The following is a 72089-nucleotide window of genomic DNA, read 5'->3' as shown; positions in this document are numbered from 1 at the left end:
GGAAGGTGCTGGGTGCAAGGCTACACCCTGGCCAGATGTGAAGCTTTCAGGAGATGCTCCCAACAGGCCTGAAATGGGGGCATTTAGCATCTGTGCCTCCTGCCCCTGTGGGGCACTTCTGGTGGGTGCTGCTGCCTCCAGAGATATAGCTGGAGCCAGGAGAGGTGGAAGGCAGCAGGAAGGAGAAAATTTCCTACCAAGACAGCACAATGAAATTGAACAGCCTTCTTCTACTGTTAGGTTTTGGTTTTTTTTTTTCTTTAATAGAGTGTTTTTGGTTTACCATGAAATGTTAGAAATCATCGAATCTTAGACTGGCTTAGGTTGGAAGGGACCTTAAAGATCACCTCATTCCAACCCACACCCCACACCAGCTCAGGCTGCCCAAGGCCCACCCAGCTCAGCCTGGAGCACCTCTTGGGATGGAGCATCCACAGCTCACTGGGCAGCTGTACCAGAGCCTTGCCAGAATCTGAATAAAAAATGTCTTTCTAATAACTAAACTAATTCTCCCCTTTCTTAGTTTAAAGCCATCCCTCCTTGTCCTGTCACTGTCAGATGATGTAAAAAGTCAGTGCCCCTCCTGCTTGGAAGCTCCCTTTAAGAAGAAACAGGTGGGTTTTTAGACCTTGGTCTTGTAGAAGGGAAAGTTGAAATGTGAAAACATCCCTGTCTCACTCTGTCTGAATATTATGACTGACAAAGCTAAAATGTGTTGTAGAACTGAGTTTTGAGACTGGCATTTACTGTGATGAGTGCCAGAGTGTTGCCATTACAACTGTAGTTTCCCATCTAAAATCTGTTAAATTCCCATTTTTATGTAGAAAAGAGGTGCTTTTCTTCAACATTTAGCCTGAAATTCAATCTTGTTGGAAATCGCATTGGGCTAATTGCTTCCAGTGTGTGTCTGGTGGATGCAGGGGTGGAGCAGCTGCTTTGTGCACAACAGTCCACACACTTGTGGGATCTCCATTTGGTAACCAGGAACCTGTACAAAAAACTGGGTGCAGCTTCTCACAGTGTGTGCAGAGTGACATTGTGGTAGATGATACATGTTTGTGGAAGCAAAGTCAATGAAAGCAGCAGCCATCAGATGACTCCTGGCATAGTTTTGCACATGTGAAGGCAAAGTGTTTCACAGGAGGCTGAGAAGCTGCAGTCAGCATCACAACTCTCTACCTGCTCTGCAAACAGCATTTAAAAAGGTGTCTGATGGATCTGAGTGTGCTCCTGCTGATAAAGGCTGCACATGAGAAAATGCAAAGGCACAAAATATCTCCAAGTTTTCTCCTGACAAGCTCTCATTGGAACTTCCACAGTTCCTTTTCTCTTTGCTACCCACTCCTTCTTCCCCCTCTGTGCTGCTTATCTGGGGGAAGATTCTCAGGTGAAATTTGTAAATGCTTTTCTGTTGTGCAAAGGAGCTTTGATAGCATGAAATGAATAGCAGGTAACATAATAAGAAAAAGTATCCGACTTGAGCTTTGGAAATGTAAATTCTTTTATCAGTCCCTCTGCTAATTGGAATTGCTGTTTGTCGTTTCACATTTAGTTGATTTCATTATATTTTCTTTGGTAATTAGATATTTCAGCTATAAATTAAAAATGCCAGACTAACAAAAAAAAAACAAAACAAAAAAAGCCCTTCATTAAGATGCAGTCAAAATTGTATATAGATACGACTCTAATTAAAATAATCTTGTTAGAACGTGATGTTATGGAAAACAAAGCAAACAAGTGGACTACAAAGGCCTGAAAAGTTGGGATGAAGGACAAGGTGCAGTCCTTCCAAGTCACAGCATGGATACCCTTGGTCTACACTGTGCATTGCTCTCCAGAGTCAGACCTTCAAACTCAGGGATGCTTTAAGGAGGATGCTTATGCCCCTCTCCCTTGGTACCCTCTCTTGTGCTCTCCTATTCCCACCCCATACTCAACACCATCAGCTTGTGGCCTGGCCAGGGCTGCCAGATACTCCCTGTGGAGGCCACAGCCCTCCTGTTTATACTTTTATTGATACAGCAGAGATAAGAGCTATCCCAAAAAAGCATTCTGGAAGACAAACAAGCCTCTCTGCATTTGCAACTGTGCTTTTAGAGGGCAGACATTGCAGAAGAAAAACTATTGCACAAAATTTTCCTTCTTTCTAAGACTGATTTGTATCTTATTAGCCCAAGGAAAGGACTACCCAAGAAGTGTCTTAGATTTGGGTCCAAACATGTTAGCAAAATTAACTTCTGCTCTACAAAGGAGGCACATGAAGACAGTGGTATCTGGGAGATGAAGAGAGCCGGAGGCCAGTGGATGAGGACAGCTTCTCTTTGAAGGAGGAAAAAATCTTGTTCCTTTACTCACTTATTTACTTCTTTGTCCTGTGTGAACTCCCACACTTATTAAACTTTCAATCCAAGCTTGTTTTTGAGATGAGCTGCCTTGTACCTAAAACACTAGATTAACGTGAAAAGTACCCAAATCCAAACAAATGGAAAGGAATGACATTTTTCTCCATCTGAAGGTCAGCGTGAATGCTGAACATGCCCCTACAATTGGCTTCTTAATTTCAAGCGTATCCCTGCAACTCAACCTCCTCCCTCTTGTATCCCCCCTTCTATTAGTTTAGTAATATGCTGTCATCCTGATTTTTCTTAATTTTGCTTGTGATATTACTTCTCCTTTTTCTCCTCCTATGGGAACAGATTTCTTCTGCCATATGCCCATTTAAACCTAATTGTAGTATCTGAACATCTTGTGTGCTTAGCCACAGCATCCCTTGGGATTTGACTGAGGCAGAGTACGTATGTGACCTTTAAAGCCATGTCAATGTGAGACTCACAGCACATGGCTCTTTAAAGCCTGCATGTCTATGCTTCATACTAACAAATTTGACCAGCCTGCTTTTTTATGAGGATATCATCATTTTGGGCAAATTCCAGGTTCCATATTTTAAATCATCATGCTGAGTGCTTTCAAACTCTTGATTTCCCAAGGATTAAGTTGCAGAAGATTAAAAAAAAAAGAGAAAATCAAAGCTGTTGTTATTTTATTCATTTATTCCAGAAAATTTGTAGTAGTAACTACATGAACATGACTAATTGGCAGTTTGTAAAATGGACTGCTCACAGAAGCAAAGCTTTAAGCACATCGATGCTGCAACTGTTTCCTTATTATGACAGATCTTAAAAAGTGTGATCAGGTTGTTATAGGAAACAGTGAAAGCTCCCTGGATTGCTGAGCATTCTAGGTTTTGTGTTTGTAACCCAAGTATTCTTTATTGTCATGCTTTTTACGCGTACACTGGGAATATGATTGTGCTGTGGAAATTGAGCTGCCCTAATAGTTCTGCCATAATCATGTTATACTGGGCTGGAGTCACACAAAATCTCTTTGACTCAGCAAAAATCTTTTCACAAACATCCTCAGTTTGAATCTTTCTGTCGTGCTACAGCATCATTGTTGAGGTTTTGTGCTTCCTAGGACCTCTCTGGCAGGTCGGCATATAAACTGTTGAGATTTCAGAGCTGCAGTCATGCAGAAGTCCTTAAATATAAAAAAATAAGGTGTTTCTAAATACATGTAAAACAAAGCACTGCTTTGTTGAATCATAGTTCTTATAAATACCAGCATTGATATTTGGGCTCTTAAGAGTAATCTGTGGTGGAGCAGAGTGGAGAGGAAATGGTGATTGGTTTGTAGTTCAAAGGAGAAGAAGAAAAGTTAAAATTTAGTTAAAATTGATGGCATGTTCTGATAACACAAGCATACTATACATTACACGTATATCAAAATTAACTCTAAAAAAGTATGTAAAGGGAATTTAGTATTAAAATGATATGTCAATGAAATGAAAGCATTTTAGGTTCTGAAAAAACGCAATTACGACACCCATCCAATGTTAGCTTCGCTCAGTAGTGCTGTACATCACACAATGGGCTTTTGACTGTTAGGCATCTTAGTTCACCCATACAAATTAGTGATTTTAATATTTATCGTTCCAGCTCAGCTTGGTTAGTTAGTTGCTGTATAAAAAAGCAGGTACGTGAACATATGTTTACATTCTAAATCTTCTGATATCATTACATGAAAATTCCTTATCCAAAAGCCATGAGCTCTGAAAGATTTCTAAACGTAGAATGGGCCCCAAATCTAGGTTTAGTACCCTCCGTTGTTTTCTGCTGAGAATGTAGTAACAGAGAGATTCAGAGCATGTAAACAGTAGGAAAAAAACAGCCACTGAGTTTGGCAGATATGGTAAGCTGATTTCATCCCTCTTGTTTAAACTCAGTACTGAGAGACTGGAAAAAACAGTAGCCTTTGCAGTGCAGACTATGATGAAAATAAAGTGCTAGTGACTTGTCACAGGTTAATTCCTAAATCAACCATCTTTTCCATGATAATCACATTCTAAACCTTATCATTGAGTCTTTTTGCCCAGTGAAGAACTCCACTCATTTTCCTCTTTGGAAGCAATTATTGTGTGGGATTCCCAGGGGGAAGATTTGAGTAATGAAGCATATTTTTGGAGAGGTAGCTTTTGTAGACTCACAGAGTGTGAAAACCAAACTTACATGGTGACCATTTGTGCTTCTGAGCTAAAGCTTGGGTTCCTGGATGCTCCATCAGGCCTAAACAAAAGTGGCAGCAAATCCATGATTTCTGCCACCCTCCCCAGCCATTATTATTTATTTTATCTTTCTCCCACAAAACCCCACCTATTGCTTAGGTGTCTTGGAAAAAATAAACACTGAAGGTTATTTTCACAGAGAACCACAAATGGGGAAAACGAATGCATCTTCCTTTATGAAAACACCCAGATGCAAACTTGCTGGAGTACAATACAGGAGATGTATGCATGTGTGAGCATTGTGGTGAGCATTTTGTATTATTAATTACACCACCAAGTCCAGGGCCCCCAGAGCAAGACCCCCCAGGCTCTTCACCTTCTGAGCAGGTTGGCAGGACCTAACAGGGACGTGAGAGTAAGTGAGGATGCTTTTGTTGGGCAAGTATTCAACCTCTGTGTTCAGGCAGTGACACAGCTGGATGATGACATCTGCATCAGAGGAGAGAGTGAGTGTTGTTAGTACTGGCTCACAGCTACACTCTGATTTTACCCGCTGTCTGTATGATGAACCATATTCAGGGTTTATTTCTTCATTTATACCATCCTATTTTTATTTGATACTTAAATCAAATGTATGCTGCCTTTTAATTAACATTATGTTCTGCTACATATTTATTTGCTGGAAAATAGGAGGGCTATCTATATGGTCAGGGACCAGAGAGAAAGATGGTTACTTTGTAGCTAGAATTAATATAAAAATAGGGATGTGAGCTTTTAGAGAACAAAACAGTATGAGCCTGGCCTGAATTGGATCAGGCCCAATATCTTTCTAAGGATGAAATAAAGGGCTTGAACCTTCTCCCACTGAGAGCAATTACAAACCTGCAGTTGACTCTAATATCTGTGTGTGATAGGGGCATAATAAATTTAAGGTCTGGGATAATCAGGGAGGACTGTGTAACCTTCTGCTAATGCTTCTGAAAGACACTCTGGTAAAATGTTAGACAGGAGGAGCATTGAGCTACTAGGTTAAAGAATATATATATATATGTCTAAGGTACTCACTTGTTGTAGTCCAATATGGCTGGTCCTGGGAGGGCTATTATAATTTGACAGGGGTTTAAAATGAAAAAATTTAGTAAGAAGATCTATGCAACTGGGAGTGCAGTAATTTCTTGGGAGCGTGGAGGAGTAGAGGGAAAATATTTGCAGAGGGACATGATTGAGTTCCTGTATCTTGCAAAAAAGCAGTAGAAGGGCCATTCTAGCCAAAGCTCCCCCCAGCTTGTTGTTCTGTTTCTGACAGAGGCCAGCAAGAGATGCCCATAGATGGTACAGGGGCAGTGCTCCCATGTAGTGTGTAGTCCTAGGTTTTAGCAGTTCGCAGCTCAGGGATTTCACATGAATGAAGTACTCTGCAAGGAAAATTTACTGCTATCCATTCCGACGTCTTCCTGAAACTCACGTGTAGCGTAACCTATTCAAAGATATCCATCAGGGATTTGCAAAATGTAAAGTTTTTAACAGAATTTACATGTGAACTAGCATGCTTTGTGATCTCAGCTTAAATTAGGTGAAAATACTAGTTCTCATCCAGAAAGCCACTCTAGTCATTAAGAATCTTTGCACTGACTTAAATATATAGGATTTGGTTCAGAAGCTCTATGCCCTCTATTATTTGTTGATCTCAAGTAAGTATGACAGTGGCCTTTTTTCCCCCTAAACTGTCTGACTTAAAAAGGTGTTGCTGAAAACTTGCATTTTTTCTTGCCTTTTCTGTTCCATTTATCACCTGGTTATACCTCAGCCAGAATGTGGATTTTAGATTTCAGAAAGGAAATACCATTTTTTTCCCTGTCATCTATTTTGAATCATACGAGAAAATAGTAGTAATGGATCCTGGAGTCAGTATTTTGTATGAAGGTGTAGATACACATAGCTTTCTTTTTTTTGATATAGAAGGCATACAGAGTGCTGCATGTATGGCAGAGTGACCTACTGGTGGTGGGAGAATCCTTTCGAAAGTAAACCCAGAAGTTATTTTAGCAGAGAAACGGGCAATGTTTTCTGTTAACTGAGATTTGCTCAGAGTCACGAATATATCAAGTTTCACCACTGACTTTAATTCAAGGTGGGAGTGTTAGTTTTGCTATCTTTATTTTCATCTCTTCTATTTTGCGCAGCTTGTATGTTTCAATTGACATAATTTGTGAACAGAAAAATACATGTTGAACCCCCAGTGAACAGCTGATGGATAAGAGAAAATTGAACAAAAATGCCTTAGCTTTTTTTGGATAAAGACACGGATGTCCTAAATTAACTTTGAGCTAATGTGCATTCAGTCAAAGCTGAAATATATGTGAGGTTGTACGTGCAAGTGCTGCTGTGGATGCAACTAGTATAAATGAGATTTAACTTATCATGTTTCATACAGGCAAGTTCTGTAACCACCTGGCTAACGTGTAGATGCTAATCCTTCTCTCCTAATAAGAAGTAGATTTTACACAGAAATTGAAATGAAACCTATAAAATCATGAATTCGATAAATACGTGTGTGTATATCGGTTTGCATGTATAAAAATGAGCTTTGGAGTTTTGGAAATCAGTTTTTGAAAGGTCATTTTCTCATTAAGTTTTCTGAAAATACTTGGCAGATGCATATACCTCTTCAGTGCATGCATTTTTATGAATCGGGATTTTATTTGCAGACTGAGAGGCTCCAGTGCTTAAGGGAACTACTGACAGCAGAATGTCAAAACCGGTTTCTGGTTAAATGTTATCCTTGGTTGTCTTTAGGAACACAGACTTTCCAGCTAATATTTTTTCCTGGTTTGTGCATCATGTTTTCATATCCTTCCCTAGACACAGCACAAATGGGCTCAATTTCAGAAGCACAGTAGTTAGTAATTCCTAGAAACGTGAATATTTATTTTAAAAAGGAAAATATTGCAAGAGAATGATTAAAAATTCCTCTCTCAGAAGATAATAAAATTTCTATTAGTAACTGAAACCTTGAGTTTTCTTATTACCCATGGTGTTATAACTAAGCTGAAACTCAGAAACACGGCTAGAGTGTTATTTCTTTGGTGTATTACTTTGGACCTTTGGGGTATGATATAAGGCATAGTGCATTCAGTGCACTCCAGCAGATTGCTGCTTGCTAAATAACAGGGAGAAATAGCTGTACAACGGAGTCAAGGGGTATGATGGTCAGAAAAATATTCTGACTAAACAGTTTTTCATTGGCAAAAGTCAGACTGACATAAACCAGACTTTTCTGTGGGATGCACTGACTGTAACAGCACTAACAGCGAGTTTCTGGTCAAGGTGTTCCTCCTATCCTGGAGTGCACTCAACTTCACCAGCATTCCCGTGGTTAGGGGCAAGGTGAGAAATGTAGTTCACCAAAGAGACTCTTTAGCTCATGGGCCTTTCTCTTCTCCACATAGAAGCTGTTCTTGTTTATAAAAATGAATATACTTTAAATCATGGAGAAGAAGGCTGACTTTATACAGCGAAGAACTTTGTGGGAGGTGGAAGATTAAGGATGAGATTCCCTCTCCAATTAATATCTGATTGTTTACACAAAATGAAGCCATTCCAACAAAGGAAATGGATAAAGCTTAGCCCAGAATACCCCCAAACTGGTGACTTGGGCATTCAAATGGGAGGTAGAAAATTGAGATCTCAGTCTCCTAAATATCCTCTGACTAGTAGGCTGTTGTTGTTCCCATGGTGCTCTGCCTTTTTCTTTTGCTTTGTAAGAAAAATTCTCAAAGGATATGACTGATGTACAGAAATTGTGCATGGCCTGTATTGCCCAGTGCCTGGTTTCTGCTGTGACCGTGTTGTATAGTACATGCATATATGAAATGCAGCTGCTCTCATAGATGCTTGTTGAGTCACCATCCACAAATGTGTTTAAAAACCATTTGGCCGTGGTGCTCAGGGACATGATTTAGCAGTGGGTTGTTAGAGTTAGGGTACTATGGTTAGTTTGCAGTTGGACTTAATGATCTTTAAGGCTTTCTGCAACCTGAGCAATTCTGTGATCTCCATGACTTGTTTTTGTCCCAGAATTAACAGTAGTAAGAAAACTTCTATACATAGAATGCAGCCTTATATGAAGTAATCAGTCCCCTCCCCCTCGTTAATTATCTCCTGTTACAGAGCAATGTCCAGTTTGCCCGTGCCACCTGGTGTATGGACTGGTGAGTGCTGCCTTGGCCTGCCCTGCTCCACAGGCTGTTCACCCCCAGTACAGGCCCCAAGTGTCCCACCTGTGTCCTGGTGGGCAAGCAGTGGGACACCCCTCACCTCTCTGCAATGTTGGGTTGTTGTTTTGAGGCCCACACTGCTTCACAGAGGGCTTGTAAAACCTTTTTTGTGTCTTGGTCTATTACTGAGGGTTCACATGCTTCATGGTGGAAAACTGCACTCTGCTTGCCTTCTGCCATGGCAGGGAAGCTTATTTTAAAAGTACCCCTTGCATTCTGTCAGAGATTTGGGATTATTTTCCTTCAGTGTAATTGCCATCCTCAGTAGTATATGAGCACCACTGAGGGATGTGTGCTTCTAAATGACAGGGAAGCTGAGCCAGACTGGTCCACATTAGGGCTGCCATTGGTTTGTACCTGGATGCAGGAGGGGAACAGCTGTGAATTCCTCATAGTGATCTCACAGGAACACTGGCTCCTGACAGCGGGGGCAAAGTAATGCCACAAGAAAAGAATCACAACCTCATCCTTTTTTATTTTTTTTTATTATGTTCAGGGATTTAGGGGATGGCGTTTGCATTTCATTAGCGTTAAGTTTGCCATTTCCAAGGATTGGGAAGAAAAATCTCTTTCCCTCTTCACTAGAATATAGAGTGGTGTTTACTTTCTCATTTTGAAATTTTCCCATCTTGTGTAACAGCTGTGCTAGGGCAGGACTCGCTCGCTACTCAACTGCTGCTTTTTTCCTTGGCCTTTGTTAAAATTTCTGATAAATAACAGACTGTCTACAGCTGTTCAAATGATGTTGCTTTTTTCTAAGTGTCACCTCGGTGTTCATTCCCACCAATGTGGGCTTTGCTTTAGAAGGTAAATAAGGGACAAATGGGGCTTGCTGTTGAGTAAAATTGAACATGTGGGCAGTGGGAAAAGAATCCAAGCCTACAGAAGCCATTCACCTCTGACTGTGACGGAGACACTGTGGCATCTTGGCAGCATCGCTGTGTGCAATTTTCTTTAAATAAATGGTGGGGTTTTTGTTTGCTGCAGTTGGTGCTATTTCTTCACGTTTTCTCATTTGAAGGTAAATCTGCTTCTGAGAAGTGGTTAGCATCATTTGTATGTGGAAGTCTTCACCAGGCTTTGAATTTTTGCAGTGGCATTTCCTATGCGCGTACACCACTGTAATATGTGACTTTCAGGTACATTGATCTATTGTTATAAAGTCAACTTTGTGCCATTTATATTAACTCATGATTTAATTTATCAAGAGGCTTTCTCTCAAGACTTATTTTTAAACAGTTGTGAACAAGAGGATCTCATGGCCAAAGACGGAAGGGCAGAATTTGAATTCGCACTTGAAAAATGGATCAATGATTTTTTGAAAAAGAAGTGTTAGAGCAAAGTTTTGTCCGTGCATGAGATTAGAAATTGAATTTCTACAGCAATGTATACTTTACACTGCTTATAGAGACAAAAAAATATGTAATTTATAAATCCAGAGAGAGAAAGAAATGGGAATGAAGTAAAAACGCTGTCCTTTCCACAGCTGAGGACACAAAGTAATAATTGTTGCTTAGCGAAATTATCACACAAAAGAACAGCAAGTAATTCATTTCCACATGAAAAAGCATGAAAATAGGGTTTCTGTAAGGCTGATTGGAAGGTTTAAGATATGAATACCAATGTTAAGGTTTCTCTTTAAAGGTGTTAGATCTGCTTAGGCTGAAACCAGTCAGACTTTTGCATAAATGTAGCTAGAATAAACCCGTCGCAATTGTGTAAATGAGCCAGATCCTCAACTGTTCTAATTTTTATAGAACTTTCTCAAGGCTGGAGTTGAAACAGTTTATATCACACTTAAGCCAAAAGCTTTGGTGCCAGTACACACTGGAAGATTACAGGTCCAGTGGCCCCATAATTCCCTGGCTGACTCTGATTCCCTGGACAGCGTCTTAAGGGTTTGCTGCAAGGCAGCTAGATGTTACTCTGTTGGAAGATATCAAATTCTGATGCTTTTGGAAAGAAGCTGGATTTCTCAGTTGCAAGGAAATCTCAAAAAGGAACTTGAGAATTTTGCGAGCGCTTGCTTCAGGTTTGCTCAACATTTTGAGGCAAGTGTAAATCACTTCTAAGTAAGCTGTGACGAAGAAAATGTTCATAATTATAAGTTGCTAGCCAATCTTAATGCTATTTTTGCCTCAGTGCTGCTTAAATTACTGCAGCACATTTTATAGACAAAAAACTGTGACTAATTAATACCTGCAATACCAGTAGACTCTTGTAGGAGTACTACTGAGAGGAAGCTGAACTAACTCCCTTGGTTGAATATGATCATTATTTCTTGGATTATAGGTTATAAATTGAGGACCTCAGCCACTCCAGACACTTTTCACCAGTTTGGCAGAGAGGGCAGGGAATGTATGGAGGCAGAGTCTGATTTATTCTCTGATTTCCTGAGATCACAGAATCATTTGAGTTGGAAGGGATCTTTAAAGGCTATCTGGTCCAACTCCCCTGCAATGAACAGGGACACCTACAGCTACATCAGGTTGCTCAGAGCCCTGTTCAGCCTGATCTCAAATGTCTCCAGGGATGGAGCATCCACCAGTTTCATCACCTTAATGCTCTTATTTAAAAATACCTTTTCCTTATACACAGTAAAAATCTACCCTCTTTTAGTTTGAAGCCATTTCCTCTTGCCCTGTTACAATGAGTCCTGTTAAAGAATCTACCCCTTCTTTCATAAGGCTCCCCTTAAGATGCTGGAAGACCACACTGAGGTCTCCCTGAAGCCTTCTCTTCTCCGGGCTGAACAGCCCCAGTTCTCTCAGCCTGTCCTTGTAGGGGAAGTGTTCCATCCCTTGGAGATAGTCACAATTAGGGCTCATGAGAAAGACATGTCCTGCTGGAGCACAGCCGCCTGTGCTCAGTGGATGTGTGAACACTTGAGGGTCTCCGTCAGGCCACTTTTCAGTTGCAAGTGTTTTAATGGTGATAAACACTGGATTTTATCAGATTGTCAAGCAGCATCAAAAATACACATGCAAATTGTTGATCTCGGTTGATCTTGGGACCTATTTTTCCTGTGACAGCTGGGACCATCTTAGAAGAAAGCAACGATGACAGCGATAAGAGCATTTCTGTAGGGCTTTGTAGTTGGTGAGAGAGGATGTTCAGTTTACCCTAGATAGTGGTCATAACCTGTAAACAGTGAAGCTGTGCATACTGCTTTCTGAAGCGTGGTTCGGGGAAGCTGACCACTAGCTGCTGTTGCTAAGAGCAGAACAGCCGCGCTCCAAGCGTTGGCCAGATATACATCTAGGTCACCACCAGTGGCGGCCAAAATTGCGCATCTGCAACAGCTTCTTGAATGTGACTTTATCACTGCTGTTGCACTGCTGTTGTGCATTTCTAACTGTTCTGCTGAGGCTCTGTGTCTGCTGGGAGCAAGACTTATGATTCAATGTTTAAATGCCTTTGAAAGAGAGAGGAGCGAAGATTCCTAACCTTGTTTGAGCAGAAGGGTACTTGGGGGACTGGAGGAGTTTCCAGGTGTATAATGTCACCGGCACAGAAACCCTGGGCAGCACTGTTAGTCTGTATGCTGACTGGAAAGCAGAAGTGAATCCGGGAGTCCCAGCACTGGTGGGAGCCAGGCAGGGCTTCACTGTGTCTCAGCTTGTATTGTGTGAGATCTCCCCTTGGGCCAGCTGGGGAGAGTTTTAAATGTAGAGATATCAGTCAGCATTGTGATTATGCTATGTTTTACTTCCATTGCCTTGTTTTTTTAATAAGATATGACTTTTATATATCTACAATTGGAAGGCATTTTAACATTCCTTCCTGATGCGTACCATCTGGATTGAAATGTCGGATATGGAGTCTATGTTTTTAACAAGTAACTACTTCTTTATAATAGATATAATTGATAGAGGAGATCTACTTGGGCAGGTAGTCCTGTGCCTTACCACAAAGGAATTCTACTTTTTGCAGTTGAATTATAATGTTTGCTAGTGCGTTCAACTTAAATGCCCAAAGCAGGATTCCTATAGCTTGAATTAGAACTCAAGGGTTTCTAATTAACATTCTTTTTCCTTATAGTTTTTTTCTTTTTAAAACCATCTTATAAGAAAACTGCTTAAAAAACAAAAAGGAAACAAAACCAACCCTCCCTCCTCCAATGTTTTACTGCACTTACATTTGTGGAAGAAATGCTGCAGAAACACTTTATGCAGAACATATGAAATGTGAATCATTTTAATTTTTAATCAGAATAGATTACTTTCCTGAAATTTATCTTTTATCTTGGAGGTTATGCACATGAGAAGCGAATCTGTAATCTTACTGCCAGCCTTATTAAAAAGCTCTTCTAAATGTCTTTAACTACAAAAGTCTCGGATACACCATGTGAACGGTCTGCTGGAATGACAAAGTCAATTATAATAGAGGAATATATTGTTTTGTGCTGTATCCCCATACTTCCTTACCTATTTTTCCCATGCAGACAGCATTGCTGTTAAAATCCTGAGTCACTACATCTCTGCTTTATTTCAGTAGCAAGTAGGACGTGCTAAACACGTACGTGTGTTTGTGCGTGTGCACGTGTGCCTGTGTGGCATCCGGTGTTTACACTTCCAGTGGACATTTCACTCTCAGCCTTTTCCATCTCTGATGCTTTATGTGGTCAGCTGTGGCTCTGCAAACCTGGCCAGCGCCCTGTGGGAAGGCATGAATAGCCCTTGTTGTGCGAGCACACCTGTGTTCCGCGCACAGCTGTTTGGTTCACAACAGGGTTGCTGTTAGCAGTTATGAAACGTTTTCACACCACCCACCCGCTATCCACTGGTTTATAACGTTTGCTGGCACCTCAGTCCAGCTCAAACTTTTTATTTTTTTTAATTTTTTTTGGTAATTTTTAATTTAAAGGACACTGGGATAATTTATTGATAAGAATAACAAGCCAAATTGGCACAACACCTTGTTAAAAAATATTCCATCTCTCCCGTGTCAAAGATTACTTTATTCCTTCCTGTCTGTGGCAAATCTGCAACCATAAGAAAAAATGTTTCTGTTTGACTTTTTTTTTTTTTTTTTTTCTCTCCATCATTTTGTGCTGAGTAAAAATTAAACAGGCTGCAACATGACTTCGTTTTTAATTGCCTGTTGTTGGAGATGCAGAATCACCCCTTTGTTCTGCGTTTCATCTTTATGGTGCAACAATAAGCAAAGACTAAGAGCAACAAAAAATGAAACTTAGACCTGCCCAACTGCTTGGATGGAGAGCTCCACTCTCCTGAAAGGAAGATGCCTTAACAGCTCATGTTTCTGCTAGGCTAGATGGCATCAAATCTCCAAGATGGAAAACAGAATTAAAAGAAAAACCTACATACAAAATGATGTGGCAAAGTGAAGCTGGTGCTCTGTATGGAGGGGAAAAAAAAGACAAATTAACTTAATGTAAAAACTGCTTTTTCACTCTCTTCTATAGGAAAATGCTGTTTAAATTCATAGAGTAGGAAGACAGCTGAACTCTGCTGTGTAGTTTTATCAGCTGTGTTTTGTATCTCTCCATGACACAGTATGTGGCTCTTTTTTGAAAGCAGGACAATGTGTTTTGACAGCCCTTGGCAGCAAGAGCAACAGTGAGAAAAGCAAACCAAAGTGATTCAAATTAACACGAGCTGGCTGTTGCGAAGCTGGACCATCCAAAGCATTTCCCATGAATAGAGAACCTCAGATATTGTAAGATGCAAAGTAGCCAACTGGGTTAGAAACAATGGGTAAGGGAGGCTGCTAACACTGCTTGCCCTGTCACCACCTACAAAGCCCATTGTTTTTATTCAGTAAGTAACAGGGACAAACGTTAGCTCCATTCCTATTTGAGAAGGTGAACAAGTCCTACACTGAGCTCCATTTGGGAGCTGTGGGGAGAGCTGCATGAAGCAGAAGGGCAAAGCTCAATTAAAATTGCTTTAGGTAACCTTGACCATTTCTTTAGGGTATGCTTTGAGTGGGAATTTGTTGCTCTTATAGATCACACATGTGTGTTGGTTTGTTTAGTTTCCTGTAGTGGGACTGCTGATGATTTTTATGTTTTGAACATGCTGATCATAAGTAAAAAAGACTGAGGATGTAATATATGTAGGTTGCTCTGAAAGTAATTCCTCCTATTTATTTCCATGGAAAAATAAAACAGAGAGCGAAATAGCACTTTTGATAGAGGAAATTCCCAGCTACAAAATGCTATTTTTGAAAGTTGACACCACCATTAGCTCTGCATTTTCACCAGCGATGAACAAGAGCCTGGATGCTGTGCTTGTAACAATCTGCACTAGCAGAAGTGACCCACTGTCACTACTGCCACTGCTGAAGAGCACCACCTACCACCTCACTGTGTTCGCATCCACTATTTGGTCTCCATAAACATTCAGCAAGCATCAGTAAATGTCAGTGGGTGCCGCTTTTTCCACATGGAGGAATTTAGTGATGCACCTTTGCTACATATGCACTTCTTAACATTGTGTCAGAGTGCCCCTTTGCTGCCATCTGTCACAGCAACAACATGTATTGGGATATTGGTGGGAAGGTTCAACCTCTACTACCACCCCTCCAACATCCACTTCTGATATCATGGGCCAACATCACAAAATAGGAGGCATTACTTTTGGGGCAGCCCTTTGAAGACACTTGCTTTTAAAGTCAACTTAATTAAAAAAAGACAAAAGCTCTTTGGTGACCTTGGAATTAATGATTCTCCATGAATGCTAGAGCAGTCTCCATGAGGTCCAGCCTTGCTCACTTGGTTCAAAGATAAGTAGTTTATGGAAGGATTCAAAGTGGTCCAGAGAGGAAAACCTTCAGAAGTACCTCAAAACTAAAGTTTGATTTCTGTCATTCAATGACAATCCTCTCTCTTCTCATCTCGCAGAACATCGTTTTCCTCTCATATTCCTCTGCTGCTGGTAAGAAAGTACTATTTTCTGATGTGTACAGTGCTATGACCCATCTCTCATTTTGTGTGTCATAAAAATTACTTTTTCCCACATCCTCACTTCCTCGAATCTTTCTTTTACTTAAGATCCTTTCAATTTTCTTCTCTTTTGAGTATCTTCCCCCATCCCATCACCGAATAAATCTTCCTTCAGATAATTCAAAGTATCTGTTGTTTTCTTCTCCTTCCCACACCTGCCCACATTCAACTTTTCTTCTCACGCCCAGTGCCTTCCCACACAGTCCCAGCTGGAAGACCTCCTCTTCACATGTAATAAAAGCTATTTTTTTCTATGAGTTATGAAGAGGACAGTAACCCTTCTATGGGTATTTCAGTCCTTCATGATCCATAATAGATTTTATCTGGGTCGTGCCCTGTGAAGCAGGGAATTGTTGTTAGATGTAAGAAATAATATATTTGCCCAAGGTCATAAAGAAAGTTAATGGGTAAATTAAGCCCAACCTCATGGATCCTAATCCTAGCTATGGATGCTGTAACAGCAATGGTGAGGAGGATGGGAAGTCCAGGCAGATGATTTGTATTCCTTACTTACGGCCAAATATGACACAAATAGAGGCACCCTGTTCCTGATGAGGAGAGGCGGGAGAGGGGGACATAATTCATGCTATTCAGATTCTGCTATTTAGCATTTGCCGATCCCTAATGGGATATTTGCAAAGTATAATATTTTCTAACAGCTGTAAGGACAAGAGAGCCTAAAATTTCTCCCTATACATAATATCCGTGAAATTGCATTGAATATTGTAATGATGTGTTATGCTGCCATTAGCTTCCTGTGAATACCTAATTTGGAAGGTTAATGAAATTGACAAATGTGTGTACTGTACGCACATTGTCAGTGCTAGTTAATGGCAACCCTCACATTTTTATTTGTAAAATTATATAAAACTGACAATTATTGTAACTTCATCTTTTTTTGGAATATAGCACAGCACGCAGTTTATTTAAATAGCGTTGTATGTTTTAAATTTGTATACCGTCATATGAAGTCCTTTGCTCATTGTGCGATTATATACTTAATTTTTATATGAATGAGTGCATGTACTGTGGCATTTTGTAGGATATTCGGCCAATTCTTTGGGTTTTGTGTGTACTCCATGCTAAAATACCGTAAGCTCTTGTCTTCCTGTTGGCTCAACAGTGCTTGATTACAGAAATGGTGCCAGTTAATTCAAAGAAACATCCAAAATGAATTTCCCCAGGCCAGGAAAGTGTGCTAGAGTACACTAGAAGAGCATGCTCTTGTATATTCTGTTAATGATTGAGTGCCATAAGAAGTCACTTGCAGCTGCTACAGCTTTCATATATTAATTTTATGAAAACCTCAAAGTCTGGCCTCTAGATATATATTTGGCTATAGAAAATGTTTCTTTAGGTCAAGGTCACAATTTCAGATGCAGAGATTTTGACTTGAGATTGTCTTTGTTCTAAAGCTGTTTGGTTAAACAGATCTTCACATAGTGAGTGTCCCAAGATAGTCCCAGGGATCTCAGATCCGTCTTCTCTGAAAAGAGACATCATGATAATCCTCTGTGATACACTGCAGCATGGATGACAATGCCTGACAAGATGGGAAAAGGGTGGATGGATGGAGTGAGAGCTACACAGCCCCCTTCCTTGGTTACTTCATTTTTGGGCAGCTCTTCAACTCTTTATGGAGTTTCTTTGGAAGGAGCAGGTGCCACAGAGGAGGGTTGCTGCCCCAAAGAGTCCTTTTGTGTCACTTCCAAGAACAAAGCTGTCTTTTAAACCCACTGCTATATTGAGCCTGTGAGTCACGAATCTTTAGATCAATAACCAAAATGTTTTTATACGTGGGGGCAGCCCCAAACAGAGTGAATCAGCGCTGTCAGTTCCGCATTCAGCTGGGCTCTGTGAAGTATCTGGTTTCAAATGACTGATCACAGGAGTGGGACAGTGCGATCTGTGAGGGCTGAGGAGCATTTTGTGGGCATGACAAGAGTGGAGTTTTCTTTTTGATTTTCAGCACACCATCCCCTCATTCAGCATCATGCAGAAGTTATGTTCTCAGGGTGTCCTGGATGCTGCAGGCAAGTTAGCAATGCATCTAGACATCTCTGGAGTTTTTTTTTTTGTGGGGTGACTTGGAGGAGGTGAGGTTTATGACAGATTTAGAATCTCGTGTGGCTCAATTGTTCTGGTTTTGCTATGTGAAATTAAGAAACACGAGGCAGAAGTTGGCGCAAGAATGCATCTATTCAGTCCCTTTGCTGTAACCACCACAGATGCCAATGGTTTCAAACGCTGAATAGTGATCAAATGCTTGCCCCCCTCACATTTGTTAATAGGTATGCTTTCTGCTCTCCATGCTTTCCTGGTGGCCATGTCATATCAGGCTCACAGTAACCCCCTGGGAGGAGCTGGGGTTCTCCTCCCCACAACTGAGGGAGTTATCCCATGGCCCTTGTTACCGCTTGTAGGGGCCTTTAGCCCCAAACCACCAAATGTTTACTGTGACCGTCAGTGTCTACATTTATTTGGAATATGAAATTTGGAGCCAGAAGAAGCTTCACGCTGAGATTTGTCTTGTGAAGTGGGAGTGTTTTACTTCTCTGTGGTTTAATGATTACCGATAGCTCAGTAAAGCTAAAGGATGTCTGCACCTGGCCTATTGAAGGAACATTTGCATTTGAAGGAGTTAGGTCAGTTAACAGTCCAGCTAAAGGACAAGAAAACTCCCTCTTGAATAGAGGAGGGGAAATGAATTTGAATGAACCTTCAAGCAGACCTCCTAAAAGGAGTGTGGGGCTTTAAGTCAGCTTTCCTCCTCAGATGCAGGCTCCCTCCCATAAATGCATATTTGGGATGGAGATTGTATGCTGGCTCTGAGAGGCTGACCATATGGATTAGATGTGGTTTAGAGCCTGTTTGGTAACGAGATACAGAGTGAGACAGAGGGGGAAAGAGAGAGTCATAGGCCCTCTGGACCGAATTCTGGAGTAAATTTTCTTTCCTTTTTGCCAGCCTTATGTTACAAACCTCTGCAACTGTATTGCTTATTCTGGATTGGATAAAATATTTTTGCTTGCTTGAGCTAAGGATGATTTCAGAATGCTGGCTAACATAGCAAACCTGTCCTGAAAACTGTTGTTTGGAGGCATTGTTTACTAACATGTAAATCCCCAGCACACTGTGGTACACCTCAGCAGGAATTGCCATCTCTGCATGGGACAGTGTTGGAGCTGCTACAGCAGGGGGATGAATTGAAAGGAGAATTTCTGGTTGTACAGTACAAGGCAGAAAAAGACTTTTGCACATAAGGGATTGAAGAGTTTATTGATCCTCCAGGCTGAGGTTCCTCTCAAGGCCTCTTGGGGAGCATGTGAAAAATTGGTACCACTGAGAGCTCTGTATATTGAAAGAAATAGGTTTTTTGTCACACCAATTTGTTTCTGATCATTTTCTGTTTACAGGAGGGGGGCTGATAGGACTGCTGCTGATGAATGAGATTTTCTTCAAGGTTAGAAACTAAAGTTATGAACTGTTAATTCATGAATTGGAGTGACTTAAAGAAAGAAAGTAATCATGAGGAAGTATTTCAGATTAAATGATCTTCCCTCAAAAAATATAATGGAACATCTAATTTTTGGTGCTTTCTAGCCTTACAGTCAGTAAAAGAAGACTAATGGTGAATTACTTAGAGAAGATGCTGCCAGAAAACATTGGGTCTGCAGACTGGGAGTAGAGGGTGCTCTCTGGCCAACAGGGAAAGGGACTTCTCTATCCAGGGCCCACCCCACTGCTCCCAGTCCTGATCTCTTCTGGGAAGTTTATTGCCACCCTGAAGGCAGTGGGTATGGAGTCTTGACTCCTCAAAGAACACTGTCAGCAGCTGGGATGCCACTGGGAGAAAGAATACCTCTGCAGAAGAATGTTTCCTTACCTTAAGCAAAAAAACCCAGTGCTATAAATGTGGTGACAAGCACACAGTGGATGCTGTCAGTAGAATGTATGAAACGCAACAGAAAACTCTCTTGATATCTAGGGAACATGACAGAGGTCCCAGCTACAAAGCAAGTATGGATAATTACTGCTTCTTCATTATTTATTTCAACATCCAGTGAAAAATTCTCTCTCTGAAACTGAACAGATCTCAGGGGAAAACAAAATAAAACGCTTGTATTCAGGCAGTAAAATCTGCAGAATGAAAGTTTCATTTATTTTCTTATTAAGACCACCAGGTATCAAATGTGGAGGAACATGCTATACTCACATATTCACCAGCTTGAGACTCACAAATAGGAAATGTGTGATACCTGAGATATAAGAAATTGTTCTACACTAAAGGCAGAAGAGACAGAAGAGTTTTAAGTCCTGGGAAGGATGGATATTCTGTTGCTTCCTGAATGTATTTATTTTATAAAATATGTTCAGCATTTCTTTCTAAAATGTCAGTGTTACGTATCCCCAAGCCCTGGGGAAGACCGCTAGTTAAAGGCCTCCAACCACACTCTGCACTGCTGACAATAACCCTCTGATCTCTGTCAGTCAGCCAGGTCTCGATCCACCTCACTGTCCGCTCATCTATCACACACTTCAAGTTTTCTAACAAGGATGTTGTAGGGGACAGTGTCAAACACCTGTCTGAAGTCAAGGTACACAACATTCACTGCTCTTCCCACATCTGCCCAGCCAGTGTTTTCATGGATTTCCTGGTTCTACTATGAAATAATTCAGACGACATAGAAATAGCTTTCCATAGCCACAGTCAAGTGTCAGCTGCCTTTCACAATCTGCTTGCCATTCTTTGATGCACTGGTAGAAAATTTTTCTGGTTCATGTTCAAATTATTCAGGTGCCATAGAAGTCAGAAGAGGATGCCAGCTTTACACCCTCATGAAGTGCAAGTCCTTGTAATCCTACAGTTTGTTACTTCCTGGCTGTGCTGGGCCTGGCACATAAAGGCAGGAAATGAAGAACTGTTTCTGCCCTGGTTTTTTTCTTTCCTCTGTGTGTTTTATGGCTTTTACTTGCTACACCAGCTTTTGCTGATTGTTTCCAAGAGAAATCATGCTGTCTGAGCAGGTTAGCCCTCAGGAGCAGGTTTTGGCTGGCAGCTGTGGGGTGCAGGCATCATGTGGGAAGCAGAGACATAGGCCTGAGGGATGCTCAGTACCCAGCATGATAGAGTTCTTTCTTTTTTTCTTGACTTTGGTAAGTCTGCTTGTGTGAATGAGGCTTACCTGTGGGAGTTGCAAAGTATGTTGCTAAGCTTATTTTGGTATTTCTTTTTAAAATCTTCTGTGCCTGTTGCCAAACATGCGGGGTTTGTTTTCAGACTCTTGGCTTCTCAGGTAAAGCTGTCATGTTTATTCTGACTCACTACATCAACACATAAATTTGAGACTTTTGTTTACATTTATTGCTTTTTGTGTATCTTTAAATAGCCTGGAAATATTTTTATTTTTTTTTTTTTTGAAGGCTTTATTCATTTCCCAGGTATGAAAGAATGAAGGAGAAAGAAATCACTGCATAATTTCAGCTCAGAAGGGGTGTTTAAGCTCATCTGGCGGCTGTGACAAAGTAGGGTTAAACTTTAGAAATCTGGTTTTATGTCTCCCTGGGTAACTAACACTAGATTTGAAATCTATACTCTTCCAGTGACCATCTCTTGACATTAAAAAAATAAAAAAATAAAAAAATCCACTTTTCGTTGTGAAAGCCATTAGTCATCCTCAAAGTGAGCGTCACCCACGTTGTGCATTTGAGGAACGGTTTGGGGTAGGCCAACCTGCATTCACAGGTTCCATAATCTGTCATCCACTTTGCAGTACTCTGCCTCACAAACACCTTCACAGGGTGCAGACAGCGGCTCTCTGCTTGGATCAACCACAGGATCACTGTGCTTCACCACAACCTGACCCCTCTGATGAGCCATTAATTAATGTGCTTACAGACTGTGTATGTGTATCTGGCTATGGACTTGTCAAGGCATGCACAGCACAGAAGTATATATATATATAAATATATATATTTTCTAATGGGTTTGGTTTGGTAGTGATCTAGCTGGGCACTTATTCTTCGTAAATTATTTTCATGGTGTTGGTTGGTATTAAGAAGTGCTGTTAAATACTGGCTTGTCATTGTCATCAAAACAACAGTGATGATAATTCATGGTGGGCGTTACACAGTCATGTTGGAAAGGACCTTGAGAGGCCCAGTCTTACTGTGTTGGCCTTAAGGTAGGCAGGTAGAACTGCTTCACTGTCCAGCTCCTGACCCTGCTGTCCAGCCCACTCCTGGAGGCTTGTCCTGCTCCCTGACATATGTGTAGGGATGCTCAGCAATCTCTGTGTCACTGCACTTTATTGGGATAGACCCCAGTTTATTCTCTCAAGGCAGTGGAAGCAAGGAGAGCCCTCCTGCCTTGTTTCATTGACCAGAGGAGTAGTAGAAGGGCAGAGCAGGCAGCTGAAGGCCAAGTCTGAGCTAGGAAAGCTGAAGCTGTTTGCCATGGCATGTGCATTGACATCCTCAGCTTGAGCTTGTAAGCGTTAGAGCACCTGCTGCTCAGCTGCACTGGCTCTTTCACAGTGACTTCAGCAGAGGCTGTTCTGAAGCAAGGAACAAGCTGATCCTGCAGTCCATTAAATTAGCTCCAGCAAGTGGCCCTATGGCTGGATGTAAGATCAAACACCTTGTGGATGCTGTCTCCTGAGGCACCAGGGATTTGTGTATCTCCAGAAGCCACTCTGGCATGTTTGCAGTGTGCTGCAGGGCTGACTTCTCCAGAGGACCTGTGTTCCTCACCACTGGTAAGTGTTTTTTCACATACACCATGCTCCTCTCCATCCTTGATAACTACTCCATATAGGAACATGCTTTTCTGAAATGCTAGCCTATTGCTGTCAGCACCTTCCCCACTGAAAGGTAAACAGGAGGAAAGCTTTGATCCCACCCTGCCACCCCACCATGGAGGGCCAGTGTTTGGTTGTAGTGCTATGCCAGGCCCAGCCTTACACAGCATCACATGAATGGATGTGGAGCACGTGGAATGAGAGATGTAACATCTCCAAGGTGAGGCATTAGAGCTTGTCCCTTGCTCACATCCTTCTAATCCAAACCGAGTTTTAATTTTCCATTGTCATAATTTCAATAGGGAAATTGTCCAAGTGGTCCAACAGGAGCAGAGCAGAAACTTACTCAGGGGTTTCAGCTGGTTTATTTTTGAAGTGCATTTTCTCACTTGCTCTGACACAGGACATGCCGCGGTAATGTGTTTCACTCCTTTTCTATTTTTTTTTTCCTTGCTGCATGTAGAAACTTGTTATCAGTTTCATTGAACAGGTGAAAAACTAAGTCTTGAGTAACATCTATAAATGTCACAGTACTGGGGTTTTTTGAGTGTTTACTGAGAATATTATGTTTTAGTGTCTCTATCATAAATACCTTTTTGTTAATCTTTCACCCTCACTAAATCTATTACAAGCTTTAATCAAACTTTCTAAGCAGTAATAAAATGTTATCAGCGTTTGGCAGAGATTCGAAGCGACAAACCCTAATGTTTTCTAATGATTGTCATTATTTAGAATGCTGTTTGTAGTTTTACAGAAAAATAATTAGATCCATCACGTGGATTTGTAGAGGTGGAATATGCTTCCTCTGATGATTTACTCTCAAGAAATCTAATTTACAAATAATTTACTTTAAAGAAAAAAAAGAACAAAAAGCCAGAGCTGAATGGAAATCCAGGGCAGGCTCAGATAGAGGCATGCTGAAGAGAAGACAGGACAGCTTCAGATACAGGTAAAATTCACCTATCATCAACAAAGCCCAGTCTGAAGTTCCAAGAATACATCTCCATCCTTATCATCTTACCACCTCCTTACAGACACAGAAACAGTTTTTGTGAAACTATATTATGCAAATATTTTCTCCCTTTAAGAGCAAGTCAATACTTCTTCACATATGTATCTTATTTCTGTGACTAGTGAAGTGAAAAGGTTTCATATGGGACATAAGTGAAGGTGAGATGTTCTTGGTTCTCTGAAAGTTGAAAGGCTTTTTTTTCCTCCCCCCTACAAAAAATGAAGATCCTATAAATTATTCATTCTGGTTGAATTTCAGTTTTCATATATTCAGGCTAGATATATTTCTATGCATTTTTAGTGCATGGAATAGTTCTTGCTGAGCCAGTTCCTGGCATCATTGAACCTAAAGAAGGTGTAGCCCTAAGTATTGCACAAGCTAAATGTTGATCTTGTGTTCCAAGCATGATTCCACCATCTGTCTCTCACCTTCTGCCTCCCATTTACCATCAATATATGGTGAAGCAGCAGGTCCCTAACTCCAGGCTCTGGCTGAGTCCCCAGAAAGACAGAAGACTTTTAAAGCCCTTGTGCTTAAAGTGTGTCCATGTGTGAGACCCACTCTTGTCCAACAGCATCATGGTATCTTTTCTTTCCTCTCTTGGTTTTTTTTTTGTTTTGTTTTGTTTTGTTTTTCTCTGTTATATGACACCATATGTGCATGTTGAGAAAGAACACCTCACTGTGAAGCAGTGCATCAAATATTGCAGTGACTTTATCTACACGCAGGACTTTCTAGATATTTGCTTGTAACCCCATAGTGGAATCCTCAGTAGCACCAGGCAGGGAGCATTATGTAGTTTGATGTTGTTTCATGCCCAATGAATGCTTGCTGCTGACCTGCTTAGGAAAGGTTTAAAAAAATCTGTGCAGGTGTTTGGGTCTCGTGGATGTGCATGCACAAGTGAGCACACGCATATGCACAGTGGTTTAGGCTAAGCGAACAGTATGAGCAGGAGCGTGGCCCAAATCGAATCGGTGTAACTAAGCAGGATCTTGGCTTTTTTAATCACTGAGCCTGTTTCTATGCCTCAGACTTGAAACTAATTCCCCAGAGACACATGTTTCCCTGATTTCAGCTTGACTCTTGCAGGGCATAAGGAACAGCCACGTGCTTTTTCTTTTCTTTCTTTATTTTTTAATTTGTTTTTTTTTTATTTTTTGCAAATGATTATTAATTTCTGTGTATCTTTGTGCAAAGTTTGGTTTATTTCTTCTGCTGAATTTCTGTTGGCCTTTGCAGATGTTGACTCTTTATTCCTGTCATCACCTCTGAAGCATTTCTAGTGTTTTGCTGACCGCCCATCTTTTTTTTTGCTTCAATGATCTCTGTTTCTGCACATCCCAGAAACTTGCTTGTTTAATCCTGCTTACAAAAAGGGATGATGTGTTTAAAGAAAAATAATTTGAAATGATTTTCAGCTACTTAGTAAAAACTAAATAGAGTACTTTTTTCTAAGCGAACTGGGCATTTTTAGCAATTAATTTCTTTTCTTATACTCTCCATTACCCTGGAGAAGGATGTGCATCCTAAAGATATTATAAAATAAGCAAAAAAAACCCAACTTGAAAGGACTGGCAGTGTTTAAAGTTAGCATTTGGAGTATATCTGCAAGAAGCAGCAGCAGTGTTTAAATGGGAAATTCCAGACTATAAATTCTTTTTCAGCTAGATTATATTCAGTACAAGTGTTGACTTTCAATTTATACCTTTGATATGACTCATTGAATGTTCTGATTCTTAGTTTATTTGTCCTGTCTTCAGCAAAATGGATTGAATAAAGGGTTATCCAACCATGATGCGTTGTCTCTGTGCCTCAGATGTTATATTGATGAAATCTTAGTGTCTGGCACTATCTAAGAGGGATATAAAAATTTGATTTGGTCTGCATCCAGCTTTCCTCCCACTCTGGAACAATGATGGAACATCTGGGAGAACACTGTATTCGTTAACCCAAATCCTGAACACTTCACATAATACCTGATCCTGTAAGAATCTGCTCAGTTTTCCAGTCTGTAATTTGGGCTGGATGCAGCTAGAGCATATCTAGTCAGAGGCCTTTGTCTCTTATACGTTTGGCCCTTTATGAGACGTTGTGCCTTGTCATAATTGGTGGTAACAAGATTCTGAACTGTTATCTGATTTTAAACGTTGGTTACATGTGTGGTGGCTCACTCTATCCTTTCCCCTTCAGAAATTTCTTCTTGTTTGTCATGGATGTTCTCATCTGGATACCTTTGGGTTTTATCTTACCATTGCTGAAGCCATGTGCCAGGAGGCCTCTTACCTTTCCTGAGGATGGGTCTCAAAATATCAGATGTGTATCAGTGTGCCATCCTTGTTGTTTTTCCTGTTCTCATAATCTCCTTGCAGTGGCAGATATCTACCACCATGGTGGCAGACAGAATAGCTGTTTTCTTGCTGGGGTTTGATGCTGCACTCTGGCTGGCTGCTGTGGAGTGCACAAAAGTGATGCAATTGGTAGCTCCCAAAGTTTTAACATCCTCTGTGATTTTATAGTTTGTGTTTGCTTAAGAGACTGTTATGTCTCCTCATCACCCTAAATCCTCTGCATGGATTTAGACCGTGAGCCTAAATAGAACTAACCTCCTCATCCTTTGTTTAAAGATGGATGTCCTGGTGCAGATTGTGGGAGCTCTGTTGTCTGTTTTAGGAAAAGAAGAATAAGGTGGTGATTAGAGCAGTGAACTGGAACTTTTTCCTCCTCTGTGCTCTTAAGCAGAATGTTGTAGAATCATAGAATCATAGAATTGCTCATGTTGGAAAAGACCTGCAAGATCATCATCAAGTCCAACCACAACCCAACCATACTACCCAAACTCTAACAACCCTCTGCTAAATCATGTCCCTGACCACCACATACAAATGGTTTTTAAACACATCCAAGGAAGGTGTCTCAATCACCTCCCTGAGGAGCCCATTGCAGTGCTTAACAACCCTTTCCATAAGGAAGTTCTTCCTGAAATCCAACCTGAACTTACCCTGTCATGAGAACAAATGCGCCATATTTGTGACATGTCAAATGCTCATCTTTGCTGAGTCCAAACACTGACTCAAAAGGAGGTAAAAGTGCAACCTATGCAACTATCTGCCCCTTCTACTGATGCTTTACAAAAGTACCGTATTCTTGCTGGATTTGCTGCTGCTAGAGTAGTGTTTGAGACTGAATGCACAAATTCCTTCTTTGCATGTTTTCAGTGCAGTCACTTAGAGTGATCACTCTTCAAGTCCTTGACATTAGTATGGCTGAGAGTGTTAAGGCTATTAGCTGGGTGCTATAAAAATACTTAGTTATCTTGTAGCTTCAAAGCAACCTGCAAATATTAACTAATTAATCTTCAGAATAGCCTTACCTCCACACCCCACAGTCAACCCTGATTAAAAAGTAAATATTCCTCTTGCACATGTAATCAACGCTCAGGGCTTTATGCACTAAAAAGGTAATTGACTTGTGCCTCATTTATGATTTTGATAAACAATTCAGAGTGGTTCAAAGGATGCAGAGCTAGAGGGAAGGTCAGCACCAGTACTGTGGTACAGAGCGAGGAGTTCTCCCTCCCCAGATGTCGTTTACTATTGATGTATTTCTGGACATAGCTCTCCTTCAGCATTAATAGGAGGGTGCTGGTATTTATGGTAAGAAATGTTGTGTCTGGCAAACCAGAACTATGGTGGGGAAAATGCCTGACTATTAACCTTTATGTACCTTAAAATTCTGCTTGTCATTGCTCTGTGTTTTTTGTTGTTGTGCAGAAATGCACTGTGAGCCTTTTTATCTACTTCTGAACTTTCCTGAGGGTTGTTGAAGTGTGATACCAAAATCAAACTGATAATCAGTGCAGATCCAAGGGAAATTGCTGTACTTGAAAAAGGTTTTATTAATTCATATCAATTTATATGACTTTGGTGAGGCCGTGTCTCTGAAAAGTAACCCTAAGTAGAGACAGATGGGAGATGCTTCATTACAATTGATTTACTTCATGCAATCGAGATGGTGCTATTTATGAGGGCTGCTCCAAAAGTAATACCTCTTATATTGTGATGTTGGCCCATAGCATCAGGGGCAGATGTTGGTGCTATAGCAGTAGAAGCTAAACCTTCCCAACAATATTCCATTACGTGTTCTGCTGTGTGACAGATGGCAGCAGAGGGGCACTCTGACACAATGGTGTCTGACTTGGAAATGTATATGAAGCAAAGTTGTGTCATTGAATTCCTCCATGTGGAAAAAGTGGTACCCGTTGACATTCACTGATACTTACTGAATGTTTATGGAGACCAAATAGTGGATGTGAGCACAGTGAGGTGGTGGGTGGTGCTTTTCAGTAGTGGCAGTAGTGACAGTGGGTCACCTGCACTGGGGCAGATGTTATGAGGGCATCTTGTTCATCTCTGGTGAAAATGCATAGCTAATGGTGGTGACTATGCTGAAAAAATAGCGTTTTGTAACTGGGAATTTTCTCTGTTGAAAGTGTCATATTGATCTTTGTAGCTATTTGTCATTTCCATGGAAATAAATAAGGAAGTATTACTTTTGGAGTGACCTATGTAAAATAAAGTCACCATGTAGGTGACTGTGTATTGGAAACAGTTTCTGCTGAACCAAAATATTCATGGTGATGAATCAAGTGAAACTGCTTAGCATGCTGAAACTTCTTGCTGCTGCACAAGTGAAACTCTCACAAGACCATTTGCTACTTTTAAATGTTTTGGTAGAGTAGGTATGTAGAGAATCCCACTGCAATAACCAGATATTTACATGTGGAAGCAACTCAACAAAGAAATGCTAATAAACATCAAAGATTAGGGATAATATATGCCAGCACCAGGCTCTGCACCATCTACTGATCAGCTCACCAGTCTGTGGGCTCAGCTGTATGGTCAGGGTATTGCAACACATTCCTAGGGTTCTACTCACTTGTGATTTTAGCAGCACGTAGGCACACGAGTCCCCTGAGTTTCAACACTTGTATGTAATGCTGCAGACCAGCTGATTCATGGCCACACGTTGTCCATCTTAAGAGCACAGTCCTTCTGAATGACTGCAGTAGGTCACTCTGTCTACTCAGCTGTGACATATGGGTCAGAGATCGCCACTTGAAGCTTTCAGGATAAATGTTTCAGGTGCTAAGATATATTACTGCTGGAGATCGGGAGTTATTGATGTGTGCAAAGTAGAAAAGAAAAATAAATGTTTGAAGGCTGGGAGTTAAAATCTGTATAGATGAGTTTGCCAGGATAGATATCTGCATCAAGAAATGAAATGTACTTTTATTCACAGCAGGTTTAAGCAACAGCAATACTTGCATTGTGAACGTGGTTTTTGGTTCTGAGTGTTAAACATGGGTGTATGAATTACCATTGGAATACCTGTATCAGTCAAATTTATGTCTGTCAGCCTAATAGTGTGCTGATGCTGTGGACTCATAACGCATCATGTAAATTGTATTGGCAGAATCTGAAAGATCACAGAGTAGTTGTACAAGTGAAGTAGTGTTTATTAAAAATTCAGTAACTTGGAACATTTGATAAGGTATTAAAATATGCTATGTGAAATTTGGATGTATCAGCTTACAGGGTGAAAAAGAATGGATTCTCACTGTGCAAATTGAGCTCGGTTTGCAAGATATTCCTGGTCCCGCTTTTGAATATTAAAAATCCAATGTTAGTCACAAAAGCTCTTCAGCTCAGTTTGACACACCTGGGTGCATGCCATAGTGGGATTATCTCTGATCTAATCACTAGGGAAAGTGGTCTCTTCGGGTCAGGATTGAGGTCATGGTTAGACCTTAGATAGAAAATTATGCCTTCTCTCTCTAAAGCATGCTTATTTACAGTACCAGGTGGTGTTCAGTCTTGTCTCCTCATTTCATCACTGAAGTGCTAATAGTCATTCATCAGTGTCACTGATACTCCATGTATGTAAGGAGGCATGTTTTATATTCTCAAATAGGTGATTTTGCATTGAAGTATCGCTTTCAAAAGTAGATCTTCCTTAACACATCAGTGGCCTCAGCTGCTAACAGATTTTCATCCATTATAATATTACACCTTTCTATTTAGCTCGTTATTAAGTAAAGCTACAAAACACACGTGTAAGATTTTAAGAATTTGTAGAATATAAACCCTAATCTTTGTGTTGAAATATTAAGTGGCCTAAAGCTGTGAAGGTCCATGTACAAATCATGCTCCAGCGGTATGAATTCATTACCAGTCTACTGTGCTTTCTTGCTTTTATTATGCCATAGCTTTATCAGCAAATAATCCATTAAAATGCATGTGTTTGACAAGCACAGCATTCTTATTAGAAATTAGATCACTATTTTGAGATGAAATATTGGAAACAAGGTGAAATGCAGCTGAAGGCAATAGCTGTAAAATCTTTTGATCCTTTCTGTCTCCTTGTTATCATTTTGCTGAATCTGTTTTGGCATAGAAATATCCAGAGGTTCTGTCTCTCCCAGTTCTTTCTACTCCTCCAGACTGTTATATCAAAAGTAGGTGTACTTACACTCAGCTCTTGGGAAGTGTCATAACATCAGCTTGGTGATTCTCTGTCACCTCAGGATTTAAAATCCTCTGCAAATTTTAGAGCCAAACAGGCTGGGATTTGGAGACAGAAGGAGATCAAAACAAGTTGTAGTGGTTTTCTTTCATTGACCTACTAATCTGCATGAAAAGTAGATGTTTTTCACTGGTATTTTTCAATCTTGAGACTTTGGGCATGAGTTAAATTACGTTAGATTCCAAGCTGCTGTGTAAGATTAAACACTTGCTGCTGTGCTTGTAGAGGGGCATGTCTGAAAAAAAGAGGTAGTTATAGGGAAAATGGAAGCTGGATGTGTAGATAACGTCAAAAGTTGGTGAAACTGTGGCTAGAAACATTGACTCTACAGGAAGAGTTGGGCCCCCTGCAGCCATGTCTATGGAAATGGGCGAATAAACCAGGAGGCAGAGGACATGATCAAAATTAGATGAGTGAGCTATAGCTGCTGAAAGCCTGAGCTTGTTTTCCAGACTCGGTTAAAGTAATCAATGATTTTAAACTAAAAGAGGGGAAATTTAGGTATTAAGAAGTAATCTTTTACTCAGGGGATAGTGAGGCCAATCACAGCAGGTGACTGGAGCTAGGTGGCCTTTAAGTTCCCTTCCTATCCTATGATTTATGTCCTGATCATGCTGGAGACATCTCATATGTTTTCCATCCATGACAAAACACCTGACTGTGAATGAAGGATTGTATGAATCTGCTTTATATTGGTAAGAAAAAAAAAAGAAAAGCAAAACCTCCACAAAAGGCCAGGTAGGTGGGTTTACATAGTACCTGGAATACAGCAACATGAATTTCCCAACAAGCAACACAGTCTGTCCTGTTTCTATTGACATGAAAGTGATTTTGCTGCTGCATTTGCTAAGCAAAGGGGCAGAGCTGGGCCCAGCATTTCCATTTTGGAGCCCTTATTAACCTCATTTTGGGGCAGGTGAAGAGCAGAATGCAGATGCTGCAGGAGAAATAAAGCCTAGATTAAATTGTGCAGATTCGTCTTTGTATCTGTCCTTTTCATGTGTGCTTGAGGGATAATGCTTACACTGAACTCTGCTTTTCTTGGGCACAAACCAGCACTGTGACTCATGTCATAGAATCATAGAATCACAGAGTTAGAAAGGACCTACAAGATCATCTAGTCCAGCCATCTTCCCTTAACCATACCTACAGAAAACCACTAAACCAGATCTCCTAGCTCCTTGTGTGCTCACTGGGCAACATGCACATCTATGAGCAAAAATGATCCAGTTCTGTCATCCAAATCGAAAGCAAAATTTTTCAAAGCTGGGAAAAAAAGCACCATGTCCTTTATTTGTGAGGGCACAATAGTTTGAAAGATCTCTTGATAACTGGAGACTTGTTTTTTACCCTTCCCCATTCTTTAGTTTCTGTAATTGATTTTCTGCTCACATATAGCTTGGACTCATCTGCACCAGTGTCAGCAGCAAGCACTTAGAGCAGCACGGCTGCAGTGCCACTGAAAGCCTTCCTGGGGCTCATTCCTGACATCGCAACAATGCAATGCACTGAGGCAGGAACTGCTGGCATTTCAAAGGTGCTCAATTGCCTTAATTTTCATCGTCTGTGATCGTTTGCTAAAAGAAAAACAGAAAAGCAAAATCCAAACCATTCTATTTTGCTGTAGAAAAATCTTTGCCAAGCCAAACCATACGTTCCTGGGGTACTTGGATTTGCAGCTAGCCCTGTCTTTGTTTATAGACACATGTACAGTTAGTATGAATCTTTCTACATTTAATGCTATTGCTGCTTAAGTAGTGTTCCAAAGGAAGGCTCTGTAAGCCAGCAGCAGTTTGCTTGCTGTTTGAGAATAAGGAATAGCACCTATGCTCTGCTGTAATACCTCCTAAATATTGTCATGGGGCCATCTTTAAAGATATCTTTATGTTGCAAGGCATAAATCTGCCAAGCTTTATAGTCAGAATTTTGAATCTGACTAGCACACAGCTCCAAGCCCTGGTGAAAGGACTAATTCTCTACACAGTGGGCAGGTAGGATGGGGAATCATTTGCTATAAGGTATTTTTCAGCCTGAGTTTTGTGGTCTGAACTAACCCGCGCTCTGACCAAGATGCTGCAGTGCATTGAGATGGAGCACTCCTTTCTGTCCTTTACAACCACTACATGGTGAATGCTTATGTGCTGCAGAAATGAGGACTGCTTATGTAATTAGCTGAATTAGGCTTGTTTTGATAATTCTTTGCCTGGGAAGATGTAAGCTTCCAGAGGCTTGTCTTCTGTTTTGCTACAAAACATCTAGTGCCAACAGTTACTGAGCTGGAGAAGTAACTGTAGGTGCTGCTGCTTGATGTCAGGCTTTCAATTCACTGTGTTGAACAGGAACCAGTAAAATAAAATTTGGGTCTCGGGCCCACTGAATATTCAATTGCTTTCGGGCTTATTTGGGCAAGGGAGGTGCTGGGAAGGGTAACCACAGGAGTATAATTTAGATGGCCAAGAAGGGCAAATGGACCTGGCTCCCAGGTCTCTTGGGCACTGGATGCATCATCAGTCCTATTTACAAACACTTTATTGTTCCCACTGGAGACCACTGGGACTGTGCATTTCCCAGAGGATTGTCAGGCCAAGACTCTTCTCTAGAGGTGGCCCAGGGTCTTGCCCCAAGCTGGGCATAGTGTGGCATAGCAGGAAGGTGTAGGTCAGGGGAACCATTCCCTGCCATGTCACTCTGTAGGTGTAGTTCCTGCTCTAGAAGCCACCTGACATCTCTGTGGTTTTGGGGTTTTTTAAGCCTTGGACTTCTCACAGTTAGAAGGGTGAAGGCAGAGACAGTGATATGTGTTCAAGAAGCAGGAAAATGTGCTGTGCTGCTATGCAAAACTTTTAACCTGACGTGCTTATTTCATGTAGAGACACCAAAGACTGCGAGGGTGGGTTAAAACATCAAAAACTGTTATTTCCCACTGGAAAAGAAAAAAATCAGTGAGTGAAACATGTTTCTCAGTGTGAAGCTTTTCATTAAGAGATTGGCATGGTGTGATATGAAAGAAGAAATCAGAGGTTACGTGGTTTTCCTAACAAATGAGGAGATTTTTTTAGATGCTGGCTGAGGCACTTGCAACTCGATTTTCCTCTGTAAAAGTCAAGGTTTGATTATGCTTTCTGCATTATTATTTATAGTATAGCAGTTATACATGCCACGTCCTTGGCTGTGGCATTGCAGTTTGCTCCATCTATGTCTGCTTCCTAAATTTATTGATCTCATTAGAAGATAAAAATGACAAAGATAGCTCATAATACTTCTGAGAAATGTAAAACCATTAGCAGGTCATTGTCAAAGTTATAACATGTCCTTTTAAGCTGCTTAGCAAACTGGTGGCAGCCTATGATACAGGGATTAACCTGTGCCAGGAGTAACTGAGTGGATCGTGGTGGAATGGTTAATATTCAGCCTGCCTACAAAGCTTTGAAGCTGCCTCACAAAATGATACAATGAAGTGATAAACAGAAATACATTAAAAACAAAGGGAATGGAAGTTTTTATTTCCTGTCCTTTATCTTGGTCTCTGGCACATAAGAAGCAGAATGGCTGATAGAGCTTCAGTCTGGAATTAGAGTTGCTCTTATAAGTTGTGTTTTCCTTCCCAGGAGCCTCGTGGGCTTTGCTGTCTGAGCACAGGTTGACCTTGGTTGGTACCCTATGGCAGCTTTCCCTGCAGGAGGACCTTGATGGTGCTACCCTAGGCACATAGGAAGCCAATAAAACTACGTGACTAGGCATGCAGTTTTAATGATGAGTATCTCAGGAATATGTACACAACTGTATTTTGAAGCCAGCTTTTGTTGCCCTAGGTGTAGCCCTTTCTATACTGCTCAGGACAGGCAATGGTGCAATGGACATACCACCACTTACTGTTTCTTTAGAGGACAACTATACAGCTGTGTTGTTACCATTATCTTAAAATAATAATAATAATAAATTATTCCCTTAGAGAACTGTCTGATAGTGTTGATTAATTATGTTATTGCTTACTGAACTGTTTGGGTTTGCAAAGAGCATTGAGAGAAAGTGAACATATCATGCACTGCTGTGTAAAATTTGGGCTGAGGATCCAGGATTCCTGCCTTGGTCCTCAGTGATGAGAGTAGGATGTGTCATGAAGGGAAGCAGAATGTGGGCAGGAAGACTGGTACCTGATGGGTCTCTTTATAACTTGTCTGACTCTTTACTCACAATGGAGGACATGGGTTTAGTGTAGTTCAGACACCGATGCCAAGCCTCTTTACTGGTGAGCTGGGTGTAAACAGGTGGGTTCCGGTGAGAGAAGTGAAAATAGGAAAGAAGAGAAACTCAGTCCCATGTCATAGAGCATTGTGTGACCTTATTTGCACCAATGCATTGTTCTCTTTTAAGAGCATTTTATATGCACATTCCAGTAACAAGTAAATAAGCTCTAGGGCAATGGTAAATTAGCCTGGAATTAGCCTACTTTACATATTGGAGCAGCAGAGAATGAACATAATAACATTAATCCTTTCAGTTATTCATCTCATTCTTTTCACCTCTTAATGACCACGTGCTTGTTTTATCTGTTGGAAAGTGAGAATTATTGGGAAGGGCAGGAGTTGATGTAACTGCAATTTTGACTAGACCACACATCTGTAAATAAAATATAACTCTATTATATTTTCAGCCAAGGTGTTTTGGGGTTAAGTGGTGCATTTCAAATATTCAGAATGCTTAATAACCATGCTTTGTAATTATCGATGAATGTAAACATTCCCAACGATTAATTGCCCTATCATTTTTAGTCTAGTCTGATAACATTTGATTGTAATAGAAACATTGTTTTCTACTTGATTTGGCAAAACAATCTTTACAATTTGAAGAGATTTTCCAAATCACAGATCTTGTAAATGCTTTTATGGGATGCAGTGAATAAGGAATAAAGAACTGGTAGAATTCTTAATAAAATTGTGTGAAGAAAGCTGTTTAAATTTCCTAGAGGATTCTGAGCTTTAAAAAAAGTTATTTGATTCTAATTCAGATTGGAAAAAAGCTCAGCATACTAAAATGTAGTTTCTCCCATCAAGTCTTAAGTCCTAGAGGCTCTGATCTCTGCCTCGTTTTTACCTTCACTGGATACTGCAAATTCTTTGACTCCTGTTCTAAGAGCAACTTGCTAACCTAGCTTAGCTAAAGTCATGTGAAAAACCAGCGGCCACCAATACTAGAGATTTTTTTTCCCAGGGATTTCTATCCCAGAATCCCATAAGCCTTTTGCTGAACCTCCTTACTCCTGGAGAATTAAGGCAAACGTGAAAGGTTACAGAAAAGAACAGCAAGAACAATTGAAAGTCTGAAATTCCTGCCTGACATTGAAAGATTAAAGAAGCTCAACGTACTTAGATTATCTGAGAGAAGGTTAAAGGTGACTTGATCATGGATTCTAAGACCCAAGTTGAGAAAGAGTTTTCCAGAACATGGGGAATCTATAATTTAGCAGACAAAGCCATAGCAAGATCCACTGATTGAAAGCTTAATCTGAAGATGTTCGCACAAGGTGCAAGATGTATGAGACTGTAGCAGCTAAGGCAGGTTTTTTAAGGTGCTGTGGTGTTTCAGTCATTTGGGAATTTTAAAACATACCTTTGCAAAAAGCTGCTCTAGCTTGACCAGAAATTACAGGGTTTATGTGGAAGTCCTTGGGTGAAATTCTATGGTATATATTATGTCTGAAGACAATCTATATGATTATGAAGGTCTTAAATTGAAAATATACTGATTCCTTAGTAATGAATGGTTCCTACCACTATGTAAAATGGGTTCATATAATGTACTATGCATAAAATGTACTAGCATTTGTAGTTTTGTAGCTCTAGTGTCAATATTCATGAGCTCATCAAAACCGTTCCACACCTCAGTGTGCTTAGCTCAAAGAAAGGGAAAGCTAGTTAATGTAAAAAGATATTTTTAGCCTTTCTGAAAGCTTCTTAAACCAATCTGTAAAAAGAAACAAGACCATTCTCCAAAAATGCAAATGCTCTGTCTTGAAGCAAGAATATCGTTTTCAGTTTTAACTGCTTCATCATTGTGTGTCACTCCCTATGTATAGTAAGTGCTATGTGACAGTTGTCTCTAAGAGACAATCAGGGACTTTTCCAATAACTACATAATTGTACTTCATAATACATGTTTCTGTGAGCTATGGGGCTTTATGTCTTCAAAGCACATAGCAGTAATTAACTAATGCTCACAGTAACTCTATGGGACAGGTACAATTGTCTTATAAAGGCAGATGGTCCTTAAGACCACAAATGCATTACTAGCAGAGAAAGGAATAAAGCTCAGTACCTTATGGCTTCAAATTCACATATTCAAGTTTCCAAACCAAAATGTTATATTAGCTATATAATCACAGGAACACTGTTTTCAGTATCATGTCCTAAAACCACATCCCATGCATTTATCAGCCTCTCACACTAATTCAATGGGTAATGCTGTGGAACTCTAATTTCTGTAGATCGTCAACATTGGTCTCTGTAGTTCTTACAAGGTCTTGACCTTACTTATTAAACTAGTCCAACTGAAATTAAATCACTACATGAAAAGTATGTTTCATTAAACATAACTTTGAAAAAGAAGCATTGCTACTTATTTTCAAGGTTTATCTTTATTTTACAGATCAAAGATATTATGATATGTCAGTAATGCCTGTAGAGCAGCTGGGCCTGAGTGTTTGCTATACCAAGCACTGCTATTGCTGTTAAAAGAGTGCTTTATAACAGGGACTATTGAAGTTACCAATACCAGGCCAGTATAAATGAGATTTATGAAAGACTCTTCAAACTATTGAGAGACTATTCTTTCCGTTTTGCATGTGGAAAGGAAGTAGCATTCCTCTGACACAGAAGAATATTCTTTCACAGGAGTCTCCTTTGACCATGGGACCCAACACCAACTTTCTCTCCATTTGCTGACCATCCGTATCTGGCAGAATTGTCTTAATGTTATATATGGGTGCTGTGATGGCAGCACAGTATACAGTCATAAACCTTTATTCATGAATAAATCTCATGCATGCCAGACTTGAAGGAGGAACAGATAGGCCACCTATCTCATCTGGACATTTGCCAGTGCCATGTTATTCTTTCTGATTAAGCTTTCTCATGAATTTGCTCACATGATTGGCAAGGCAAATGTGAATGAGGTGATGGAAAGTAACCATCTATTCCAAATGTGATGTCTAGACTGGACTTACTTTGCCATGAGTCTTGGGCAATGCCAGATATAGCTTCTGGAATTCCTTGCTCCTAGGGATTGCTAGTATTTCTTGACAATGGGGTAAAAAACTACTGAGTGATAGTAGGGAAACTGGAGGACTGCAAAACAGATTCAAATCAGGCTTCACTGATTACTACAAACATACTTTGGAGGTTGCTGACTAAAGAAATAAGCTTTAACAAGGCCTGAGTAACCACTTTAACTACATCTGATGAAGATTAATCCAAAAAAAAAAAAAAAACCAAACCCCAAAGAAAATATAAATTCTACTGGGCTGCCAGTATGTGCATTTCTAATTAGAAAAGGAAAAATTTTTGTATGCAAAGATACAAAACAGGACAAAAGACCAGGTTTCCTTTCCTCCGTTTGGTTTATGGCACAAGACGTGCAAATGTGGAAGGAAAGAAATATCCCTCTAAAAAGAAGAGAGTTTAGAAAGCCAGCAATATTAAAAAAAAAAAAAAATCTTAAAAAATAGAAGTAAGAAAAAAAGCCAACATCGGTGCAACATCGATGTTTCACTACAAAATGCAAAGTAAGGTGTAGAGAAGGCAGCAGTCACAGATTGTTTCTCTCTTATATTTTCAGCGCTCTTCATAACAGATAACTTCTGGTCAGCAGTTTCATTGCCACCTAGGCTTCTCTTGAGGACTATGAAAGACATGAAGAGAAGTACCACCACTGGATCCACTGAAGTAGCGCCACCAGTGCCACTGGTCCTGTCATGGGGAGGGACCAGGAGCCTACAGAGGGAATGGTATACAGGGTTAAAAAAGATCATTATCTTCATGAATGAGGTAGGTTGTTCTAGTGAGAAGAGGAGTAGAATTACATCACAGCACTCACATCCACTGTTGGGTCTCCGTATATGTTCAACAAACATCAATGAATGTCAATGGGCTCCATTTTTTCCACATGGAGGAGTTCAGTTCCCCACCTTTGCTTCATATGCCTTTCTGCCAGACTCCATTTTGTCAGACAGACCATGTGCTGCCATCTGTCACACAGTAAGAAAACATAAGAGATGATTGGTGGGAAGATTCAACCTGTACTGCCATATCATCGACATCTGCTTCTTAATTTGACGGCCAATATTATAAAATAGGAGGCATTACTTTCAGAAAAGTCCTCATACTTCATAGTGTCATATTATTGCTTTCCAATGCAGCTTACTGATCATGTAATGCCCCTAAAGGGTTCTGTCCATTTACAAAATCAATTAATAATGATCAGTAGCAGAGAATGAAAATGGGCTGGGAGGTGTCCATTCCCTTCAAATGGATACACTAACATTTTCTATAGAGGGGAAACTGGAAAGAAGTAAGCGTTTCTAAAAATGTAGATTTAAATTATGAGTTAAACTACTTTCAGGAGCATATGGACCCCAGATATTATCTTTATTCTGAACTCAAACATTATGCAGCTCCAAAAAAAGGAGAGTACAAGAATGGAGAATAGAAGCTTTCTGCATATGTTCTGCAGGTATTTTTGAAAATGAAAGCAGGATCTGAAGTTGGAAACTCCATCATGGAGTGAGACCGTGGTGCATAGTGGTATCTAGCAGCGAGACGTGCTCATGGTGAAGGAAATAAGACAATTAAAAGAGTTGTTTCCCTCTTCCTTTTCCCCTCTTTCCTTTTCCTTTTCATACTCTTGTCTGCTGGACTGGAGTTTCTTAGTTTTGAAATGGTGAGTGTTTGAGTGTTTGAGGAAACTATTTTGTGAACCATACAATATTTTATATCCAATATTTTATGTATCCCATTCTCTTCTTTTGCTGCTCCTCCGCAAGGGCTAATGAAAAGGAATAAAAGGTCAGCTTTTCCAGTCATAGTTCATTAGTGAAGTCCCCAAAAGACGTATGCAAGGACCTGTTAGAAAAATATCTGGCAGAGGATATACTGAAGTAACAAATAATACAAAGTTATTAGGAAAAGTACATGCTGTAAAGAGTTGTGAAGGGATGTGATGATAATGATTCTGTTATGGCAAGTTCAGTAATAATAAGCATAAAATGATGCTAACTTTAGATAAATAGTATTGCCTTTTGGACTGGCTCTTTCCTCCCATAATAAAAGATTTTTGGGTTCTCTGAAAACTTCAGCCCAGAGTTCTGTATGGGTGAGGGCAAAAGAGATAGTCAAATGTATGGAACAGGTAGAAAGGATAAACTGATGAAAGTTCCTGAGATAACGAAGGGCACTGGGAAGGTGAATAGAGTAAGGTAATTCAACCCTTCTTGCGGCACTGGAACTAGTAGACATCAATTCTAACTGATTCTATATGTCCCTTGTTCATTGCAGGGGAGTTGGATGGATGACCTTTAGAGGTTCCTTCCAACTCAAAAGATTCCATGATTCTTAGATGTAGGATTTGAAACCAAGTTTGTAGTTGGGCTGAGCAACCCATAAACATGTGAATGCAAACAAAAAAAAGGTTTAAAGATGCATAGAAATTAATTATACAGGTTGGTGGAATAAATATACTATACCAACATGAGTGATGCAGTTGGAAACAGTGAGTATGTATTTGTCCTTTTCTTTTACATTTCTCTAGATCCATTGCAGGGAATGAGAGAAAAAGCTGTAAGAATGCTCAGCCTGACCCAGCAAAACTGCTCCTGTGTTATTTCAGAAACTGGAAGATACATTCAGTTATTCTTGTTTGTAATCAATGCAATATGTGGAGTGTACACATAAATGTGCGTGGCAGCTGGCAGCAGTTTCTGTGACTGTGGTGGGAGATGTTCAGAGCAGTGCCACTGTTCCCCTCTCACACCTCACACGTTCTGCCCTTTGGTGCTACTGAGCCTAGGAAGAAGGAAGGGAATTCAGAGCTTCTGGGTCTCTCTCTCAGTTCTGGTAAATTTGTGCCAGAAGATGGTAAAACGTACTTCCTTGAAATCATGAGACCCGTATTTTGTGGTTTGGTTACATTCTTCTGTGCTGCACTGATTTAATTTAGCCAGGCTTTCACATTTCATTAATCCTCACCACTTCTTCACTTACTGTTCTGTATTAATGTTTGTTCATGTTCTCCTTGTTGTACATCTCATCAGTTCCTTCTCCTTAATGTGCTGGTACGTAATTCTTCAGCAGCTTTCAGGGATGATATCAAAACTGAAGAGAAACGTGGTCATTTACTCCCTCTTTTCCTGTTTGTTTGTTTCAGAAGTGCTCGCGCTATCATGAATAGGCTGACTTTCCTTGTGCATAAAAGGAGAGAGGGTTGGGGTTTTCTGTTTTATTCGTTCTGTACCACACATATTTTCCCCACCCACACCCTAATTCACTTTTACACATGCTCACACACAGAGGTACTTGTATGCTAGTGAGTTGCAGAGAATTTCACTCAATTTAAGAGAATGTGACCAATGGCTGGGATGAAATGTTTATATTTTCATCATCACGAGTCATTTCCACCAATCTTAGCACCACAGGTGGGTGTTTCTGGGAAGGGTGCTAAAGCATCCATCACTCAGCATTTAGGACATTGAAATAGCGTTACTGAAAGTAGAGCTATGAAGAATTGAGGTACACCGAGTTGTCACAATCTGTTTGCTGCCTGCCCAATTTAGTCCCACATGTTATGAGCAGAGCAGCAAGTTAGCTGAAAGATGTTGCGGTCTGCATTTTTCTGCCTGTTCCTTTATTGGTGATGTCCACGTGGCTCATAGCTCTACCTCACTTGCCGTATCTTTAGACTACTACTACTCATACGGAAATCCGCACGTAGACAGTTCATGTAATTTTGTGAATAGTGGGATATTTCTGAACTTGCTGCATTTCTCTTAATTGTTCTCCCTAAGCTGCAGAAAGATGAGCACATCTGCAAGTTTCAGGATGTGCAGTTTCTGTTTTACCCACTCGTGGGTGGGGTGGGATGAGTGTGGTAGGGGGAAAGAAGAGAAGGACAGTCTCCAGCATCAGTGAAGGTTCTGGTACTTCCCATCTATATCTGCTTTCTTACAGGTTCTTCTGTTTCAACACTGACCCAAAGAGAAGTTCTGAGGGATGAAAGGTCTATTACTTATTATGTGACCGGACACCTTGGATCACCTGGGGTAAATAACCATTGCCTCTTAGTTAAGTCCTTGTGTTCTGGTGAAATCAGCGGAGCTTGTTTTATCTGGTGGAGTATCTGAGACATCAAGTTTAATGAGTCGTTACAAATGATTTAATCTGCACTTGCAGGTGCTATTAAAACTTTTTTTTTTCTTTTCTGCCAAGACCGTTTTTTTATTTTTTTAACCTAGGAAAATCAATCTTTCTCAGTCGCAATGGTTTAAATAGGGAGTAACAGGATAGGTTTTTCTCATTAGAAAACCTGATGCTGGCTTCAGTATTCCCTTCTGCTAAAATTACCTCCTCCAGCATTTAAGACTTTAAGTTGCAGGGGATAAAACATAAGGCCCTGGTTAATTGCAAATAAATAGTGCCAGAAATATGTACAGATGGTACCTGAAGTTCACTGCTGAAGACTATCCAGTAGACTATATATAATTTGCACGACGTGTATATACAGGAAGCAGGAGAACAACTTTTTGTGGTTTCTCACATTTGTAAAAAAAACCAAAACAACAAGAAAAAATCAAAATCATAAATGAACACTCTCAGCCTGTGAAACTTCTTATTTGGGAAAACAGCAACCTGGATTTCTATTTATTTGCCTTAATTAAATTAATTAATTTAACAAGTCTGAAGATTTCAGTGTTTTATAGGATACAGGTGTAAATATCTGGCGAGTAGAGTGTGTGTATTAAACTACATCTACTTAGCTAGTAAATATTTTGCTGCATTAGTTTGCTCATTCCCAAGCAATCAGTTGTGAACTCCAGTGTTGTAACGGGTCCACAGGGAACATTTGTGCTTTGGTTGGCACTTAGATTAAATTCATCAAATGATTTTTTTCCCCCTTCAAGGCTGACATTTCAGATTTTTTTTTTTTTTTTTTTTTAAAGGTTGTGTGCCAACTGCCAAAGTCAATTAATTAAATGGTAAATCTGAAATTTGTCGGGGAAGACTATTATTCCATTTTGCTGTGTGACCTTGGAAAAGTGAAGATTTAATCCACCAAACACGTGGTTTACCAGAGGGTTCTGATCTTGATTGTATTGAAAGCAAAATCAAAATATTTTTGTTATTATTATTTTTTCTTTTTTTGGCGGGGGGTCATATTAGGGATTATCTTAAGGGTGGGATATTCCTGCATTTTCCTACTGATTTTAATATTGCGTAGTAGTAAGCATATCCTTTGAGGTCTTCCCATGCTTGATGGCTTGAAGAATTCAACAGTTAGTAGAAAGAAAATGTGCAAAATTTTGGGCTTGTTTTTGATTAATTTGGAGGCTTTTTATTCCTCGAGTGCATTCCAGATGAAGGTATGACAGCCTCAGAAATTGAGCTTCAGATAAGTAAAGGAGATGATAAGAGTGAAATTCAGTAGTCATGTGCAGAGGTTGACTGTATTCTAAGAAAGTGCTGGTATCGCAAATTTACCACCAAAATGCACATCTACTTCTTCCTACTCTGTTACTTCCAAGGCTGTATTTGAAATTTTATTTTCTATTTTTGTCCTTATTTTTGTTTATTTGTTCCTCTGCTATCTCTTTAGACCTGTTCTCCTTCTCTAGATGCAGGCTATTTTGAAGTAGGGGCACTTCACCTTTTCCTGTTGAAACTGTTCTTTTCTGTGAAAAAAACCTCACAGGTTTGTTTGCCCACAGAACCCGAGTCAACTCAGATGTGAGGAGAAGTGGGTGATCTTCAGCTCTGCTCTTCTACAGCCATTGCTATTGTATTTGGAACTGAAAGGTATCTGAAGTAAAATATTAGCAAGAATGCTGCCAAGAATGAGATAAATGAAGGAGGCTTAGTGGTGGATAATGCTGAAGGTTGAACTTTGACCGAAGAGCTACAGCTTCTTCTCACTGTAAAGACTGAAGTGTTTCTATGCCTAGAAGGAGAATATACGAGGAAATTTGTGTAACTTTAAATGCTTGAAAGAATTTCAATAGTGCCAAAGCTAAGCAGTAGATGAGTGGAAAATTAGAACACTGAATATTGTTTTAAATCTCATCTAAATCACCTGAAGTCTTGAGTAGGTCTAAAACTCAGCTGATGTGTGTTTAAAATTGCTACCAGTGGGATAGATTTGTTGATATTTATCTCAGGGGAATGTTGTGCTGATAAATGTGTCAAGTTCTCACCTATTGCAGTAATAACTGTACCATATATGGATGTAGACAAATAAAAAGGTGTTTTAAATGGCTTGTAAAACTTGGCAGAGAACAAATCTCGTGAATGCTTCTAGTTGATCGCCAAATCAAAATTCCCTTTACCAGTGTTGGGTGGTTACCTATGTTGTTCCTGTGCAAAATACCTGTGCCTCCCATGAGCTGTGAATCCGGTTTTTCAAGAGATCATTAAACATGAAAGTACTAAACATCCTAATTCTTTCCTCCTAAAGTTATATCTCAGCATTGTCTTCATCAGTAGCCTTGTCTGCAGGAAGTGTAAAGTTTCCTGCTATGATTGTTTGAATGCTGCCAATTATCAGATCTGCTTTTGGCAGCTTTCCCCTCAACCTGCTGATTAGCTAATGTGCGGTTACTAATACAATATGGGAAACGGGTGTAAACGAGGAAGCAAAAGATTTATTAATTTCATGTGCTAAATACTGTTTGTAATATAATTATCAATACTGTGAAAAGAAATCCTGGCTTCTTGTGAAATGGGGCACAAGAATTTTGTATGGTAAACAGGCGTATTTTCCCCTTGATGCACACACAATTTTCATTAGATTCATAGAATTTAAAGGCAGGAGAGGGACCATTAGAACATCAAGTCTTAACTACCTATAAAACACAGGCCACAGAATTTCATCCCGTTACCTTGTAACACAATTAATGGAAGGCAGGAGCCAGATCCAGAGCTGGATGCACAGCAGTGTTACCAAGCTGGAATAATGGTGGTTTACACCAGCTGAGAAATTGGCAGTGGAAATAAATGACAGCAGTTTATGGATTCTTTTTTTGCATAAACCTAAATGAAAATGGTGACATATATTTTAATAGCAGTGATGAAAGAACCGTGATGGAAGTGAGTTTTGCAAAATATTTTAAGCTTTAGAAGAAATGTTTTTTTTTGTTCCAAAACCTTTTTGGGACGACTGCGTTCCCTGTCATAATCAAAACTCATCCCACCGCTGGAGGAAAGGCACAAAGTTAACAGAAGAAAAACGTTTCTCTTTAAATTGAAACCTGTGCCAAGATTTGTATGTGTAATTAATTCGAGTCCTAGGATTTTAGTGGGGGAAGGGAGGGCTAAATAATGCAATAAAGCCCTGGATTTTTCTAGAGCCAAGAACCTGAACTCAAAAGTTCAATGATTAAAAGCTGCAGGCGCTAAATGTAGAACCCGTGATTTCTTTCATTAGGTTCTATATTTGGCAAAACAAAATGTCTCATCACTCTTCTGTAGCCGTCTGTACGTGTGTATGGACGATGTTATTATACTTAGTGCTGATAGAGCCTTATCATTTAGCTACAGACAGACTTCTACCTGCTCAGAGCTATAGGGTTTAAGAATGCACTCAGACAATATTGACATAGCCAACACCATAACATCCTGCAATCTGCACATAAACGGAGGCATTCTGAAGACCTAAGCTCAACAAAAAAACTTCCTTCCTGCTGCCCTAACCCGCGAGAGAGTGTTTAAAGGAATATACTGGTGTGGGGAGAATATCCTTCAGATTCCCTCAGATTCTCCATCACGTCCTGTCAGTTCTGTCTCAGGAGAAGGAGAAATCTTTTCTGCTGTGTAATGCAAAAAGCTGCGTCATTGATGTTAGCATGCAGAATATATGTGTAGATTGCTCCAAAAGTAATGCCTCCTATTTATTTCTATAAAAACTACAACAGGTACAAAAGACCATGATTAAACTATTTGGCAGAGAAAAGTTTCAGCTACAAAACATTATTTTTTTTTCCAACATATTCAGCACTGTTAGCTATGTATTTTGCCAGCAATGAACAGGAGCCTGCATGTCACACTTTAAAAAATCTACACCAGTGGAGATGACCCACTGTCACTGTTCTCACTACTGAAATGCACCACCCATTGCCTCACTGTGCTCACACCCACTGTTTGTTCTTCATCAGCATTTAGCAAGCCTTGATTAATGTCACTGGGTGCCACTTTTTTCACATGGAGGGATTCAATGACATGCCTTTGCTTCATACATACTTCCATGTCAGATGCTATTTTGTCTGACTGCCCCTCTGCTGCAGTCACACGGCAATAAAATGTAATGCAATACTGGCATACAGTGCCATACCACCACTATCTGCCTCTGATGGCATGGGCCACATAATAATATAGGATGCATTACTTCCAGAGCAACTCTCATAGAAAGGAAGACAACTCCTTATTAGAGTAACTGCTTATGAGGATATATAGCAGAGAGGTTCTCCTCTCATAATATTCATGTTCTCAGTGATTTTAAGTCAAGGGATGGTTAGAGGTATTTTATACTTGTTAAAAAAAAAAAATAAATATATAAACAGTAGTCATATATTTTAATTTTTCCCATGCTTTCCCCAGAAGCTTTTCCTTTTTAAAGTTAGAAGTCCACCTCAATATATAACAGAACAATTTTGTGCCACTGTCACATGGAGGAAAAAGTACAATAAATTTTTGCCCAAGTAAATATCAGAACACGTGTTTTGGGGCTTATCAATAAACCTTATGTTTGTCTCCCTGTATTTACTTCAAGCAGTACTAGAGGATCCAAACCTTCTTGAGGAATGATGTTACTCCTTGTCTTTACCCAGAAAGATTTGTGCTCCCCATCCTTTGAGAAATATTAATTTACCTCCTCATTTACTTGTGTTGTACCACTATTTGGTAACAACACACTTGCCTTCAGACTACAATAGCATCACGTGCTTCAGCCTATTGCAGACAACATCTGGCTCATGAGTACACCAAGCTCCTGAACTGTTCTTACCCAAATGCCTGCACCTACAGTTCATTCATCTCTCCATACAAAAACTGAGAAAAAAAATACCTATCTGCTTAATGCATCTGGGGAGGACCAACCAACTGACAATGACTTCTTAAGTACTGCCCCAGAACATCAGCCTGCTAGCCTATGTCAGATGTGTGCAGAGTGTGCCAGTATATCTTCACTGCGATACAATGTAAGATGAGGCAAAACATGAGTGCTGTGGAGAGGCCAGACTGGGGAGGTTCTGACTGAGGTCTGAATTGGATGTTGTGGGAAACTCAGTATAGCCTTGTGTTTATTTCTTAATTCAGTCCTTCATTTCTCAGGCCTCTAGGCTGACCTCCAAGAAACTTTAAAAATATTATTTTCCAAAGGCTGAAATTAGGCTATTGCTGTAGAAAAATTGGCTATGGTTTACAGCCTTGCCAAATTAAATTTAGCTTCAGTAAATGTGACATGAAATCTGTATAGTCTCACCAGTTAATAAAAGTCCTTCTTCAGCCTCATCACATACATATATATCAGTAATAAAAAATTCTGACAATCATAAGAGCACTGTATTGAAAGGAGCTTTGCATTTTTAGTCCGGTGATAAAACATCAGTCTGCATATAGTTCCATTTTGTCATCTGCTTGTGGAGAACTTCCTTCCTACACTGAAATTAAAATTGAAAAGACTTTTTCACTTTTTGGGGAAAAAAAAGCACAATTGAAGAGAGATTCTCACTGGCAAATTAATAGATAAGGTCTGCCGTGCTAACTCAAAAGCAAGCAAAAGGTAAAAATTGAATCTCTTTATCACAGTTAAGTCATTTTTCTAAACTGGAAAGTAATATAGGATGGAATATATGGGATAGATTCTCTTACAGAAAGTGCTTTCAAACTTTAAAAGATCCATAACTAATATTGGGAATGGTTATAAATGACAGTCTTCTCTTTTAGATTATGTTGCATTTATTACATTCTACCAGGACTTTATGGAGATTCTCAAGGAATTAAAGTTCTATTTATGATAAAAACATGGAGCTGCTTCTAAATAGCTTTTTCATCATATTAACTGTTGCCTAGATAACAGGCATATCTCCTCAAGCACCTCCATTCTGGTTTAGCACTACAGCTTGCAAATTAATACAGTCATTATAAGACAGCAAAGCTATATCACTTACCATTTCATTATTGTTCAAATCAAAATCCACATTTTTTTCAGTTTTCCCTAGGGTTACAAACCGGATAGGGAAATGTTATCATCTTGCAAAATAATCTCTCAAGTCTCACTCTTTGGTGTTAAAAGGAGCAGTTAATCATATTACACTAATTTTCATATTAATAGGACCTGTGCAAAGAGAGAGTTAATGCTCTCCTTCATTCAGTCCTCCAACACTGTTTTTTATGTACAGATATATTTTTATATCTGTATGAGTATATATTTATACGAGTATATATATATTAATCTGCTTAGAGCTAGATTAGCACAAGAGATATCACGTCCTACTCAGTAGATGAATCAGGGTCAAACCAACAGCATGCCCTTAAATTTTTAATCAAAATGACAATCTGTCATCACTAAGAGAGTTAGGTAATGTTTATGTGAATAACATGAACGTATAGCATGTTTTAATGGAAAATACAGGGGATAACTTACTGTGCCACAGGAAAACAATCCACAGAATACCCTGCAGATACTTCACTACTTACACAAGAAGCTGTGATCCTACGACACACATATCCACTCTGAGATGAAAATTATCTTTAAACTCAAATTATACTTTATGAGGGATTAATGCACCCTTTACTTCTGAGATCTTCTCACATACTGTAATTTTCTGAAATCTTCTTACATAATGTTGCTCAGTCGGTCTCAGTCTCATTTAGACTCGGAGCTTTAACTCTGTGTTGGTATTTCTTGTCTTTTTTTCTCTTTCTCTTTTTCTTTCTCTCTCTTTTTTTTTTTTTTTTCCCCCAGCTGCTAACCTGAGCTATGTGGTCTTTTCAGAAGAACTCGAGTATGAATTTAGGGAGCTGGCCAAGGAATCAGGTATTCTCCATGTTTTAGGCAGTCTGAACATAATACATGGGGCAGCTCTGCAGAGAACTGGGGGAGACCTGACTCTTCCATGCTCCTTCTCTGGACTGGTTCACCACAAAGCTAATAAGCCCCGTGGATGGATACGTGGAGCCCAGTGCCAGCTTCATGCGACTGTCTGGTTTCTGAGTCAGCCCTCCTACCCCATGAAGGAGCCTGCCTCTTCTTCAGCAGTGCTGGAAGACATTCCCTTAGTAAAACATTGCTTTCTGAAGCCATATGCTCCCACTTTGCTAAGGTCTGTTGTGGCAATGATGCCATCTCTCTCAATGTCGTTACTCTCCATACCTTTGTTCCCCAAGGGTCAAACTGAAATCAGTGGAAAGCTCCCTAGGATAGCACTGGTTTTAGTACTCAGTTTCTACTCCCTGATTTGCTTTCTTCATCTGTTTTTAACTCAATTGTCATTTTATTCTCATTCTGCTACTGCATTCTTCACTTCTTCTCCCACTTTTTTTGTGCTTTTATTCCTATTCCCGACCCTCTCGACAACTGTTAAACTATTTAGGCAGTGAGCAAAATGCAGATTAAGCAAGTGCTTTCATCATTGAGTTGAAATGTGTTGACAGCATCGCATGAGGCCTAGAGGAGCCATGGAGAAGTGGCACCATTTTGGGAGAAAAAGAGCTAGAAAAAGAAGTCTTGTGAGATTGGAGGGCTCTTTTTTGTGGTTTTGTAGCAGCACTCCTGTCTGCTCTTGTGAACTCATTAGTCCACTACTATTATGCAGAAATAATTGTAATTGGTGGTATTTTTATGACTTGTTTAATGAAACTTTAGGGCAGCTGGAATTGGGTTGTACCCTCCTTATACCAGGGTAAATAGAAAGCATTGTTATTCAGACGTGTACTTGTGTTCTTCTTGATTAACAGCACTTTAAAAGAAAGCAGACTCTACCATACTCCTGAATTTCAGATTGTATACTGTATTTCCATTTATAACCTGACATAATTCCCACACAGCACATGGCATTAATCTGGTGTAAACACCATTTTATGATGATACTTGAACACATTCAGCTGATGTGAAAATGTCTTCAAGTACAATATTTCCAGAACCAATTATGTCTATATGGTTGGTAGTTAGATTGCTATGTGATTTTTTATTTTTTATACATGTTCATGAAGATACACAAGATTGAATATTATGTAAGAAAAATGAGGTATTATTTAGTATTTGTAAAAAAAAAATTAAAAAAAAATTCAGGAGCAGCCACTTTTTTTATCTGCCAAGCCAGAATCTCACCTTTATATGAACAAACTGTTTTTGTAGTGTTAGAATTTCCTGTGCTTGCTTTTGAGGGTGGCTGTGTCTTTAGTGCAAGGAATACAATGACACAAAGCGGTACTGAGAACATTTTGGTATGAGAAAATTCTCTCCAAAATAAGCATTTAAGGAAATATTTAAGTAAGTGTAAAATGTGTAGAGCCCCAGACATTGACCTCTACTGGTAATCAAGTATTTTTCAGCATTCACTGAGAGGGGAGAGACACAAGCTTCTTGTCCAGGTAGATGCCATGGGTGAAATTCTTAAGAAATTGCCTAACACTGGAGGAAAGCCAATAATTTTGTTAAAAAGAGATAAATAAAAGCATGTCTTTTGGAAAGTAAACGCTAGCGGATGATAATATTTTTGCTTGAACGCTTGCCAGTAGGGCCAGATTCACAGCTGGTGTAAACTTTTCTTGTGCCATTGAGTTAACTCCAGTTTGAGATGGAAAATTCATTTATTAGGATAAAGTGCAGCTTTTTCACAGATTGCTTGTAGCTCCACCTGCTACCCACACTCTCTTTTTTATTTTAGCCCTTCCTAGTCCTTTTTTTTCCTCTTGAGGATCCTTTCTTAAATACGTTCCTAAGACAAGAAAGAGAAGGCAACCTCAGTACTCATAATGAAAGGGAAATGCTCAAGAGTGCAGCTCTGCCATTGTTAGTATCAATCTACAATGATTTCATTTCAGTTACTTCTTACTTGCACCATGGTGATAAACAGTAGGCTAAGCTGTTCACAGTTAGGTAAAGCGAGCATTCATAGCTTGTCCCCATTATCCAGCACCATATCTTAGTTTTAGAAGAGACACGGATAAATAAACTGTAGTGAAGCGAGTGGTAAATCTGGAATAACTCCAGTGAAAATTTACACTAATGTGGTTAAGAATTTCATTTTACCCATTTGGTTGGATTCCTTTTAATGGTTTCTGCATGTTTAAGCATCCATCAGAGCTGAGATGGAAACCAGCAAACTTGCTGTTATCTGTGCTGCAAGCCGGACACCAGAGGTGGGAGGGTAATGCATTATCACACCACGCCACCTGGCCCATCCAACACAATTCATTCAACCATAATTGTATTGATTATTTCTTGTGCTCATGACTAATGACCTCTAACTGCAACCTTGCATTTTCTAAATCTTTTATATATTCTGATTTAATAATAAGATTTGATTAAAAATTGCCATTAGCCATTGCCAATGATTAGTCAGCAGGACGGAGTGCCGCCAAATTCCAATGAGTTTCATTATTCTGGAATTAAAAAGGACAGAGAACTTCTCCGGGTTAATAATACAATGATTCTATCTCAATCAGGAATGAAAGAAAACAACTCGAATGTTCAATGTAGCAAAATATATGGCTATTCTTAATAGCTGCATTTTACAGAGAAGTATTTGGAGAATTAAAGGGACTTTGTCGCAGATGGAAAGGACAGTTTGCTTTGAATTGGAATACCAGTGTCAGGTGGTGTTTGAAGGGGCATTTTCCTAATGGAAGCTAACTCCTTTGATGAAACAAAACCTGGGTTTTGCTCAGTTTCCCCACCAGCATCTCTTCCACAACAAAACAATGCAAAATGCTTATCAACAAAAAAACTGGTGGCTTTAGAAAATGACAAGAGTCGTGGTCCAGGTTATGTGCCTGATGAGAACAGATTAACCTGAGGTTTTCTTTAAATTATTATTATTTTCAAAATGATGGCTTAATATTTAAAGAAAAATACACATTTTCACACCCTGCATAGAAAATAAAAAAGTATGGTCATTCAGGAAGGTGGAATATTTAAATACACACTAATTTTCAGACATCTGGTGAAATGCTGTTGAGGTGTTGTCTGGTAGGGATACAACTCAGCATGCTCTTAAGAGATCTTCCGAATCCTGAATTCCGAAGGCCCTGGTGTTCCTAGAGATAGGATTCACTGGAGGGGATGCTCCATGGAGAAAACATCTGCCATGGGATGTAGTGTTCCCCCAGATTCCATTGAAGCTGGTTGAAGGGCTGGGTGACGTTGAAGTCAATGAGAGCTGAGAGCACTCAGCACCTTTCAGGTTCAGACCTCTAAATAATAAAGGACCCCTGAGGCACAGTAAAAGCATCTCCCCATGTCACACAGGAGCACAAGAAAACATGTCCCAAACCCAAGTCCTCTAAGATTTTTAGGATGTCTGAATAAATAAATTTTTTTTTTCCTAGTTTTTGTGTACTTAAGTTCTTTTATTTTTACCTTCAGGAAAGTAATTTTTAAGCATACTTTCTTAATAAAGCTGAGCAACTTTTGTTTTCCATTCTTATTATAAGTACCTTTAAAATGTTTCCATTAATTAAGGCTGCTTTTATGGGCTACATCCATTTAGTAAAATTACAGAAAGAAGTGCTGCTGACACATCTGCCATTGACTTCTGTTTGCCTTAGCATTTTATACCCCTGTGAATAGTACAGTGAGGAGACACAGAGCCTGCAAGAGAGAGTGATAGAAAGAGGTGAATTCTGTCCAACAAACACTGAGGCCAGGAGAGGCTCAGCCGATCACGTACTGATGTTTTCCAGGATTGCATGAAGAGAGCGGAAAGTTGCTTGAACTCTAGTTGAAGCAGAATAACCCTCATAACAATATTGTAATCACCACACTCAGGAAATAAATATACTTAAAACATAAATTTGAGTGTGTGAGAGATGGTGTTTTGGGGGAGCAGGCAAGAAGGAGGCCGATCAGAACATCTCAGTATTAACTTACAGAGGTTTTTATATACCCTCAGCTGAAAGCAATACTAGCCAGATTATAATTATAATTACCTTGGCTTCATCTCAGTGTTTATCTGCCATGACACCCACCCAGCCACCTGCCTGCTATTAATTCATTCAACACTAACTTCATCTTTTTTTCCTTTTATCTTGTTTTTTTTTTCTTCCTGTTATCCTAACTTTAAAAACGTGTCCATTATTAGAAACAAACTAACACAATATTTGTTTGTCCATGATGTCATGTGTTCCTTTGTTTAAAAAAAAAAAAAGAAAAAGAAAAAAAAGACAACCCAGAATTCTTCATATTATAAAAATAACCTGTTTGTGTTGCATCGTGAAAGCTGGAAAGATCCGGCGTTTGACTCTAAAACTCGAAACAGCTGATAATCTTCTTTAAATTAAATCTTTTTTTTTTTTTTCTTTTCTTTTTTTTCTCTTTTTTTTTCTTTTTTTTCTTTCCCCCCCATCCGAAATATTGCCAGATATTCAAATAAGAGGAAATTTATGGCAAGGGGCAATGAGCAGAATACACACTTGGCATGTAGGACTGCATTTGAGGTGCAGTTCTGTACACGTCCTGGATATTTGTTGCTATTGTTGCTACTCAAGTACTGAATCATTCTGTGTGCTCTATCACAACTCTGAAATGCCCAGTTTTCCTGTAAAATGGTGCCTTATAAAATCTGCAGGTCAAAAGTAACTTGAAATAACAGCCATTCTCACCATTCTTAAAGGCTCAGAAAGACTTACCACTGCATTCTGCTATGCTGTTGTAGGATGGAAGCACTTCTCCCCAGTCTGTCTGGGCCTGTGAGCTTGTACTGTTTTGTGGATGTCCTTTTGGATGTTCATTGGGTGGCGGATTGAAGAATATAATGTGTGAGAGCGAGCTAATTATAATAATGGCTCAGGGTCAGGCAAATGCTTCACTATTTACGTGACCCAACCACTGTTTATTATATTCCTTGTGTCAACACATTTTTACGGAGTGAAAATTAGCAACTAATTAATTTAATTTCAGGATTTAATGCCACTGCAAAGGGAAATAAGCAAGGCTTATATTGAATAGTGATTTTTCTAGAAGGCGACATTATAAACATAGAGGTGAAGGGCCTTTAAAGGCAGCTTTGAGTTGATTGGTGTAAAGGTCTGATCCTGCAACCATTCATCAAGCTTCAGTTCATCAAACCGCACTTAACTTGAAGTATATGGTCAAGTCTTGCTCAAATCAAAAGCATGTGTATAAATGCTTTCTGCACTGAGGTCCTAGACCCTGCTTAAGTAGTGTTTCTGACTTTGTGGAGCCTGCTTGCCTGGAGAAATATGTCAGGGTGAAGGCCTAATTGCCCATATTCCTCTCCGTTCTGTTGATGCTCCTTTATTCGGTGACATTTCTGAACTCTGTCAGTTAAAGTTTGGAAGTGTCAGAATGCAAGATATGTTCCCCAAACCTCTGTACGGATTTTGGAGGCACAGTTCATGCAAGCAAATAAATGAAGCAGAATTTCTGAGGGAGAATTCTAACTGCTTATTACAGTTTTCAGCTTCCCAAAGCATGAGAGATGCTGTTTGTCATTGGTTCCTGACCTGTTACCGCTCATGCAGTCTTCCTTTGGCATAACTCACAAACTCACAACAGCACTTTGTGTATACGAAAACAGTAATTCTTTGCATTTTTATAGTCTATTTATCCTGAAGACTTTGGATTCTCTGTGACTCACTGGAACCAAAGACTTTTCCATTTCATTTCTCTAGTCTTTTACAGGAGATCAGTACTAGGGAAGTGAAGACATGCTTTTCTAAGGTCCTGGCTGATTTGCTTGCTTTCATTCATTGCTCCAAGGCCTCTATGTTTCTTTCCCTGAAGACCAGTAGAGCTCCAGTGTGTCCCAACTTGATAGTTACTGAAGGACCAGGGCTCTAAAGCATTCTGTTGAAACACTTTCCTACAGTTGAAGTGAATTTCTGTAGGAGGGACAAGAAATCTGTGTGAGAGCTTAGAAAGCAACCTAGATGTCTTAGATGTCCTTCTCAGCCTTAGACATTAAACAGCTTTCATTTCTAATGCAAAGGCATTGATTGCTGTGATTCTTTTTTTGTTACCCTTTAAAATTATGGACCACTGCACATAGGAATCTATTCTTAGACTTAATGTTTCTAATGATAAATTCAGGAAATATTTTGTCAGTGTGCTGTTGTCAGAGCACTGCTCTGGGTCTAAAACTTGTGCTGATTTGGCGCTGTGTGGTTAGCCTGGTCTGGTCTTCAAAGCCATCTTTTGTGTCGGAGAGGAATTGCTGTATATATGTACAGCCAGAGCTTTCACCAAGACATCGACAGCTCTGAGTCTGGAGACTGAGAGGGCAATGCATAGGTCTTAAGATCTTCCTCATCTCATTGGAAAAGGTCACAGAAGTCATCAGATTGACTGCAGAACATTCCCTTAGAGCAATGCACCTTTTGTACTGCAAAGCTGCTACTATTTTTGAAGCTATGGTCCGTGTGGAACACAAATCTTTCTTTAGCATGTATATCAATGCATTAGCAATACCCTCAGGGGACAGAGTGAGGCTTCCTGTTCAGTGCAGTATTTCAACAAAATATTCTAACCCAGAGTAATGTAAAACAGGCAAGGAAAGCCATTGCTGGGGTTTGTTCCATCTTTGTGAAACCAAGTCAAAGACAAAGATAGGCATGGAAATTCTTGACAGCAATCAATGAATGTAGGTATTTTTTTTCCCTGTAAGGATGTAATACTCAGAAAAAAGAAAAAAAAAATCAATAGAATGAGGTGAAATCTCTGGATTCTCTCTGTGTTACAAAATACATTGGGCTGAAATGACCTGAGAGGGATGGTTCTATGGGGATGGCACAGCAGTCCATGGGCTTTAGTATTTAAAGGAGAGCTCCAGATGTGACCCATGTCCTCGGATTCTACTGCACTGGTCTTGCACAAAATCTGTTATCATAAAATGATTTGTCTATGTAAAGTGAAATATAAAGGACTTTAGAAAGCTTATATGACTCTTATTCAGCAAGTATCTGCAAAACAGCTACCTGCTAACAAGCAAATGTATGAATATATACTAGATAGGGTTGGAAAATGGCCCCCCATTTATTTTATATGAATTACAAAATGGAAAATTTGCTAAAAACATACAGTTAGAGATACCCTCAAAATACAGTCTTCCACATTTTCAGGAAACAATTTGCAGTCACTAATACTTTCCTGTTCACCTGTGCCCTCTATGAAGAGGTAGACTAACCCTCATTCTGCTGTGTTTCAGAACAGGTTTGATAGCAAACATGCCTGCTACAAACATGCACCTTCCCTCCAGCTAACGCCACTGGTTCTGAGGTAATGGAACAGATAGCAATACTGTCAGCAGTGCACCAGACATTGTACATGAAAGAACAGTAAACTTCACAGAGGCGTGGATTTGCAATGACATTGTTTAATAATCACAGAATTGTAGGGGTTGGAAGGGACCTCTAGAGATCACCGAGTCCAACCCCCCAATCATGAATGACTGTCAAGAATGACTATTTAGTTCAACTAGCTTTCTCTTGGTTATTGGAAAACTGCCATGAAAGTATCTCCCAAGGCTCAGTAAAGCTGTTTTGTTACAATGTTTGTGGCGTGAATACTTAGAGGAGTGAATATACCCAATATGATCTTCAATGCTTCAAACCTGCTCAATAGTTTCCAGTTATAAAATGATGACCTTTCTTTACAGTATTTAATTTAATTGCATTTGATACCTATGTACACAAAAACTAGTGGAAAAAAAGACAGAATTATTACTTCCTCTGAGGCTTTTGCATGGACTCCAAATGTGAGTAGGTCACCTAATCAGTCAGTTCCATTAATCATATACTTTTATTTGTTTCTTGTTTGTATCATGAGCTTCTGGGAAGCATGGACTTTGTCTTTTAGTGGTTTTGGAAGAAGCACCAGATGCACAATCAGACATATGTCTAGAACAATAGCAAATAATATTAACTGATTCTTAGTCACTGGTTTTCTTCACTGTTCTAAGCTATTTGAAAATGCATAGAAAAAATAATGTTAAACTGAAATTCTGAAGCACTGGAAATGGACACAGATTAAGATCTCATGAAATCAGGATAAGCCAAGGCAGTTGCTGAGTACTTCTTAATTAACTAAATGAAGCATACACAGCCAATAAAGATCTAACTTTTGCAAAGCAAATAAGCTAGGACTTTTATGGATGCCAATAAAATGAATGTTGTCTGGGAGATATTCATTAGCAGAGTGGAAGATGTCTGTAGAGGCTATGGTCTACAAAGTTGGAGGATTTAATGTCATGGACACGGAGGACTGCATATTAAAGTGTGTAAAGCTGGTAAAATAAAAAGTAGCACTTCTGTGTGAATATGTTTTATTAAACCAGTAAATCGCATGGATTTTTACTATCTCTTGGTCTGCACCAGCTGACATCTGACTCATGCTAGTGGGCCACCCCATTTATTTGCAGAATAGTAAGTCTGTGGTGCTGTTCCTCACAGTCTGATGGGTAGATCAGCAAATCTCAGTTCGATGCCTGTTGTACAGGCATACAGCTGAAGAAAAGTATTTGCAACATATTATAACATTATAATACTTAATATTAATTCTTAATATTAAGTATTAAGAAAATACTTAATATTATACTTAATAATATGCTTAACACCCTTTCTTTGCTTGTTGTGATTGTATGAATAACAATAAAAATGGAAGCTTTTACCTCTTCAGCTGCTGTTTATTCCTGCTATGGCACCACTTCTCTTGGTGCTTCAGGAACCTCTTCATAATGGAAAAGGTAGAGGAACTGGGAAGAAAGAACCAAAGTTTCTGCAGAAGGGAAAATAATCTGCATAAAAATGGCAGCCTGGTAAAGAGCTGTGTTACCTACATATGCCTTGATGTCACTTCAGAGTCATATGTGATCCTGCTCTTTGGTCAGACCATGAGGGGGCTGGTTACCTACCCTGTACTGTCTATCAGTTTGAAAAAACCCATGGTGTCAAGGGATGATGTGTGACTAAGGCAATTCCTATAAGGAACTGCTGCTTTCTGAACTGGACCGGTGTTCAAGTGATACATGAAAGAGTGGGAGACTCAATATGCTCTGATGGCTACGCAGCTATTGTGCTGAAATAATAAATACAGTCTAGCTCTTGTTACTTTTTTATTTCTCATAAATCTTCTTGTACTTTGAGAACACAGAAAATTAACCTCTTTTTTTCCCAGTTTTGTTGAAGGTAATGTTAAGTCAGAGCCAGGAACTGAACCAACATTGCACAGATTTGTCCACCACCACCTCTTACCACTGCCCAGCTGTTGGTCAAGGTACTGGCACATGCTCCTTTGATCATATTCTGTATAAACTAACATCTGTTTCCCTGGAGTCTTCATTGCTTCCAGTTATCTGTTGCCTCACATCTTATAAGAAGAAGGTACCTTGCCATGCATTGTGTAGCTACCTATCTTGTTTCCAGACACAGCAGGAAAAAGCTAGAGAAAGCTCAAGATGATAAAGTAAATTCATTTTATGGGTGACCAATCACTGACAGGTATAGCGTACTCAGTGTAATGGATCCTACTCATCCTACAACTAATATGCATGTAAAACACATTCAGATGCTGGAATAGACCAGAAAATTCTAAGAATTAATCACCTAATTTAATTTAACTAATTAATTTACCTTTGGTATTTTCTGCTGTAATTGGAACCCCTGACAGAATTTGGAAGCTATTAAGAAAATAAGAAAGCATTTTGGTCTGGGTGACCAATATTTTTTATGATTTCCCAGCTGAAGTGGATATTAAATACTTCTCTCTGAGAAATTTTATGCCTAGGGTGTCAAGCAATCATTTACAATCATGTCTTGTTCTTCTGATGCCAAAATAATGGCTTGCTCAACTAAAACTTCACACAACCAATAGTTTTATATTCCCCCGAAGAAGACAAAAACAGAGTAACATCTTCTGTAGCACTGCAAAACTATGCTGGCTATTTGCATTTTGCAGCTCTGTAGTTGTTTTATTACCTATAATTAGAGTGCTAAGACAAATATTTCTTTGCGTCTGGGTGGTTAAACTGTGATGACAATTGTATAATATTCTGAAAAATTAGAGTATTTTAGTCACTATAGCTGCTGCAGGACAGACTTAGGATCTGCTACTGAAGCTGCACTGTGCACGAGTAACTGCTTTTTTTGTGTGACTCAGTTGCTAACTGTTTAGCTATGATAACCCTAATATTTACAGTTACAGAGCCTTTCTGGGGTCTGTTATTTTTACACTGGCACATACAAAACTTCTTGAATAAATCTTGACTGCAGACATAAGAGATGCTCTTCAGCCTGTCTATGATCAGTGTCCAGTGTGATGGCTGTGGCTGCTGTTTCACCTTGCGTGAACTGACTCAGGACGTGACAGCAGTGAGTAATGCAGCCTCCCAGCTCTTTCAGACTTAGATGCTCTAGAACCTGCTGGTTTTAAAGCTATTCCAGTATCAGATGCCTGAATATGGTCATACTGCCTGCCTTTGTCAGTGAAAATGAACCTACATCAGAACTGGACTATGGCTGCCATATTTGAAAGAGTTTTTGGAAAGTACCCTGAAAACACAGCTAATTATATTCTTTTTCATGAAGGATTATAAGTATAGAAACTTCTTATTCCATTTCCTGTAACACAGTCATTTCTCCAGACCATTGATTTAAGGAGAAAAGCTTATCCTTCTTCCCTCTTCTCAGCCTCTGAGGAATTTTTGTTCTTTTTAACTTAACAGTTGAAGCACCAATGCAAATACAAAGCATGTACCTGTATTTTTCAGGATATAAGTGTATGTTTTGTGCTCCAGCCAGAAAGCCATTATTTTATAAGAGGCAATGTTAAACTTAAATCCAAGGTGTTGTGAGTGGAAGACTAAACACAGGTGTACAGTAGTATTTCAGTTGTGATTTTGACAAAGGGTGATTCTATGTTACTGGTGAAAAGGAAAAGGAAAGAAGAATTGCACCTTGGCCATTGGAGCAAGATCATGACACAGCCCACTGAGATCATGACACAGCCCACTGACGTGTGCTGATCACACAAACAGCTGTATTTCTTCTTGCATCAGCCTGCTCTTCATCTTGGGTGGAGCCAAAAAACCACAAAAAGTAATTGTAAAGAACTTGCAGAAAATGAAAAGGGCCTCCAAGTCCATGTGTATATTGTGGCCAGATAAATGAAGTATTATTCCAGCCCAAATTTTCTGTGTGAGACAGGTCAATGATAGGTGAGACTTTGAGTGGGATTTCTTCAGTTCCTGGAACCCATTTTACTTTTTTGGAAAGGTAAGGCATTTTGGTGACGTTATTTCTTTTTTTTTTTTTAAGCAACAAACAAACAAAAACCCCAAACCAAAAATAAAATAAAACCCTCCTCCTCCCCTCCCCTAAATACTAAAACTCCTATTCTGCATTTTTAAAAACTTTTCTTCTTATTTAAGCTCTTGTACACATACTGATCATCTTAGTTCTCTCAGTGATAGGGATTTTCTTGTTCTCTGAGTATGAATCAATACTTCTAGTTGTTCAACCCATGACAATTTGGAGAATATACACTGACATAAGTGTACACAGAAAGGTATATATCTCCTATTATGCAACCTGACTTAGAAAAAGACCGGTGAGCTGTCAGAAACAAATCAGATCATGTCTTAGGCTGGAGCTGGAGCTTTTGGCTGCTGTATCTTTGCAACACTGCAGTAGGCCAGGGTGCTTCCAGAGTGTTTGGGTATTGCACTGATTTCAGTGTGGTATGGAGAGAGCCTCCCCTAAGAGGCTGAAGAGCTCTTTATATTAACCACTTTATTCTGAGTACAAGGGCTCTGCAATCTTCTCATTGCTGTCCTGCCAACAGGATTTTTTTTTTTCTGCATCTCTACAAAGCAGAGGATATCTCTTCTGATCCCGGTACTGATGGTGGTATCTATAGCCACTTCATTGTTTTTTATTACAGAGCACAGTCTTTCTAAAGTGTTTTGAAGGTTACTGTGAACTCTGCAAATTCAGCAGTATTTTTGACCCAGCACTGACTACAGATATATCTATGTTTTTATACAAGAAACTCAGATTGCTGTTATTTTTCATGCTAACCATCCTGTTGCTTTCATCAATTAGTTTGACTGAGATATAAAACAGTAAGTAATAAATATCACGAACTTGTCAGTCAGTAGAAGTTTTCTCTCCTGAAGTGATCAATGATCTTCCTGCTAAGAACATGTAAGTTCTTTAAAGGTTTTATAAGTTGTCAATAAAATACAGAACATTTTTGCCTCTTTGGATCACATAGCCATCAACCATTATCAAACACCTTATTCATCAAAAGCATAAGAGTTATGTTTTAGTTATCAACACGCATTTAAACATAACTGGGACTAAAACGTCCTCTTTAGTACCTTTGGGGATACATCTGCTGCTTGACCTCACCATGTCTTTTTCTATATTGAGATATGTTCTGATGTTTTAACAGGCACAATATTACAGCTTCACACTGTGACATAATATTTTGCCTTCAAATACATACGCATAGGCAGCACAAGGGGATGTTTGTTATCTTCTACATGTAAGAACAAGTGCAGTGTAAGATAAAAATGGAAGCAAAAAGCTTAGGGAGTAAAATATGGGGTTTTTTTTCTTCCTGGCTTTTCCTGAGGAGGCCATGGGAAATACACACAGGTTGTTTGTTTGCCAGCTGTCCAGGCTGCCAATATGTACAATGGAGGGAAAAAAAATCAAACTTCAGGCAAGTGCAGTGAGAGTTCTGAGGCAAAGTCTGATTCCCCAGGATATTTAAAAAAATTTCTTCACCAGACACAAAATAAATTTCAATCTCTGTGTCCAAAAAATAGAACAGTTCTGTTGACATGACAGATTTCAGGTTCTGGCTTGGAGTTCTTATGAGACACATGTAGTTGAAAATGAAGTTTTTCTTTTTTTTACAAGAGATATCAAACTGAAACAATACAGTAGTAGGAGGAATGCAACACTGCATTTTGGAAAGCAGAAGTTTTTCCCTTATGGCAGAGGTTTGACATGAACTGTTCCAGTGATGGCTGAGTGAATGTGCTTGAACAAGCTTGTCTCACTTCTTATTTCATCCTGTATACTCTTGGCTGGAACTGTTTCTTATTTTCTAGTGCATTCTAAACAATCTGAATGTGTTTAAAAACCATTTGGATGTGGTGCTCAGGGCCATGATTGAGCGGAGGGTTGTTAGGGTTAGGGTAGTACGGTTAGGTTGTGGTTGAACCTGATGATCTTTAAGGTCTTTTCCAACCTGAGCAATTTTATGATTCTATTATTCTTCAGTTTAAAATAACTGCCGCTAAAAATTCCAGTCCAGACAAAGCTGTCTAAATATGTATAAACTCTTACAATAATTGAGTTCTATTAATGTTCCGCACAAGAAGTAATCAAGGCACTGTTATGTCATATGTCTTGGTCATCTATTGTCCAGCTGCACACATATGAATAATGCCAGCTTTGGTGCTGGCAAGTTGTGTAGTCACTATTTACATGTCCTTTGGTGGTGGCCTTTCCTGTAAAGTGATGTACTGCTTGATTGGCAGTAGGATCTCTGCTTCAGTTCGAGGGAGAACATTCAGCCCCACTTGTCTGACCCCACACATACTGCATGGCTCAAGGACCTTCCAGATGGTCACCCCCATCCTGTTTGCCTCAACTGACATCTTAGTAAGACCATAATTGTGCCCACTGTGTTTGAAAGCTCAGTTTTGAGAAGGTAATCCTGGTTCTATCACGAAGTCTCATAAATTAAATTGAAATCAGTCACATTTATGACTGGCTGTTAAAAAGCTGTAAGTGTTATGAATTTATGACTCTGTGCTCATATTCAGCTGTTCACTGCTTCTGCTTCTAGGTCTTTTTCTCCTATGTGGGATAAAATTTATATTTGTGGGTGAGATCATTATAAATCTTTTATGTACCACAAGTGCAATTTTAAATGTTTGCAGGCATGGAGAACTGTGCCCATGAGATATCAACTATATTTCATGGGTTATTGCTTCATAGAACTGACAAAAAAAGAGCTTTGCAACTAGTATACACTCACACACACATCTTAAGTTTACATGTTTGACCTTTAAAAGCTGGTAGGCAGCATGAAATGTGTGATTTAGGAAATAAAATGCTACACAGTTCATATTTTACTTGGATGCCAGTTTGCCATGTTAATGTTTTTCTTCAGCAAAAACACCTTCTCAGAAGACTTGCCCATACTCAACCCTTCAAGGCATCTTGATGATTCTAGTTACAATTGGACAAGTTCCTTAGGAGTAAGCGTAGTTTATGTACATCTCTGCATAAATCAGTGATGTGAACACGTGGCTTGCACTTCACACAAGACTATTGCTAAGTTCTGCAGCCTTCACACTAAAGTTTCCTATCACACTTGTTAGAGAAGATTTATTCAAAGGTATGAGATACAGAAGAGCACAATTTTCAAAGAAAAATAATAATATCTTTTTCTGGACAGAAAGAGGGATGGGATGAAATTGTGATGCCAGAACCGTGTGACCCATCAGTAGATGACAAGCTGTTAGCTAGACTGTCAGTGAGGTCTTACCCTAAAGGAGTGTTTGCCAGAACTATGGGAGCTGGGAGCTGGGAAGCCTGGAGTTTCTGATTTTCATAACTTGACTACTGGGACAAATTGTTTCACTTCTCTGTGTCTTACACAGGCATAGGTTTAGAAGGGGAAGAGAAGGTGGAGGAGCTTCTATCATTTCCCTGTTTACCCAGTTACCCATTGCACACTCTGCTGGGCTCTCTCCTGCTGCCTGGCTCACACTCCTGTCTGGGAGGGCTTACCATGCTGTGTGGAGCAGGGCAGAGCCATCCTTGGAAGTGTATCTAACTCAATTGTGCTGAGTACAGGTGACATGAGTTAGTATAGAATTCTAGAATCACAGAATCATAGAATGATTTGGGTTGGAAGGGATCTTTAAGATCATCTAGTTCTAATCCCCTGATATAGGCAGGGACACCTCCAAAGTCCCATCAAGTCTGGCCTTGAACATCTCCAGGGAGGGGGCATCCACAACCTCTATGGGCAACCTGTTCCAGTGTCACGCCACCCTCATAGTGAAGAATTTCTTCCTAATATCTAGTCTAAATCTACCCTCTATTCCAGTTTAAAATCACTTCCCCTTGTCCTGGTGCTACGTGTCCTTATACAAAATCCCTCCCCCTCAGGTACTGGAAGGCTACTATAAGGTCCCCCTAGAGCCTTCTCTGGGCTGAAGAGACCCAGCTCTCTCAGCCTGCCCTCATGGGGGAGGTGCTCCCACCAGCCCTCTGATCATCTTTGTGGCCCTTCTCTGGATCTGCTCCCACAACACCATAGTTTTATTATGTTGGGGGCTCCAGAACTGGATGAAGTTCTCCAGGTGGGGCCTCATGAGAGCAAAGCAGAGGGGCAGAATCACCTCCCTCGATCTGTTGGTTACATATGTATCTACATCAGCTCCATCCTATCTTTCATTTCCAGTGCATTGGAAAAATGCACTGTTGAGTTTGAGACTTTCTCTCACTTTATGTTACTGTCTGGATATACAGTGCAGATACAAAAAGTAAAGTAATGATAATTTGCTTAGGTCCTTGTGTCTTCTGTATCACTATGATGAGTTGGGGAAGCATCAATTAGGTCTACAAAATATTTTTTTCATGTTTCATATGTAAATTTCTCATGCATTATATTATAAATTTGGCAATTTTCTTGTTAGTTTTCTTTGTAAACTCTTCAGATTTTCTGATCTTTTTTACCTCTGGGTTTATGCACTAGATGCTCTGGTATAAGAATGATTAAGTAGGGCACATATATTCACATATTATTGGTTCCATCCCCTGAGCTGAGTGACTGGAATTTTGATGCAGACAAGAGGTGTCAAGATGGTAGTGAGCATTTTACTTCAAACAAGATTAGCACAAATGTGAATGTAAATCTTTTAATGTAGTTGTGCAGCAAAATATAACTATTCAATATGCATAAAGCACTAAGTATTTTCATTTATAGTTTCTATTTTAACAAATAAATAGGCACAACCTTCTTTGAAACAACATTCATCCAGCTTCATAGCGTGCATCAAAATTTATCTGAATTGTTTATGATTGATGTGGTCATCCTCTTATGATTCCTTTGGGCTATATAGAAATAGAAATGTAGGGCAGGAGTCTCCATAACTGTGCAGCTGCTTTTCTATGCACTGTCAGCATAAACTAACGTGAAAGCTGGAGGATCTGGCTCAGCATAAATGTAATGTTGAGATGACAAGCTGCTGTGAAGCACCTATGTTTCTCCTCCTTAGTGTTATGGGGATAACATCCCATGGCTTAAAGGAGAAAGGAATCAGGAAGACAATGTAGTGTCCCAATCATATCCCTATTGACTGTTGGTTGCAATTTTAGTTCAGTGTCTTACATTACATTGAATTAGCTGGAACAGCTTTTGAGCATTTCTGATGTACTGGAAGCCAAATGGCCTTTCACAAAGCATTAACAAGTTCAGCGATACTCAGACATAGCCAGTCAGTCAGCAAGACTTAGATATTTCAGGGCCATGGGTCTGAACTGTAAAAGAGCATGTAGGTATCTGAAGGCTCATGTAAGCACCCAATGTGATTTTCCAGTAGGGTGTGTGAATAGGCACAGATTTTTGTGAAATGGCAAAGCTCAAGCAGCGTATTCTATTACACCTGATTTCTGGAAGTGACACAGGAGCTTATTTCTGCCATTTTGGTGATGATTGAATCCATATTTGTTTTTCAAAGTGGAGTGCATCTATGGAACTTTGACTGCTAAGGATCTTGGGAGCTTCTGAAAACTGTTCTCCAGACTGAAGTTTGTTTTGTATCTTTCTGCAATTGTCATCTATGCTGAATGTCTGCAAATGTCCAGATCCTAGGATCTATTCACTTTTTATTTTGTGGGTAGTTACATACAGAAAGGATTTAAATACTCAATCTATTTCTGGAGGGGAGAAAGAACGGATAAAAGCAACAGTGTTTCAGTACTTCAGCAGAAGAAATCTTTGTTTTTACTGGATGTGTAGTTCACTAACAAATACATCTAAGGGAGATAGATATAGCAATAATTCTTTTGACTGAATTGACTGAATATTTAAATCAATAAGTTTTGCCTCTTTATAGTTTTTTTTTTTTTCATTAGTAGAACCTGAATGTTTAAATGAAGTTATTCAGTCCTTAATGTGACTGTGAAGATTTAAACAAATCATTACTTCCCTTAATCAAAGTAACTCTCTCTCTCCATATATATATATTAAAGGCTTTTAATCCTTCTAGCATTTTCTAAGCCAAGTTCACCAGTATCTGTGTATTTGGGAGATTGTACAATGCAAAGTTTGCTCCAGCTTTTTTTTTTCACTTCTAAAAAAATCACAATCCACTTAATCTGACAAATGAAACCTTTGATTACGTTACCTATGGAATGCTGCTTTTTGTCTCTTTGAGGCAGAGAAGGAAATAAATGCAGAAATGTGTCTGCTATATTTCCACATTAGCAAGCTGGTGAAGGAAACCATGATCCTAGCAGGTGCAAACACCAGACTCATGGGCTTATGTAGCCTCATGAGCCTTTCAAAGATTTCTCACCTCACTGATCCAAAATAAACCTCAGTGCTTTGGAAAAATCAAAACAAGCAAAATGCTTTATGTAGCATAGTCTGGTACAGAAGCGAACAACAGGAAGAAAAAGGATGGGTGGGGGGTAAGGGGGAAGAGGGGGAAAAAAGGTTATTTATGTATTTTGGCCATTAATTTCATTTCCTTTTTGATTCTTCCTCTGGAGTTGACCTTTCCTTCCCAGTGCTGGATATGGTAATAGAAAAGCTACTGTTTAACTACTAGCTGCAGTCATGGTAGTTAAAATATGAGTTGCCTCTCTACTATGTAATGTAACGATTTTCCTAATGAGCATTGTGGACACCTAATCCTTACCACTGCCTCCTTTTAACTCAAGAACAGTTGCAGGTTTCAGTTCTTGGCCACATTTAGAGGTCTGTGCGATTCCACATATGTATAGTTCAAGAGAAGTGTCAGGAGGAAATATACTGTGAAATGGAGAGATACACCATGCACACAATAATGTCAGCTGAGGTGTGTACAATCTGTCTGGGAGGCAAACCATCCCTTGCCTCTCTCTCATTATAAGGTGATACCAAAAGCACTGGGTTTTTTTTTTGAGTGATTTAGCTAATAGTGGACTAAAAAGGTGTGTGTGTGGGGAGGGGGGGTGGGGGGGGACAGGAGGGGGAAACTTCACTGTTTTACTGTTTAACATGCAATCAATGAATACCATCCATTGCATAAAATAAATGCCTTCAGCGCAATCCTCAGCCATTAAGTTCCAGCCACAGTATCACAAAGATATGAATGTGAACTTATGTAGTCATTGTGTTTGCTGAGGTTTCCTTTCTGTCTCCACAGGCAGTGTGAAAAATAAGAATATAATTAGCCTGCTCCTCTGGAAGGATTTCTGAGATGTCAGTTCAGCTCCGGGTGCGTCTATAAGCATTTGTGATAGAGAGATCTCTATGCCACATATATATGTCTATGTGTGTATATACATTAGAAATCTAACTTATCAAATATATCTTTCATCTCTATAAACAAAGATACACATGTGATTTTGTTTCGGGAAGACAAGAAAAAGCAATGAGACCAATATGCAAGAACGAAATCAAGCATCTTCCCATCTTGAGCAGAATAAATTATTGCTGAATGCTGAGGTTAATGTTCCCTCTGAATTGGTGCCTGCACAGCTGGGATTCTCAGTGCTGTTTGATCTGCCCTTTCAAGCTCTGATGATCCCACTAAATTGCATTTAATGGACACGGGGTTGAAGTACAAAAAAATGAGGGCTTGTTATAAAACAATAGAGACAACTTAGCTCTCACACACACCTGTTCTTTGTGCTTCATGAAAGACTTTGTCCTGACGTAGCAGGCGGGAAATATGTTACTAAGGATTCCACTGCCATGGTTTGCTTGAGTTTCAGAAGCATGACTGCTGTTTCCAGGTAGTCAGATTTACAGTCACTACAGTAGAAGGTGAATTTTACAAGAGGCATTTATCCTTGGCCAGTCACACCAGAACAGGATGTTGCACAGCTGCACACTCCATTCATGGGAAGAAAAATTTTCTGAATAATTATCATTTAGATATATTTAAGATTTCACCCATGTAAGCTACTGAAAGCATACGCAATCGCGGTAACGTTGCAGAACCACACTCTCCACTTTTCTTGACCTCAAAGATGGCATTCAGATCTATTAATCAGATTCTTGCTAAACCAATCTGAGTGCCCAGGATTGCTCATAAGTTCTGATTGCTGGGCTCGGCCCTCTTTAAATTCTACCAGTAAAGTGGTCCTTGTTATATCACTATCATTCTAAAATCAATACAGCACTACGTAAATGTGGAAGGAAAAAGGGGTCTTAAGTGCAATTAAAAGCAGGCGGTATCTGACTCAGTTTAGAAAGAAAATGGATCGTCTCCTCATTTTGATACATAACTTAGACAACAACAAATAGTCTGAATACAATGGTACAAAAACTTTACAGAGAAATTATATCCATAATTTTTTCTGTATTAAAAAACAAGGAAGATGTGCAGTGGCAGTACAGATGGATTTATACTGCCATGCTGATCTCTTTTAATCCCAATCTCAAATACTTTCCTGAAAGGGAAATAAAATAAATATAGTAAAAAATATAGTAAAAAAAAATAAAATATAGTAAGGCTAATATTCTGTGAGCTCCACACTTATTCCTGTAGTGGGTGTACTGACTTCACTAAGACTGCATGTGGAATTGTGGATGTTTCCTATTGTAGCATGCTACATACTGTAGGTAGGTAAGGAAAATTCTGGAGGCTGGCCGATGAAGTCAGCTCTTCTTCTCTGCTATCTTCCAACAATAACTTCAAGCACCTGAAGAATGTTAAGAGTTCCTATGGCTCACAAATATAGCTGTACTTTATAAAGTAAGTCTACTGCAGGAGAACAAGTCAGTTTTTATATCTTTCAAGCTTGCAATAGGCATCAAGATAATCCAATTTGACCTTTGTTATACTTGCCCTCCATTCCTTACTTATCTGAATTTTTTCCTGAATTAGTTTCTGCTTCAAATCTGTGCAATGAGGCTGAGTGAGGTTATTAGATAAATGCCTGTGGCCTGAGAAGCCTGAGGGGTGGCTGTAATGAGAAGATTTCTCCCAGCTGGTCTAAAATTTTCAAATTACTCACCTGAGCGCTGAAAGGGAGCCAACATGGTTTCTTTTGAGGTCTGTTGGTTCTGTGGAAGGTTGAGAATAAGGAACAGTGCTATCAAATGTTGAGTTTCAGTTCTGTAGTGCTAACTCTATTGGAGCTCCAAGGTACTTTGCTTCTCCTACAAAGAAAAGAAAAGCTACAGTACATGGTGGGGGAAACTGATAGGAAACATGGGACACTGGTAGGAAACATGGCTAGAAAATAACCAGCAAAGGTTAAATGGGAAGATAGAGTAGTAGGGTAAGAGCAATTAGCTTTGCTACTGTAGGGAGGTAATTTAATTAGATGATTTGGGGAAACAATTTAGGTTCTTTTTTCTTCTTTAAGAAGTGTTAACTCTGGACTACTAAGAGGGAATAATAGCAAGAAGACTAAGCAAAGATAATCAGTAATGGGTAAGTGTGTCATTCTCTGTGGTGACTGATTTCAAGGCAGGCTGACAACACAGGAATGAGAAGGCTAATTTAAAAAAGATATAGCATTGTTCCCAGTTTTATTCTTGCTTGAATCACAAATGGCAGGTTGTGGGTTTAGTTTGGCCTATTAAAAATCTACGTTTGATATCTGGTTTTGAGACCTGATCACAGTGGTATTTATGCTTCACAGAAGGAAAGAGATTAGACCCAGATCACTGATCACTAGTTTGCCAGAGAGAAAGTCCAGGTGTGTTTACTTTATTCCTTAATTTGTTAATCTTTACCTATTTCTTCCAAATAACCCATCCCTAAAGCACAGACATGAAAAAACATTTAGGTGCTCCAAATTGAAGTTTTCTGAGTCAGCTTCTGTGAGACAGCAGTTGCTTATAGGGCCCACAGGGTTGCTTTACAGCTGGCCCCAGGCCCCTGTATGCAATGGGGTGTTCTCTGTTGAAGTTGTCAGGTCAGTGTGCAGAATGGTCAGAGAGAAATGCTGTGTGTTGTCATTGGGTCGCTGAGCCACAGGTTTTGTAAGACATTTAATTTGACTTATTTATTTTTTCTCTCTAGGAAATCTCTTTGATGCCACCTGTCATTTCTGTTGTGACTGCCACGTTCAGAAGCATTATATGAGAGTAGCTCCAACACACTTCTGGTGCTAAGAATGGTAAGTGACTTAATGGGAGCTCTATTTTTTGCTTTAAGGATTGTGTCTCTTTACTTCCTATAATGAGCACTCTGGGATGGGGTTTCCTCCAAATTAGAACAGTGGCTGTTGTGGGACTGACATGAGAGCTTGCTTGGAGAGCAGAACAGCAGTGCCTCTGTGGAAAGGACTGGGAATTATGGAGAACTGGGAATGAAACTCTACAGCTACATAGACCTGTGTTTTCTTCCTTTCTTGCAGAGCTCCTTTGAGAAGCTGAGGTGATGGAAGATTAGCAAGATACTCTGTACTTGCACTGTAAATAACCACTTTCTTCTACTTGAGGGACTGCACTAGTTTATTTAATTCATGTAAAAATTGGGATAGAATAGTTTAATAAACAACAACGGTATAATAGTACAATAAACAATAGTAGTTTTACCACAAATACTTTTAACCTTCTGTAAACCCACTGAATCAGTGTCATTATGGTAGTTATGGGGAGTTCATTGTTAACGTTATCTAATTACAAAGAATGCAGAAGTACACATTTGAGCAGAGACCAAAGTACTTTGCAGTTTCTTTAATAAAAGAGAAGGAATGGTCTGTTTACAGGGGAAACTCTTGGTGCCATACCCATTCCTGCATTGATTTACTCTGTGATATTCTCCAGTCCTTGAGGTGAGGATTTTGGAACATAGATGAAGTGTTTATGTCTGTGTTTTGCCTTTGAATAAAAGTGGCTTGATTTTCAGAGTGTCTCACTACCTCCTAATTCCAGTGCAAATCATCATTGCTTGAAACTGAAGTGAATTTGGCATCTGGGGCAGTAATTGTACTTCATCTCACTCACTGCAACTGATGTTAGTGGTGTTCTCTGGGTTTGCTGAGCAGAATTTCACCATTGGCTGAGCTCCTTAGGCTAAAATGTTCAAAGACAGCTATAGGGAATTAATGTTCAAATCAGGATGTTGGTGGGTTATTCCCTTGGATTCCTTTGGGGGGGGAGGGGGAAGAAAAAAGTGCCTGGGTTTGCTGGCACTGACCATCTAAATAGATAGTGGAATTTGGTTCTGCCATGCATGAAATCTTTATCGGGCCTTGTTCAGAACCTAGAGCTAAAACATTCACAGAGTAGTGATCTCATATTAATGATGGTAGTGATGTGATGTGATTTAATAAGGAGAAGAAACACAGCTTACTACTGTAACTTGTAATTCTAATGCATTTTCTCCCAACGTTGGAAGGAAGTATTTTCCATTACCTCTCAAGTTTCTTTTCCAAGGGAATGAAATTTCTTATTTTTCCAGAACTAGGAGCACCCTTATTCTTCAAACAAGTTATCAGTTTGTAGAACTCTTTTAAAATGTATTAGTTGGCAGAGGAAGAACAAAAGGCCTCAACCCAAGGCTGGTGTGGTGGGGGATGAACTGAGTCATCATCAGACAAGTCAGGTGAGGGTTGGTGCTGCTCAGTCAGCATCATGGAGAGGGATGCAGAAACAGGAATTGTGTTTCTATGCAAACTGTTTGTGAATATTTAAATTCCCATACTTCACTTAAATGGAAAACAACATTTTTCCCCATTGCCATGTGGTCTCTTATTCAAGGCTGGAGTTTGATGCTCAGTTGGGAAAAGCGTGTCCTGCATTTATGGCTGTGTGGAAGCATGCATTACAAGCTGGTGTTACAGAGCAGTTCGTGCAGGGTAAATCATCACCCAGCTGCCCGTTTGTATGCTTGTGCCACATGGTTATGAGAGGTAATACAAGGTAGCTGACTTTCTAGGAGAGAAGGCAGCCCTTGGATTTTATATCTCTAGAAGAAGAAAAGGTTTCTTTGCATTTCTTTACATATAATTTGTGCTTTTTACAGTGTGAATAACATTCATTAATATCTATATTTAGTGTAGCAACTACAATAAATCTGACTCTGAAACATAAGCCCAGAGAGCGTCTGTTTCTTTTTGTTGGAAAGCCTAACTGTGATAGTTCTGTTTCTTTCATAGGATATTTTTCAGCTTTCTTTGCGAAACTTTTTGTTTCCTATGAAGGGTTTTGTCTGTGTTTGCATCTTTCACTGGAGCTTGTACAAACT

General features: G+C 39.5%; 1 long non-coding RNA gene across 2 annotated transcripts; it reads left to right on the top strand.

Moving 5' to 3' along the window:
* The first annotated feature begins 38038 nt into the window (after positions 1 to 38038).
* On the top strand, positions 38039 to 70747 carry LOC107312194 (uncharacterized). 2 transcript variants are annotated; one of them, XR_014944243.1, is made up of 6 exons: positions 38039 to 38247; positions 41422 to 41513; positions 57826 to 57913; positions 67083 to 67154; positions 69918 to 70014; positions 70255 to 70747. It is a non-coding gene; the product is annotated as an uncharacterized LOC107312194 (long non-coding RNA). The 2 variants fall into 2 exon arrangements; XR_014944242.1 differs by lacking the exons at positions 38039 to 38247; positions 41422 to 41513; positions 57826 to 57913; positions 67083 to 67154 and adding an exon at positions 69659 to 69810.
* Positions 70748 to 72089: the final 1342 nt, after the last annotated feature.

This window comes from Coturnix japonica, chromosome 3 (genome assembly GCF_054131305.1).
Source record: "Coturnix japonica strain WE chromosome 3, WE-NBRP24, whole genome shotgun sequence".
NCBI classification, from domain to species: Eukaryota; Metazoa; Chordata; class Aves; order Galliformes; family Phasianidae; genus Coturnix; species Coturnix japonica.
The sequence above is the reverse complement of the archived record's forward strand: the minus strand, read 5'-3'. Positions and strand labels throughout refer to the sequence as shown.